Source organism: Panicum virgatum, chromosome 3N, assembly GCF_016808335.1.
Source record: "Panicum virgatum strain AP13 chromosome 3N, P.virgatum_v5, whole genome shotgun sequence".
NCBI classification, from domain to species: Eukaryota; Viridiplantae; Streptophyta; class Magnoliopsida; order Poales; family Poaceae; genus Panicum; species Panicum virgatum.
Genome location: NC_053147.1, coordinates 52,131,617 through 52,194,939, shown reverse-complemented (window position 1 = coordinate 52,194,939; position 63,323 = coordinate 52,131,617). Strand labels below are relative to the sequence as shown.

Below are 63,323 nucleotides of genomic sequence, written 5' to 3'. Positions count from 1 at the left end.
TATGTGAGAAGAGACTAAAATTATCTATATATCCAGGATCCGCCACTGGATCCATGGGCTATTTTTTAGCCACCTTTCAAATAGTCCAAATAGTCCTAGAGGAGTCAAATAGCAAGGTTGTTTCTGGGCTATTTACAAATAGTCCCCTGCAAAAAGCTATCCCCCAAGAGGTGCTATTTGGGGATATTTTGGGTAGGCTCACTTATTCTCTTTTTCTCTATCTTGTAAAAGTGGCAGCCAAATGATATTGGAAAGTACTTTAGGATCCAAATAGTCCTTGAATCCAAATACCTCAAACCCTATTTCACTGAAGGGCTATTTTCTTGAGCTATAGCCCTCAAAATAACCCTTTGGCTATTTTTCTAAATATGATCAATGGATACTTGTCCCTAGACAGGTCACTAGGACAACAACAAATGCCCATGAGAGTAGCACCATGTACGGTATGAAAGTTATAATCCCCAAATTGCTTACTCATAAGAGCAGGACTAGTAATACAACCCGCTCGCCGGCTGCAACAACATCAAGTCACCAAGTGGTAGTGGCGGACCCCGCTGGTATTTATTGCTTCCCATTGTACAACAGTGGTGTAGAAGCACATGCTGTCGGTGTTTAGCCGCCAAGTCTACTCAGCGATACCATAAGTAGTAGGTTTGAAGGTAAGGGATCGACTAGCTCTAGAACCCGATGGTGCAAGGAACAGAAAGATTTAGACAGGTTCGGTCCGCGAGGTGCGTAATACCCTACGTCATGTGTGGTTGTTTGTATTGTCTTAGATGATGTATGTTTTGAAGGGGTCCCTGCCTGCCCTTATATAGTCAGGGGGACAGGGTTACATGGAAAGTCCTAGCCAAGTATTGATAGTGTTCTACCTCAACAGGGTTGGGTAGTTTTCTTGTACTACAACTAGTTCTATGCCTATTCGGGTAGTTACAAAAAAGGTAAGGTACATCTCAAGCGCTATCCCTTACTCTAGAATATAGGACCAAGTGTCTATCTCACAATTGAGGTTTAGCCCATCCAATTTGTCACACAGGAACAAGAGCTGTGAGTATGGCTCTGAAGAGAGAGGCGAGTGAAATATTTGATCAATGGAAGTAATGGACATGGTCTTTTGAACTGTTAAATTCTTCAGTCTTGCAAAGGAGAAGAGCTCGGGATAAAGAGAAGAGCTCAGGATAAACTTGAGCACAGACTTCTGCACCCCACACTACTACAAAAATCTTTTCAGAGACAGTTAAAAACAATTTACAATGGCGGGCACCCATAACCGTCTCTAACATATCATCACTGTAAATAAGCATTAATAGAGGCGGATTGTTGCCCGCCCCTGTTAATAGTTTAGAAAAAAACAAAAAAAATGCAAAAACCGAGTGAACCCATCACGGGCCCACACGGACCCGACAAGCCCATCGTGCCGCCGCCGGCCATCGCACCGCTGCTGCCGTGTCGGCACTCCGCGCCGCCGTCTTGGCGCGGCTGCGGCCGCGTCCCCACCAACCCGCCGTCGCCGCTGGTCATCTTGGTTGCGCGCCCGTAGGGGAAGCCGGTGTTGGAAATATGCCCTAGAGGCAATCATATTTCCTTGTATTCATGATTAATAAAGTGTTCCTTGAATATCCATGGATGACAACTTGTATTGATTAATACTTATGTGAAGTATTGGTGAAACTCTTTACTTTTATGGATATTCTAAAATATTCCTAGTTGGAGTTCATGTGAGGACAAACATGAATATTAGACTAGCACATGTATTAGTTGATTGACTACGTTTCACAAGTCATGGACATGGGGATGTCAAACTAATAATGTGGGTTCATGTGAGACATGAGACAGAACTGACCCAACACGAGATGATGACTTCTCATTACACAATACGTACGCTGTGTCCTAAGACCTAAGATCGTCGTATGTACTCAAGATGTGAACCGACTTACTCAGGAGTCGTCAAATGCTGCACCGTAACAGGGTAGTTATAAAGGTGGCTTTCGGGTCTGTCAAGAAACATGCTGTGAGACATAGTCGGTCAAGATGGGATTTGCCCCTCTCTACAAGAGAGAGATATCTCTGGGCCCTTCGAGTGATTCAGATCAGGAAATGCATGGCCATACTAGGGTTAAGAGTTAACCAAGGATTCCGAATCACATGATCGAGAAAGAGTGGTCGGCTTCAAGCTAGACCAAATATTGTGAGGCGAAGGGAACAACATGTATAAGATTGTGACGACTCGATAGATATGATTCGTGCATGCTTATGAGTTGACACGTCTTGCTAGAGACTGCTATCAAGTATTGGCCAGTAGGAGTGCTGGGCCATGTCTATTCACGCGTGAGCCCACATAGGATCACACACTTAAGGTCCAGAAACCTAATGAGGATGAGATCCAAATTAGACTGGGCTTTGATGCACTAATGGGCCTTGAGAGGCCCATAGGGTTGGTCTCATGGTGGGGGCTTAGAGTAGCCCACCTGAAGGGGGCGCCCAAGGTGGGGCCCACTAGGGCCCATCTAGGGGCGCCCACTAGGGCTATAAAAGGAGGGGATGGGGGGAGGGGCGCCCCATCTGGTGCAGCCCTAGCCGCTCCTCAGTTGGCGGCCCCCTCCCTCTCTCTCTGCTGCTTCTCCTCCCGCACATCAAGCCCTAGTTCGTTCTTGCGGATCTAGCAATCCAGAGAGCGAAGCTTCTTTCCGTACGTGTGGACTTCGTGGAGGTGCTGCGCTTGCTGCACAGGGACGAGCCATTCATGAGGAGGTTCATGCAACTGCACTGCCGACTTCCAACTGCACTACACCGAAGTGCTATAGTAGTTCTGCAACCACGCGTCTAGTGGTAATCCCGTGATCTATAACTGCAGTAATCCTGGTTTATGTGGTAGAAAATTTTTGTTTTTGCTACCCCATATTCCTACAGCGGTATCAAGAGCCAGTGCTGTCTCCTTATAGATTCGGATATGTGCATATGAAGATATGCATAGTTTCAGATCGATCTATGACCTAGTTTCGTAAACTTGCTGCGAAGGTTATGCAACGACATACTCCTACCGGTCGATTTTCCGCCATCGGAGTTAAATGATGCACATAAACCCGGTCGCTGCGGTTGGAGATCAATGTGATTGGTCGAATCGAAACTTTGGGCATAAGCCAGATGCATGAGATGCATAGGGCAGTAGATTGAATCTACTGCAAATTCTGTTTTGTTGCAAAAGTATCTTTTACAGTAAAACAGTCATAACTTTTGCATACGAACTCGGATTGAGGCGAACTTTATATCGATTTGTATCTACAAAAAACGTTAGACTTGGTTCAGAATATCGATGCTGTTTTCGCGAAATTTAGATTTGTGAAATTTGGCCCAGAATATAGAGTTTTTGGCGATTTAAGTTCGGACGTCGGAATCGCATAACTCTGTTTTGTAGGTTTTGTGATCGGTATGGTCCCTATGTGTATGTGATGCATGTGTGTAATTGTTTCATGACCTACGTGTCGTGATTATGACAATTCGGCCGGAGCCATATGAATTGTTGCATTTGATTTAATGGCCTGCGTGCCAACCTATGATGATCCAAGTTCTGAATGTAATTTTATTTACTAGGTATTAGGTGTAATAGCAAGTTCTAGTTCTTGGAGTTTTCATCACATGAAAGATGGTGCACATGTACATGATGATGGAGATCAACATGGTGAACAAGTTTCATGAAGATGGAGATCTACATAGCGAACAAGTTCTATGGAGATGGAGATCACTATAAGAACAAGGGTCATACTGATTCACAAATGTGTGCTTGCCGTTCTTGACGTTTTACTACTACGTGCATCATAGTAGAAGTAGAACGATCCCTCACAAATTTCAAGCAATCATGCCCTACCAACTAAACCTTGCACTGTCCCATGTCTTGTACGATTGGTGGTGGGTCTATGAAATTAGGGCGCCACTGGTTTTCCTTGACTAGACAGGCTGTATCGGATACATGCACGCATAAAGGGTTGGTGAGCTTGACAAGGTCATCTTAACGGTTAAGGACCTTGGGGCATAAAGGTTGGGAGCGAGACATGGAGATGTCACCCAATAACAAGAGTCATATGAGATATGATTAGCAAGAGTTGCTTACTGATCTACCTCATCTTCTAGCAGTGATGCAAAAGCTCACTAGTGGACGTGTTAGTTGTGGGTCTTGAATCACTGAGAATCAAAAGCAGAATATTGATTTTAGTGGGAGTAAATTCTATTAAATTGTTTAATGCCGTTTACTCCATCATGAATACTTTTGTCTTAGTATTTTGCATTTATTTGTTGTAGATCAATGGCTCAAAACCAACCTTTTGCTTTATGTTCCATACTTGAGAGCAACAAATTGAATGAGACAATACGCGGATTGGATCCGCAACCTGAGAATTGTTCTCAGGGTAGTTAACAAGGAAGATGTTCTAGATAACCCACTGCCAGAGGAACCTGCTGCAAATACCCTGCTGCTGAGAGGAATGCTTACAGGAGAGTGGTTGATAAAGACCGTGAAGTGAGCTATCTCATGCTAGCTTGCATGGAACCCGAGCTGCAAATGCAGTTTGAGAATAACCATGCGGCGCACGATATGATTGTGACGCTACAGGACATGTTCCAGACTCAGGCCAGGACTGAAAGGTTCAATGTGTCCAAGGCCTTTGCTAAAACTAAGCTAGCGGAAGGAGCACTAGTAGGGCCGTATGTAATCAAGATGGTTACACACAAAGATTGGAGAAGCTGGGCTTCCCACTTGGCCAAGAGTTGGCCAGTGATTTCATTCTTGTCTCTTTACCTCCGAGCTATGGAAACTTCGTTTCGAACTACCACATGCACGGGGCTGAGAAGGGCTTGAATGAGCTGTGTGGCATGCTCAAGACGGCAGAGAGTGACATCAAGAAAAGCACAGTTGGTGGCCATGTGATGGCTGTCCAGAATAAGCCTACTTTCAAGAAGAAAGGTTCTTCTTGGAGGCTAAGGTTGCGAACCCCAAGCCAAACCCTACACCCAAGGCGAAACCTAGACCAGCAGCAGACAAAGAGTGCTTTCATTGTCACCAGCTAGGACACTGCAAGAGGAACTGCAAGCTGTACCTAGCCACATAGAAGAATCGTTCTTCCACCTCGGGTACGCTTGTCATTCATATTACAAAAATATTTCTCGCTGACTCTTATGTTAATTCTTGGGTATTTGATACCGGATCGGTTGCTCATATATGCAATTCGATGCAGGGAATGATAAAGAGTAGAAGCATTGAAAGAGAAGAAGTTGACTTCCGCGTCGGCAATAATGCAAGAGTTGTTGCTTTGGCCGTCGGGACGATGCAACTACACCTACCGTCAAGATTTGTCTTGGAGCTTAATAATTGTTATTTTGTTTCTAGTTTAAGTCGAAACATTGTGTCTCCTTCATGTTTAATGAAGGATGACTATTCTTTTGAGAGTGAAAACAATGGTTGTGTGATCTCTAAGAATAATATGTTTGTGGCTTTGGCGTCCATTAAGAATGGGCTATTTATTTTAAATCTTTATGATTCTCATGTCTGTAATATAAGTGCTAAAAGGCCTCGGCTAAATGATTTGAATCCTACCTACATGTGGCATTTTCGTCTCGGTCATATAAGCGAGAAATGCATGAAGAAGCTCCATGAGGATGGACTTTTAAGTTTGTTTGATTTTGAATCATACGAGACATGCGAAGCTTGTTTGCTGGGCAAGATGACCAAGATGTCGTTCATAGGTTTTCCAGAGAGAGCATCGGATTTGCTGGAACTCATACATACTGATGTGTGTGGACTAATGAGCTCGACTGCTAGAGGAGGATTCAAATACTTCATTACTTTTACTGATGACTAAAGTAGATATGGCTATGTCTACTTGATGAGGCATAAGTCTGAAATATTTGAAAAGTTTAAGGAATTTCATAATGAAGTTGAAAATCAGTGTGGCAAGAAGATTAAAGCCTTGCGATCTGATCATGGGGGCGAATATCTGAGTCACGAATTTAGCGATCATTTGAAGAGTTGCGAAATTATTCCACAACTTACGCCGCCTGGAATGCCTCAAAGGAACGGGGTTTTCGAGCGACGTAATCGAACTCTGAAGGACATGGTTCGATCAATGATGAGCCAGTCGGACTTACCATTGTCATTTTGGGGTTACGCTCTAGAAACAGCAGCTTTCACACTGAACAGGATGCCGTCAAAATCCGTAAACAATACACCATATGAGATATGGACTGGCAAGACTCCCAGTTTGTCTTTTCTAAAAAATTGGGGTTGTGAAGTATTTATCAAACGACTTCAGTCTGACAAGGTTGCACCCAAATCGGATAAGTGCATATTTGTGGGATACCCGAAGGAGACCTTAGGGTATTACTTCTACAATCGATCTGAGGGCAAAGTGTTTGTCGCTCGGAACAGAGTTTTCCTAGAGAAAGAGTTTCTCAAAGGAGAGAAAAGTGGAAGAACAGTGCAACTCGAAGAAGATCGAGATGAGTCAATAGGACAAGACTCTACAAGTGACCTTAATGTAGCTGAACAAGTTGAGATGCCTATGGCAACAGAAGTACCTCCGCAACCACGAAGGTCAGTAAGGCTCCGCGCAGCGCGGGAATTATTATTGTTAGACAATGATGAGCCTGCGACATATGCAGAGGTGATGGCAGACCCTAACTCCGAGAGATGGCAAGATACCACGAAATCCGAAATAGAATCCATTAAGGAAAATCAAGTTTGGAACTTGATAGACCCGCCTGATGGTGTGAGAACCATAGAGTGCAAATGGACCTATAAGAAGAAGAAAGATATGGATGGAAATGTTCACATCTATAAAGCTCGACTTGTCGCAAAAGGTTTTTGACAAGTTCAAGGAGTTGACTACGACGAGACTTTCTCACCCTTAGCGATGCTTAAATCTGTTCGGATTATTCTAGCTATTGCTGTATATTTCGATTATGAAATATGGAAGATGGATATCAAAACAGTTTTCCTTAATGGAAACCTGACCGAGGACGTGTATATGATGCAGCCCGAGGGTTTTGTCAATCCGACCAATGCTGGAAAGATATGCAAGCTTCAAAAATCCATTTATGGATTAAAGAAAGCATCTCGAAGTTGGAATATTCATTTTGATGAAGTAGTTAAAGGGTTTGGCTTCATTAAAAATGAAGAAGAAGCTTGTGTTTACAAGAAGGAAAGTGGGAGCTCTGTTGCATTTCTAATCCTGTATGTATATGACATACTGCTGATTGGAAATAATATTCCTATGCTTGAGTCCGTAAAGGCTTCACTGAAAAATAGTTTTTCAATGAAGAATTTAGGAGAAGCAGCATACATACTGGGCATCAAGATCTATAGAGATAGATCAAAGAGTCTTATAGGATTAAGCCAAGATACTTACATTGACAAAGTGTTGAAGCGGTTCAACATGAAAGAGGCAAAGAAAGGGTTCTTGCCTATGTCACATGGCATACATCTTAGCAAGACTCAGTGTCTTATGACGACTGATAAGCGAGAGCGCATGAGCAAAGTTCCATATGCCTCAGCAATTGGATCTATCATGTATTCAATGATAAGTACATGCCCAGATGTTTTTTATGCTCTAAGTATTACGAGCAGGTACCAGTCAGATCCAGGTGAAAGTCACTGGACAGCTGTGAAAAACATCCTCAAGTACTTGAGAAGAACTAAGGATGTGTTTCTTGTCTATGGAGACAAGGAGGAGCTCGTTGTAACTGATTACATTAATGCTAGCTCCCAAACCGACAAAGACGATTCAAAGTCTCAGTCCGGTTTTGTGTTCAAAGTAAATGGTGGTGCGGTTAGCTAGAAGAGTTCCAAACAAGAAACGGTGGCCGATTCTACAACAGAAGCCGAGTACATCGCAGCTTAAGGAAGGTGTTTGGATAAGGAAGTTCCTTATTGAGCTTGGTGTGTTCCCTAATGCCTCTAGCCCGCTGGATCTCTACTGTGACAATAGTGGAGTTATTGCGCAAGCCAAGGAGCCAAGAAATCACCAGAAAAGCAAACACGTTATGCGGCGATTTCATCTCATTCGAGAGTTCATCGATCGTGGTGAGATCAATATATGCAAAATACATACGGACCTGAATATTTCAGATCCGTTGACAAAACCCCTTCCACAGCCCAAGCATGAGAGGCACACAAGAGCAATGGGTATTAGATACATTCTACATTGACTCTAGTGCAAGTGGGAGACAATTATAAATATGCCCTAGAAGCAATCATATTTCCTTATATTCATGATTAATAAAGTGTTCCTTGAATATCTATGGATGACAACTTGTATTTATTAATGCTTATGTGAAGTATTTGTGAAACTCTTTACTTGTATGGATATTCTAAAATATTCCTAGTTGGAGTTCATGTGAGGACACACATGAATATTAGACTAGCGCATATATTAGTTGATTGACTACATTTCACAAGTCATGGACATGGGGGTGTCAAACTAATAATGTGGATCCATGTGAGACATGAGACAGAACTGACCCAACACGAGATGATGACTTCTCATTACACAATATGTACGCTGTGTCCTAAGACTTGAGATCGTCGTATGTACTCAAGATGTGAACCGACTAACTCAGGAGCCATCAAACGTTGCACCGTCACAGGGTAGTTATAAAAGTGGCTTTCGGGTCTGTCATGAAACATGCTATGAGACATAGTTGGTCAAGATGGGATTTGCCCCTCTCTACAAGAGAGAGATATCTCTGGGCCCCTCGAGTGATTCGGATCAGGAAATGCATGGCCATGCCAGGGTTAAGAGTTAACCAAGGATTCCGAATCACAGGATCGAGAAAGAGTGGTCGGCTTCAAGCTAGACCAAATATCATGAGGCAAAGGAAACAATATGTATAAGATTGTGACGGCTCGACAGATATGATTCGCGCGTGCTTAGAAGTTGACACGTCTTGCTAGAGACCGCTATCAAATATTGACCAGTAGGAGTACTGGACCATGTCTATTCACACATGAGCCCACATAGGGTCACACACTTTAGGGCCAGAAGCCTAATGAGGATGAGATCCAAATTAGACTGGGCTTTGATGCACTAATGGGCCTTGAGAGGCCAGGGTTGGACTCATGGTGGGGGCTTAGAGCAGCCCACTTGAAGGGGGCGCCCAAGGTGGGGCCCACTAGGGCCTATCTAGGGGCGCCCACCAGGGGAAGGGGGGAGGGGGCGCCCCATCTAGTGCCGCCCTAGCCGCCCCTCAGTTGGCGCACCCCTCCCTCTCTCTGCTGCTCCTCCTTTCGCGCATCAAGCCCTAGTTCATTCTTGCGGATCTAGCAATCCGGAGAGCGAAGCTTCTTCCCGTACGTGTGGACTTCGTGGAGGTGCTGCGCTTGCTGCACAAGGATGAGCCGTTCGTGAGGAGGTTCACGCAACTGCACTGCCAGCTTCCAACTGCACTACACCGACGTGCTACAGAAGTTCCGCAACCGCGTGTCTAGTGGTAATCCCGTGATCTATAACTGCAGTAATCCTGGTTTACGCGGTAGAAAATTTTTGTTTTTGCTACCCCATATTCCTACAGCAGGATCCAGGATCTCTGCGCGGCGACCGCACACGGCCGCCAACGCAACGGCCACCACCGGCGCGCCACCGCCTACCCGCGGCCGCGCACTAGTACACTATTCTTTTCAGAGGTGGTCCAAAATCATTAGCAGAGGCGGTCAACCCCAACCGCCTCTAAGTAATTGTCATAGTAAATGGGGGATTTTCTGAGGCGGTCAGCAGCCCGCCTCTATTAATGGAGTAAAAAACAATAAAAAAAGGAATGTATGGCCTGCCACTCCCATCTGGGCCGCCGCCGCCCGCCACGGCCGCGGCCGAGCTTGCAGTGGTTGGATCCGCGAGCCCCGTGGACGGATCCGCCGTCGAAACCGCTGCGGCGGCCATGTCGCAGAGCTCGCCGTGGCCTGATCCGCGAGCCCCGTGGCCGGATTCGTGAGCCCTGAGGCTGGATCCGCCGCCGGTCCGCCGCATCAGGGCCTGCTCGCTGCCTGTCGCCGCACTGGGGCCGCCGCGCTGCGCTGGCGTGCTGGGGCCACCGTGCAGCTCCGCGACATGGCCGTCGCGCCGCTCCGCGCCGGGGCCGCCGTGCTGCCCGCGCTGCGCCGAGGGCCTGCCGCCGCACGCGCCATGAGGGAGGGGAGGAGGGGGGAGGGACGGGAGAGAGATGGGGACGTGAGAGAGACAGGATGGGAGGAGAGTGAGGAATGACAACAAAACCCTAACTTAAGGATATATATATACACCTAGAGTCATCTACCAGGCTGGGTTTGGCTTTTCCAAACTGGGTTGGCTTGGCCTTTTAACTGAGGCGGGTTTTTGTAATACAACGGCCTCTGAAAGTAGGAGTATTAAAAGAGGCGATCATCATAACAACTGCCGCCGCACTGGGGCCGTCGCGCTGCGCTGGCGTGCTGGGGCCACCGCGCAGCTCCGCGACATGGCCGTCGCGCCGCTCCACGGACCCGCTTGGCCGCCGGCACATGGGAGAGAGAGCAGGTAGGAGGGTGCCGCCCCAAACCCGCTTGGCCGCCGGCACATGGGAGAGAGAAAGGGAGGGGAGGAGAGGGGGAGGTCAGCCGACCGCAGCACGTGGGAGATAGAGGATGGGAGGTCGGCTGGTCGGCGTGCGTGGGAGATAGAGGGAGGGGAAGAAATTAAGAAAACCACCCTCATGGCGCGTGCGGCGGCAGGCCCTAGGCACGGCGCGGGCAGCACGGTGGCCCCAGTGTGGAGCAACGCGGCGGCCATGTCACGGAGCTCGCCGTGGCCTGATCCGCGAGCCCCGTGGCCGGATCCATGAGCCCTGAGGCTGGATCCGCCGGCGGTCCGCCGCATCAGGGCCTGCTCGCTGCCTGCCGCCGCACTGGGGCCACCGCGCAACGCTAGCGTGCTGGGGCCACCACGCAGCTCCGCGACATGGCCGCCGCGCCGCTCCCCACGCAAGGCCGCCGTGCTGCCCGTGCCACGCCGAGGGCCCGCCGTCGCACGCGCCATGTGGGAGGGGAGGAGGGGGAGGGACGGGAGAGAGACGGGGACGGGAGAGAGACAGGACCGGAGGAGAGTGAGGAATGAGAAGAAAACCCTAACTTATATATATATATTTATTTATTTATTTATAAGGAGAGTATATTCTGTGGCCAGCTATAGAATAAGTTATTTTGTGGCCGCTCTATCCTACGCACCAGATGCACCTGATTTCCCCGGACGGTCGCTCCCCCTCCCGTCCAATCCGGCGCGGATGCTTCGCCTGTTCCATTTCCATTCGCATGCGAGCCAACAGACCAAGGTGAGCGAGCCGCTGTGTTACAGACTGCACGAGCCGGCCAGCTTTTTTTCTATTAAATGACCGTGATTACGATGCATTTACTTCATGCATGCCGCCTATTACTGCCTACACGGTGCATGTGAGTGTGCTACGGTATTTTTTTTTTTTTGCAGGCGTGCATGCGAGAGCCCAATGGTTACAACAATGGCTCTAGTAATATGTCAGAATTCAAACAATTTGCAGTACATATGAATTACGACAATCTCTAAGTAATATACATCAGATCAGATTTATTATATGATGTATTATATGATGAGTTACGATAGGACACAGCTTTACCACTAATTTGATAATTTTGGACAGATTTACTATTTGTTTGTATTGGCAGTCAGTATTACTATCAATTTACTATAAACTATTGTCATCAATTTACTATAAAGTCAGGTACATGTTATAATTCAATATATAGAAATTAGGATGGAGGTGGCAACAATTTGGCGTCAATTAGTTCCCAAGGACAATTTGGCAGTATACAAATAGATCATTTTACCATGATCTAGTTACTAGAACCGATATGTGCAGTTGTATGTGTCATAATTTACCATAACCTGATTTTACCATAATTTGGACTAGGCACGATTTAGCGTCAAGGTGCTCTGAGGGACCGCATGATGTAACACATGGCAAAACAAGAGCAGGATATAACACAAATTATAGTATACCATGGCACATCAATTTGGTGAATCGCAAGACATATATATCCATCCATTTTTTTTCCAAAGAATGAAACAGAAAAAAGATATGAGACAAGATACTAGGTCTCCATTTATTTAATTTGAACACCACGACATCAAGATCTTGTCCTGTGCGCCTCAAGTCTGGCTGGAAGCTTCTTGACCTGTGTTTAGTGGGTTGTAAGGCACGAAGAAGAGGAGCTCTGACCTAATTTGATGTGGCCCCTTTTCCTGGATTTGTAGTGAATGAAAATTAGAACAACTGTACATGTATAATAACAAGTAGGACTGAGCAAAAACGGAAATACCACATATGGCTATAAGAAAGGGAGCTATAGCTTGCCAATAACATAGTGATCCACATAAGTCATAACTTTGTTTTTGTCTACTGGACGCACTAATCCAGAGTTTACAGTATAGATATGGTGGATTACCATAATACATTAAATTTTTCGAGATACAAATAGGAACAACAAGGTTCAAGTATATTGTACAATAATTTAGAAACATCGCACACTAATGGACATTAGCTTTTTCTAGCCAAATACAAACATTAACAATATACATTTACATCCGGAATTTGAGATAATCATTTAGAGCTTCTCTCATTCAGTGGCAGCTGGTTTTGAACTCAGATCAATGCACAATTCCCCCGTTGGCTGCTCGTAGGTGAGCTCATCTTGCACAGAACTCGACAGAAAGGCCTCATCACCTGAAAACTTCATAGTAACAAGGGGAATAGTAAATAATACATTGATTTCAAATTTCTAATACTTACAGGAATCACAACATTGATTGTCGTAATTTCTAACTATGTTTTACGATAAATATATTTCAGATAAGCAATTAGCATGAATTTGCTGAAATATTGACCAAGTTCCAACACAATTTAAATTTTCGTTCCGTGGTACATAAGGGCCAGATCCAGATATGGTGAAATCAGCTTATAGTAAACTATATGGTTAATTTGCTGCAGCGAAGCACAACGAAGGTCTAGTAAAATTACTAGAATTTTCTATAGTCAAATTATGAAAATTTAGGAAAATAAATTTGTAAATGGTAATAAAATTACGAGAATTGAGTGGTAGCAAATCAGCATTAATTATCTAATAACTATTTAGATTAGGATATCATTCCAAAAATTAGTTTTGCCCAACTAAGGAAACACAATGGAGTCAGCACTTCAAATCAATAGAAGAAAAACAAGAGGTACGGTATACAACCTGGTGCCACAGTCAAATTATATTATAAGGATGCAACAACAACCATCAATTCCTTGCGGGAAATCATATGAACGGAAAAGCACTAACAATGGATGTACAGTGACAGAATAAATCAAACCCAAGGGCAATCAGCTACGAATCCAAATAGGAATCAGATTGATGTTAATTCCAGGTATGGACTTTTACAGTTGCTTACCTTAGAATCTTTGTCTCTGCTGATCTAGGAATGCCCATTCAGAACGGCGCACAGATGGCAAGAGGGCAACAGCCATGCCCGGAGCATCAAATGAGATAAATTAGAAAATTTTTATTTAGCTGCAGAAAGGCCCACAAATATTATAAACAACTCTAACAAAATCTGTGACTAATACAGGTCATAAAACAGGAAACCAAGCTTCACATCTCAGTTACATGTGCAAATTTTCTGTGCGACAGCTAATGATGGAAGATATTATAGAAGTGGATTTCTAGTATATCTCATGACTATGTTAAAAGATTATTGCATAGTTCCGCCACACACAAAAAAAAAGAGAAGGAATTGGACAAATCCTAGTGACATGCTAACTGCAATATACCTTTTTGCTCTACTTGGAGATCCCTGGTGCTATCGACATAATTAAAAAAAGTAGTATATTATATGGTTAATTGACCACAGTGTAGCATCAATGAAGGTCAACTAAATTACGAGAACTATGTACTATGCATCCTGTTAATTTACTGTAAGAGCAATCAAGCGTTCAAAAATTTAGTTGGTACCTAAAATCTGTGCAGCATGGTACATGAAGGTTATCTGTTCCATTAATCCTTCATTCTACATCTGAAGAACCAGATTAGTTCAAGGATCTACAAGGCCTAAGTGATTTAATGGACAAATTTACCATAGGAAAACCTCGATTTTCAAGTAGTCCGGAAAAACACAGTATTAAACTAGATGATGCATTTGCAAGAGTGAAAGAACGCTGAAGGCCTAGTGATCTGAATAAAGAAATTGTTTTTTCCATGGCATCTATAGGGAATCACGAACGCCAAAAGTTGATGGCTGGATGCAGCTATGTGCGGCAGCTCACCGTAGGATCTTGCGACGGGCCACCAGTACACCAAAGAACAACGGCCCCTGCGACACAGCAATGATGCTCCCGGAGGACGGATGCCGTCAGCCGATGCAGCGTAATGGATTCGAGGTCACCGTTGAGACTGGAACTTGGTCGCATCTACGAGGGATTTAGGCCTTTACTGATGGCGATTGAAGGCAGGGGCTCTCCGCTTCGATCTGCACTCAGAAAATTAAATTGGGAACGAATTAAAGAAGATCAAATGAGTAGAGACGGGATTTTCTCTCAATCATACCTAGAATTGTGTGAAGTCATACTGCTCCGCCTGCTAGCCTCGTTCAGTCAACTTGGAGCTAGCTTGAAAAGGGGATCTGGGGGTTTCGAGGTGAGGACACGAGCAGAATAGGAATGTAGAAGAACGACTGTTTATCAGATTCAGAGTTTTACCTCGCTGAGAAGCTCTTACACGATGCACGGGAGGAACAACGACGGTGACGCGAGTGGATTCGAAGCCGCAATGAGGGGAGGCAGCATCATTATCGCCTCCCAAGGCGGGGTTGGGTTGGAGCGGCGCAATTTGTCCGCAAGCCGCGACTGGGCGGAGCGCTCGGCTCGCTTGATTGCTTTCGAGCCGAGCCACGATGGGATCCACCAACTGTGCAAGGGGCAGGAGACTGGTCCGTCGGTGCCAGGGTGGGTTTGGCTTTTCCAAACTGGGTTGGGCTTGGCCTTTTAACTGAGGCGGGTTTTTTAATACAACGGTCTCTAAAAATAGGAGTATTAACAGAGGCGGTCATCATAACAATGACTGCCTCTGTCAATTGATTTTCTAAGGCGGTTTTCGTAACCGCCTCTGTTAATAAAAAATGACCGCATCTGTTAATGTTGGACATTAATAGAGGCGGTTGTTTATTGTGCCCGCCTCAGAGCTTTTTTTTAAATGCCTCGCTTAATCCAGAATTGTAGTAGTGGTGGCCGCGTTCGTGCCCCGCACCGCCGCCGGCCGCCTTGGTCACGCGCCCGCCGGGTACGCCGGATCCTGGCCCTTCGCGACGTGCCCGCCTGCGTCCGCCGCCGGGGCCCCCGCTCGTCCGCCGCCCTGGGCGGTCGTGGATCTAGCCGGCGCCGCGGGGGTGGGGCAGATCTAGCCCGGCCGTCGTGCAGGTAGGAGGGTGCCACCCCGAACCCGCTTGGCCGCCGGCACATGGGAGAGAGAGAGAGAGCGAGGGGAGGAGAGGGGGAGGTCAGCCGGCCGCCGCGCGTGGGAGACAGAGGGGGAGAGGTCGGCTAGTCGGCGTGCGTGGGAGAGAGAGGGAAGGGAAGAAAGAAAGAAAACCCTAAATGTGCATACATATATATATATATATATAGCCCTGTCACACCCCCAAAATTTCAATTTTGGGATGTGAACATCTTTTCGAATGTATTTATCCATCTTCTAAATATTTCGAGAATTTTTCAGATTTTCTGGCAATTATTCTTATTTCCCTTGAGCTAAATCTATTTAATGGAAAAGTTGTACAATCTTTTTCATGAGATTCAACGATCTTAATTGAACTTTTGATCCCCAAACTATATCTCAGATTTTATCTCAAAATTTTGAGGTTAAATTCCTCTTCTTCTCCATTTTTTTCTCTCTTTTTCACCTTTTTCTTCTTTTTCCCGAATTTCTTTTTTTTCTCCTTGTCGGCCCACTCTTGTTTGCCCTTTTCCTGGCTGGTCACGATCCATGGGCCCCGCTCTTAGCCCTTGAGGCCACACGTCCTCACGTTTTGGGCTCTTGGCGCAGGAAGCCAGGAAGCCAACGCCGCACGCAACCCTTGTTTTGCTGCCACCTGCATGACCCCAGGCCTCGTGCCCTTGTCTTGCCGCCGCCTGCCTCGCCCCTACACCTGCGTCGCCCTGCTGATCTACCGCGTGCAGTACCGCCGTCATCTCGATCGCCTCTCGATCCTCGTGCAGCAGCACATCCACGGACTCCGCAGAAGCTTCACCGTCACCGGCTTAAACAGAGCGTCGCCGTCGGAGCTACTCGCTCACGCGACGCCCCCTGTACCACCGCTCGAGTTTGCTCGCCAGACCAGGATGACGCCGCTCTGATCGATCTGGTCGAACAGACCACCGGCGCCTCTCTCCGACCGCAAGTCCGGCTTCTACGATACGTCCTCATGGAAAGTAAGGTATAAAACAGAAATCGCAGGTCGTTCTCAGTAGCGTTGTTATACCTAGTCGTGTTTCATAATTAAATTTAGAATTAATTTGATTAATGACTATTGAAACTAGTTTTTTAATTAAAAACAAATAGAGCTCTACACCGATTTTATAATCACTGCTAAATTGATTAATGCCAATATAAATATGTCTTTTAGATAACTTGTTTAGTTCAACCACGGATCACAAAGTTTCACGTTTAGATTCTCACATGCATGTCTTTTATTTACTAGTTAAAAAGTTAACTGATTTAATTTATATTGTAATTTGATAAATAAAATATAATTATATTGATCTCGTCTTTACAAATGTAAATTGATTTGAGTTAACTCCAAAATATCCTTTACATGTGTTTTCTTATGTAAAATAAATCCAGCTTATAGTTTTCTTTTCTACTAATATATAAATCTTTCTATAACTGTGTCTATTCAACCGTAACTCCGTTTCCAGTGCTTCTGGCGTTCTGCGAGCGTAGCCCCGAGCCCTCTCTCTTAGCATGTTCTTGTAATGCTTTTCTTCTGTTTAGTGCTATATTCTTAGTTGTGCTTGTTTTGCTTGTTTCTTGTATGTTTGTGCCAATGCTTGTTACGAGTAGAAGGAACACAGTTCGAGAGCTGTGAAGATGAAGATCGAGATGCAAGAAAAGTGTTGAAGACTCTGAGCAGTTATTATACGGATTGAAGGCAAGTATATTCCTTGATCATATTTTGTCCTAATAACTTTTATTATACGCTTGCATGCATTAAATTGATGGGTACCTATTATCCTTATTGTTTATCCATGTCCTTGAATAGCCGGATTATTTTTATAAAATCTTTTGGGTATAATGCTTAGTTGCTGAACAATGGTTAAGGGTGGTTTACAATAATGAACTTGAGACATGAGACTTTAATGCAATACTCTTTTGAAACAATATGATGAATTGGTGAACTTGATTAAAATCAATCATGGAGCGACCACCCAGGAAAACAGCACAATCACAAGGACTACATGGCTCTGGTCTTGGCTGATTAATTAGATTTCTCTAGTTTGTTAGTAACTTACCGAAAGGCGCAAGGGGGGTGCCTGGGTTCAAGAGTGGTACGCTGCTTGCCAAGGGTGTACGCATTTATTTGGTTTTTGTCATGCCTTGGGGGAGGTACACTCGCCCAGGTGCTAAAACCTCAGCGGGCTACTACTTGTTAGGAAGTCTTTGTAAAGGACTCGTAGCGTCCCTATGCAATCACACCTAAGGAAGTGTGGTATTGTGCTTAGCTAGCACAACATGGTTGGGTCCAAAGTTCTTTTGAACTTTTACGCGACTTGTGGTGAAAGTGTGCAACCTCTGCAGAGTGAAAACTGGTATATCAGCCGTGCTCACGGTCAAAAGTGGCTCGGACCCTCACATGTCTATTTAATTGAAATCATTGTTTAATTCGGATACTTAAGTGGTCCCAAGCTTTTCATACATAAACGTGGGATGCTTTTCATACATGCTAGTAAATAGGTTGTTAATGCTCAACTATTATTAAAATGCTTACCGCTTATTCAGCCAGCCTTATTCCTTGATTTAACCTTGCATGTCATTTATTTTCCAATATACTTTCTGAGTACGACATGTGCTCACCCTTGCTATAACCACACTGCTCAGAAGAGAAAGTTGCTTGAAGTTTGCTGAAGATATTGCTGAGTTCTAGACGCATGCAACCCCGATCGATTGCCTGTGAAGTGTGGAGCCTTCGTTTCTAGTTGAAGCTGTGTATCTCTGATAGACCTTTTAATCGTTGTAATTCTCTTTTATGTGACATTGTTGCTCATTTTGCCATTACGATGACACTATATGTATGGAACTTGATCATGTCATACATATAGTTATGCATTCGATTTTCTTTTAAAAATCGGGTGTGACAAGCCCTCTATCGGGCCGCATCAGGCCTGAGCGGGATGGGCTATTTAACTGAGGTGGGCTTCTTACAAATAACCGCATCTGAAAATAGCAGTATTAATAGAGGTGGTCACTTTAAGGTTGACCACCTCTGTTAATCAATTTTGTGACGGTTTCGTTAACTGTCTCAGTTAATAAAAGATGACCTCCTCTGTTAATGCTAGACATTAACTGAGGTGGTTATTTTCAATGTCCACCTCAGAGGAGTTTTCAAAAGGCCTCTGTTAATGATTTTTTGTAGCAGTGCCAAATGTCCCATCATAGTAAACATGTTCCGCCATCAGAGAGGTTCACAGGAGCTAAACCTTTGTATTTGTCTAGAAGTTTGATATTATCCCTCCACTAGAAAGATCATTTTTTTATAGCACTAGGAAGTCTGTCATGATTGTAATGTTTCAAACAATCAGGTTGACCCAGGGGATGTCTAATCTGTTGAAGAATTTATGCAATTTTTTTAGGAGAAGTGCCTCAATTTGTGTGGTTAAATTGATCACCCCTAAATCTCCTTCAGACTTTGGTAGACAGACCGTATGCCAAGCAGCTTTTGGTGGAGACTTCGCATTTAAATCTACCCCTCTCCAAAGGTAGTGCTTTCTAAACTTGTCGATTTGTTTAATCATTGTTTTGTGTAGCTTGAAAGTGCACATATAATATGTTGGCAATGCTGAGAAAACTACATTGGTGAGATGCACCCTGCCTGTTTGTGACAGGAAAATCGATGTGTTTAGCAAGTCTTTGCTCACATTTTCACACTAATGGCCAGAAATCTGCAACTTAGGCTGAGAGGAAGACCCAGATAAGTAAAAGGAAGTGAGCCAAGTGAACATCCAAAAGACTGAGCCAAGCTCACTGAATATGTTGGTTCCATGTTGATGGGAACTAACATTAACTTTGAGAAATTAACCTTGAGACCAATGTAGAGGGAGAACTGATTCAAAATGTCTTTGAGAGCTATTAGCTGGTTATCTCTGCATCCATAATGATCAAGGTGTCATCTGTATATTGCAATATAGGAAAACCCTTAGAATGGTTTAAAGGTATAGGCAGTGAAAGGAGGCCCTGATCTTTTGCCTGATTCAATGCTGATTGGATTAGGTCTGCAGCAAGTACAAAGAGAAGAGGTGAAAGAGGGTCCCCTTGCCTGATGCCTCTTTTGCAATGGAATGTTTTGCAAGGAACACCATTCAACAGTACAGAAGAGGTGCCTAAAGAGAAAATTGACCTCATCCAATGTAACAAAGTGCTGCCAAATCCCATGTGCTCCACGAAATCCACTTTCAGAATGATAATTTGTTTTTTGGAATGGTGATAGAGATGCATGTATTCAAAAGCCCAAGCCACAGAGTCTTGTATAGTTCTTGTATGAATAAAACCATACTGATTTTTGTGGATTAGATGCTGAATAATTAATTGCAGTCTGTTAGCTAGTAGCTTAGTGATCAATTTCGTTGAAGTGTTGAGTAGAGATATTGGTCTGAAGTCAGCTGCTCTCGAGGCGCACCACTCACATTAGGAATGAGAGTAAGGTAGAGCCATTGATGCTTTGTAAATAGATGCTACCTTCATAAAAGGCCATGCACAGCTCATAGAAGTCAAATTTGATTATGGGCCATGCTCTTTTGATGAACTCAGTGTTTAAACCATCTGACCCTGGCAATTTATCTGACGGGAGATCTGAACAACTAGATCAATTTCCTCAGGTGTGAAGGGTTCTTCTAAAAAGGCCAGGTGATCAGAAGATGACAAAAGCTCCCCCAAGTTCAGTTGCATACCTTGAAATTCTGATGTACTTTCTTTAAAGGCCTCGCAAAGAATAGCTACTTTGTCACTATAAAGAGATTTTAGATTGCCTGCATTGTCCTGAAGAGTTGTGATAAGGTTTTTCCTACTTCTGATTGTTGCAGACGCATGAAAGAATTTAGTGCCTTCATCATCAAATTTAACCCATTTTATAGTTCCTTGTGGTTTCCAATAAATTATTTGCTGGGCTAGTGCTTGAGCAATCCGTGGCAGCGACTTCCAGCCACGGCGCTTCCCTCCCCCTCCGGTGATCATCTGACTCCCTCTTCGTTCCTCTCCATGGCTTCTCCTGCACCCACATCTTCCCATGCTCTCTTGTTCGCTTTCAAGGTACAAGCCAAATTCGGTGTTCCTGTGGTTTCTTCCCAGCCTGATGATGCGGACAAATTTTGGCTCTTGGCCTCCTTTAGTCGTGCTGATTTTAGGTTAACGCCTGAATCAGTAGCCTAGGCTTTGTAACATGTTCTGGGAGGAGATGCCTCTCTTTTTGCGGTTGTTGAAGTTGAAGAGAGAATTTTAAGTTCATTGTTTTCTCGAAGTCGGTTGGCTTAGAAATCTACTCTCTCAGTTCTTTTGCCAACTCCTCCTTCAAAGTTTTCTTTCATCTCTAGAATACAAGAGGCTTTGACTTGGCTATATCATCCACCATTAAGGACAGTCACCCAATCTTTGAATGGGTGGAAGTCAAAATGAAGAAATCTCATCGTTCTTATGTGGATGCAGTGAAGTCTTTGTTTCATGGACGGAAAAAAGCGGATCATATTTCTGTGGCCATTGACAATGTCTTCTCGCATCTGCCTAGTGATCTTGGCAGGAGATCAGTTTTTTTCCAGATTGATTTTTCGTAATCACTCTCATGGTCATGCGAAGAACACGGCCATTTCCGGAAGCAACCATGCAGTTACCGTTAATGGGGTCAATTTGGACCTTAATTTAGGGTCTTCAAATTCAAACCAAGTTGTGCTCACGGGCGCAAATCAAGTCCCTTTGGGTACTCACTGTAAGCCCAATGGAAGTATCAGCCCATCCTTGTTGGGTAGTAGAAACAGTTCCAGATGCCTATCTTTTTCCCATTCTCAAGCCTCATGCACAAATAGAGTTCGGTCCTTTGCGTGTTTTCGGGTTGGGCACTGTAACATCCCTCAATTAGGAGTGCTAAACATGATTTGAAGATTCAAACTTGGTCAAAAATATCAAGCCCACGTGTAGCTTGCTCCCTCTCTCCCGTGCGTGCTCACCGTGGCCAAATCGACCACGGCGCCGCCCGCTCCGGCCATCCCAGCTCCAACCAAAGCCACCCCGAGGTAGAGCTCATCCTCCTCTTGCTTTTCCCCCACCGGGCCCTCGCCGCCGACGAGCCCAAGCGCCGGAATCCGGCCACCACCGCCTCCTCTGTTTCAAACCCCAGCCAGGGACCTCGGGTTGAAATTCAAGAAAGTCCAGGGGGTTATTTGAATAGACAGTGACTCATATGAATAGTGCTTTAAGGACTCCTTTGTAATTTCTAGCTGTAAACTTTGAAATTCAATAGAAATTTGTAGAAAATTCGTAAATTAGCAAATCCAGTTGTTTTGGAATCCTTGTGAAAATCTCTATGCAGTAGAATCATAATATGCTGGTTGTTAGTTGAAACTTTTTGCTAGAAAATTTGATTTATGTTACTAGGTGCATAAAGGCTAGTTGTTTATTCTTTTTCTTAATTAATTCTTGGAGCCTTGTTATGCTCTGAAATTTTTATAGTGGTTTGTTCATGTGACACTAGTGTTGGTATAAAAATTTCGTGGTCAGTTCTCATGAGTAACTATTTATTTGATTTAATGTTTGTTTAGTAGACTTTAATTATGGTAAATAGTTTATATTCATTATAAATCATGAAAATATTTTTGAGTGTTCTTTTTGAATATATTAGCTTGTCTATGAAGTTTGAGCACCAGTTCATGACTAGAACAGAAGTTAAAAATGAATCTTGTTAGATTGATGTCTGTTTTGTTTATTTTCTCAGAATTAATTCTGTATATATAAAATCATGAAAAATTCACAGTAGCTAAATAATCCCTGTGTCGACCTCCTGTTAAATATACAGCTTCTGTTTTGCTCTGGTCTGACTTGTATAAATCAATCTTGTTCTAGGAGTTGAATGAATGAATGAATTGTTCGGATTAAATGGATGCATGAAATGATATGATTTTTACAGAATAGATTGCTCTTTGTACCTTCTGTTTAGAATAATTGTTGCTGAAATTGTTGTTGTATGTGTACTGAGTTATTTAATTATTAGCAAGCCAAGACCGCATGTTATAGGAATCAACTACTGCTTGTTTGTGCAGTTAGTGAACTTCTTTGGTGCTGATTGATCATGATGCCATGGGGAGTTAGAAATGTAGTTAACTACTTTATAAACGATTGTCCATGTGATATGATTGTTTGCTACTTGTTAGACTACAACTTTATCGTAAAGGAAAAATAATAGCATCTATATTGTTGAGCAACTCAGAATTGTACATTCATACATATGCATTGCTGCATTTCATTTAGGTACGATAGATGAACCACGTGAGGGATGTGACATTGAAGCCGAGCCAGAAGACGGTGAATGGTGGACATATCCAGAAGATGGACGGATGGATCCTGATGTGCACGACCGAAAGAAGGTGTTCGTCGAGCAAGTATTCTCTAACTAACATTGACCTAGTGTTAATCCCAGGCAAGCCCCGGTGCATGTCCTATTATTTTAAATTATGTTTCACTGTGTATATATTCTATCTATTACTTGTGCATTACGTATTAGGAATTGAATGGAACCCTAGCTTCATGATCCCTAGGTTTCTCTAAATTGTTACTAGTAAGTCTAGGACGATAGCGGTGCTAGGCTAAATAAGTCCGGTAGAAGTCGGGTGGCTTCGTGTCACTCGCGAGATACAGTAAACTTTAGAAGCCGAGTAATTGCCGGTTACTCGTGAGATACATTACTATCTTTATACTTCAGTGTTTGTGAAATGGATTGTAATGGATATGGAGATGTGAGACCGGGCGGGGAGTGATGATGTTTAGGTATGGCAGCAGGACAGGGTTCCTGGTTGTCTTAGCCCCGCCTGTGTCGATCAAGGACCGGTCGTTGTGGCAGTGCTGATCGGGGATTGAACTGTACTAACCGCATGCCGGGAGTAGGAGGTAGTCGAAACCGGTAAGCCTAGTACTGCCTTGTTTCGAAAGTACAGGACTCCAACTCACCTCCTGGGGTAGTCGAGTAGTCGCGGAGAAATGGGGTTGCATATGTTTATTTTTGGTGGTCTCACGTTGAGCTCGGCTGACCATATGATGGTGGGGCGGTCCTGTAGTTCGAGACGGGGAGGGGAATGGTTGGTTTGTATTGTCCGACGGGGCAAATACGTGCCGTGTTGGTTAGGTCCACCTTGCAAGGTTAAATCGGATCGATTCGCCGTGTCTCGCGGTTATGAGGGCCTTGGTCTCTTTGTCACACCGTAGCAAAAATGTAGAATGTGAGTAGGTATGTTTATATAAAACATTGATCTCATTGAATTATTTTGCTTGCATCACCATGATTGCTATAGTAGGTCTATGCAAATATTAGATGAGGGTTAATTTATATAGAACCTGAAGCTAAAATAATGAAAGTCAGGAATTAATTTAGTTGCTTTTTCTGCAAAATAAACCACCAGCCAAATGCCTTGCATGTCTAGATATGTGGGCTAAGTATACCCACTGGTCGGATAAGTCTTGCTGAGTATTAGTATACTCAGGGTTTGTTGTTTACCCTATTTCAGGTATAAAAGCTAACCAGGATTAACATCGGTGGGCTCGATGTGACATCCTCACGTCTCCGTAGTTATTGTTTTATATCAACTTATTTCAGTTGGTTTCTAATGAAAATCTTCCTCAGGTCATATTCTCTTCCGCTGCTGTCATTTAATTTATGTAAATTTCAAATTTAAAATTGTTTTGTAAATATTTATGTTATTTCTATTTTTGTGAAATTATATTATGCTGGTACCGTCTGTGCTCGCCGTCGCGCGAGACTTCTGGTGTGTTTCGATCGGCCTGTGGGTTGGAAACAGGCTGTCAGGTTACACTTAATTAAGCTAATGCGCCTGATGCGTTCAGATGATGGCCATTACGCTTAATTAAGCCGTTTAACTTGGCGGTTCTGTCACAGGCACATTGCCGTCTCCTGCAGGTTCCCGCCTCGGTTTTCGGGTCTTTCCATGGAGCACCCCTCCAGCTTCCCCTTCAGCGATGTGGCGGCCTGGCGCAATCTAAATCTTGCACTCTGGTTTTGGCCCTCCCGCTGTATGACCGATGGCCCTAGCTTCTCTGATCCCGTTTCACTTACCTCCTTTGGGTAGCTTTCACAGGTGTTTTTCAATTACAATCCAATGGAATAAAACCACTCCGGCCACGGATTTTCTTGGCCTCTTTCCTTCCTTAATACTGTAAGGTGTCTATAAAATTGTATCATGACACTGACACTGTGCACTGAGAGTGACTATGTTATGTCATGTCATTCCAGCGTCAAGCTGATTTAGCACTCTTGTAATTGTGCGATGACATTTTCCACTAAAACTGGCCTTCTACCTCGATTCACTTTGTCCGCAAAAGACGCTCCAAGTCCTCGAGTCCGCCGTCAGCTGTTCCACGCTTTGCAAGTATGCAGAGGAGGGTTCCGGGCGTGGTAAGCAAGGCGATGAAAGCGGGCCGGGCACGACGGCGCGGAGGCTGCGGTGGCCATGCTCTGGGGGGTCTGCCACCGCTCACCGGTACCTGGATCACTGGGCGATGGACGATGGCTACATGAGGCATATGGCGGCGCTGGACGGCTGGAGCTACTCAAGATTTACAGGGATAAACGTCAAGAGCTGCCATGGGTATGATTCCAAGACCACCCACATCATGCTGCCTGTTACGAGGAAGCTAAGCGGACGGAGAATGGCTTGGTGATCCGATGGAATTGAGCAGCCAATCAATTGAATTGCATGGAACAGGTGCATGAAACTGGCAAGCAACGGAGAACGCGTATCACAGTGTGGTGCACCGGCGGCGACCGGCCCTTGGTGTGCAGGAACCAATGCCACGGCGTCGGCTCTATGTTCTGGCCCAGCACCAGCAGCGTCCCTTCCCTTGGTGTCGCCTGGGGGTGCCGAGAGACCGAGAGTCGTGGCCACCGGGCGGCGAGCTTCATTGCTTCGATTGGATCGAGAAGATAAAAAGGTTGAGTAGGTAGTAGGGGGTGAATTAGTCAGTTCTAGTGCCGATTAATGTGAAAATAAAATGAACACAAATAAAAAGAGATAAAATGACGTGGTAATCAAGGTCTCAATGAAGTTAATGCAAATTTTGCAAAACCAATGTTAACGATGGTAAATTTGCAAAGCCATATGATTGCAATGGCAAAAATAAAAAATTCTGAAAGGATTAACAATAAACGTACAGAGACATATTATAACTTGATATCCAATAAGGATGGATATCATGTCCTGCCCTGCACCCAACAACTAAAATTGTCAAATGCATGCCTGTTCTTCCATCAGACGATCGATGCCCCTGGACTGAACAATTAACGGGGCCCGAGCATATAATTCATCACGTAGGTAGCTACTTTTCTACGAGTAATAAATAAGAACATATAACACAAAACCTAAGGATAGCAGAGTGTTTGGGCCAGACGTTAGGGTGGGCCGAGCCCCACCCAGCCCACCCCCTGTATACGCATACGCCCCTGCCTCTTTGGATGATGACAGAACCCCTGCCGAGGCAGTCATCAACGACACTGAAGAGACCGATTTGGCGAAGCTAGGGGTGTCGACATCTGGTCTGGCACTGCCCGATGATCTGAAGAATGCGCCGTTGAGCATCATATCACCTTCAGAAATCCAGGTCCAGGTACTCCACTCACTCTCTGGTGCTTCCTCGCGCTTCGTCACCTGAAGAAATTTTACAGTTCAAAGTTTGTGATTCTACTAAAAAAAAGGTACAGATCTATTTCACAAGTCACAGCGGCTTTGCAAAAAACATAGAAATAAAAGAATTACTGCGAAAGATGGTAGAAAAAACCTCTTTTTCCTTGTCAGCGAGGAATCGATTGCCATGGCTCAGAATTGTTGGCGAAGCGCTGCCACCAATGGCATATAGCTGCCAGTTTATGTAGTCATTGTTGATGACATGAAACAGCCCGAACCGACACCTATCGAGTAATCAAGGAGTCAGCATTTATTCAGCTAAATAAATGTAAAATATCGTATCATCAACAACCCAATGCTTGAAATACCAAAAAAAAATTCTTCAAAAACATATAGTAAATCAAAGAGGCCTTTAAATTACCTTGGCATTCTTTGAACAAGACCTGGCCCGAAACGGTTATACGCGACGGTGACCTTCATGTCCTTGTCATCAGGGAAATTGTCACTGTGGCCGAGAAGTATTGCCTTGTCATGGTTCCTCAGGAGGTTGTTGGTCAGGGTCACGCGTGTGGAGCCTTCCGTGACATCGATGAGGCCGTCGGTGCAGGCCTCAAGCGTGCAGTGGTCGACCCACACGTCGGTGGAACTGAGGATGGTGATGCCGTCGCCGTCCGACAAACCACCACTAGCAGACGACGACGACGACCGCGCAGGCTTGCAGTCGCGAATGGCGAGCCCGTGGATAATGACGTGGTTCACGTTGTGCAGCACGAAGCAGGCGCCGCCGTCCCCGACGACCACGGCGGCGCCGCGGCCGTCCACGGTCTTGTACGAGGACACCACCAGCTCCTCCTTGGGCCTGATGGTCATGTCGCGCGCGAACGTGATCCACAGGGGCTCCTCCTGGACGAGGCCGTAGCGGAGGGTGCCCGGCGCCGGGGCCGCCGGGTCATCGTCGCTCGGGTCCGTCACCACGTACGTCTTGCCGTTCTTGCCGCCGCCGGCGTCGCGGCCGAACCCGATGGCGCAGTCAGCGAGGCGCTGCCGGTTGTCCGCCCAGCTGGGGTCGCAGCGCCAGCAGTCGTCCACCGTGTTGCCAGTGCCGCAGTCGTCGTCGCCAAGCATCCGTCGGTGCAGCGACATGTTCATGCTTCTGTTCATCAAGGACAATGACAATGACAATGAAGATTAAACCTCAAAGAGATGCATGCTCATACTTCTCTGAAATTAAGAACGATTAGCTACCTGACTGCATCTTGCACGACTTCTTGCCCAGCTGCGGATGAGAAGACTGGCAATGGCGATGGAGAAGACATGGAAATAGAAAGGTGAAGAAAAGATGAAAAACACAAGAAGATGAGAAAGGCCATTGTTTTTGGTGACAATACGAAACTGACCTGAATATGACTTTAGCTGTGTCTGCCGATCTCGGTATATATATATAGACAGTGAAAAGGAAAATCCGCCATAAGGAAATTTTTTTTGTTTGCAATAACCATCTAGTACTCTGAGTGCATATAAGGAAATTATTTAGGGTATAACAATCTAGCTAGAACTATCTTATGACTCCTGCCTTATTCGTCGGCCCGAGCTGCCCTTGTCACTCGTCACCCGCGCCCACTGGCCAGTGGCCACAGCACATCCCTGTTGATCGTGCCTGCAGCCGCGGCCTCCTCGCCCGTCTACCGCGCCATACGGTGGCCAATGTCCCTGTCGGAGGCTACACCCCCCTCACCCGTCGCCCGCGCTCACTGGCCGCCGCCTTCCTTGCCGCTCGCACCTGCAACCCCGGTCTCTCCGCGCCCGTCCGCTCATCGTTCGTTGCTCGGGTCACGGCTGGCAACGACCGGAAGGAGCCGGAGCTGGTTTTTTCAGCTCCTGCTCCGCCAAATCGTTTCAGTCACCGGAATTTCCACGGCTTCGGTTGCATATTAGCATGTGGGAGGGCTTACCTAAAGCTGCTCGAGGAGCCGTCCAAGGAGCCTCCCAAAAAGGGTCTTAGTGGGTGCATGCATGTGTGAATCGACTATTTTGAAAGAGCCTTGTAGTTTTACATTGGTTGATCATCTCCCAAGTGCAAAATGTAATGGAAACACGAATAGTGGTTATAGATATGCAAAAACTATGCAAAGTCAATCATGCTCATGGTCAAGGTGTCCTGGACCTTCATGATAATTAGTGAGGCTTAGATGGTTCGTCATAATTGGTTTGGTTTGGGATGTCGGATGGGTTTTGACATGACCGTCTTCGGTTGCTGGATATTATTTGTTTTGAGGAGCTCGTGGTGATCACATTTAGTAACTAGGTGCTATACTGCTATGGTAATAATGTTTATCATATATAATTTGCATTTGAGCATCAATACTAGAGTAAGATTTCCTTATGTTGGCTCCATGTCATAGTTTCCAAAACCCGCGGAGTACAATTTGTCGTTGTGCTTATCACTTTTCCTTTAAAACCCTATTATTAGGATACTCCCTCCGTCCCAAATAAAGTCATTTTAGAAATTATAGGACAGATTAACAAGAAGGTAAAATGACCATGTTTATCCCTATTTATTATCCATATTTGGTAGTAATTGATTTTTACATGCACATGCACTTTCTAAATGGGGTAAAGTGACTTGTTTTTTGGGACAAATTTTGAATCTCAGAATGACTTGTTTCCCTTTAAAATCCAATTGTTAGGGATGAAAGTAGGAATAGATAAATCAATCCCGTACCGACTGAGACTGTATGTCGCACATTCCGATCATATACCATATTTATAGAAAAATATGAAAACATAAAAAAGTTCAGAAAAATCCAGCAAATGCGGAGATGAAACCATTAGGTTATTTTTACGAACATGTTTTTAGATCTCATATTTAGACAGGATATTTCCTTATCCCGACCATATTTAAGATCCCATATTCAGATAGAATATTCCCGTATTGTTTTACTGGAAATTTCAGTTTTTGTCGAGGGCGAAGCATATGCAGGACCCCAACTTTTGTCTCTTTCACTTGCACCTATAGGTGGGACAATTTCGGTGTATGCCTACAAAAAATTTAAAATCCCCTATATGTCATCATTGTGTCCACGACATATGGGTCCTCTACAGCTACTGACAGTGGTATATAACGAATAGTATGTGAGGAATTATTTCTTACGATTATATAGAGCATCTCACACGTTCGTGTTCCTCTTCTTTAGGCTATTCGCACTCGTGGTATTCTATTTACATCCTCTAAGAAGAATATTATTGCCTAGTCATTAAGATTCTTTCCTCTAAATCCAATTTCTCTGCAACTATTCATCGTCTGTATATCTCCTCTATACCAACAACTGTTCACAGGGCCACATGTCAGAAATATTTTCTCTTTTTTTTACACCCGCCGCGCCCTCCCTCCTTCCCCACTATATCTCTCTCGCTCTGCTCCTCCCACGCCAGCGCCTCTCATCGTCTCCTCCGCCGGCGCGCACCTCCTCCCTCGCCGGCCCTTGCTCCTCCCCTGCGCCTTCCTCCCCTCTGGGCCCCCTCGCCTCGAGCCTCGCGGAGGCGGCCGGCGCACGGCCTCCATCCCCGTCCCTCCGCCCCATCCCCGGCGCACGGCGTCGGGAGCCCCCTCCCACTCCGCGCGCGAGGCCCTGCTCGAGCGCGCCCTGCTCGTTCGCGACCGGGTGGAGCGGCGCAGCGGCGGCAGCTGGCGCGCGTGCGGGTGGCAGCGTTGGCTGGCCTCCCCCTCTTCATGGGCTCGACGCCGACATCAATGATGGCCGGATCCGCTCACCAAGATCCTCCCCTCATCTCTCTCTGGGCCGGCGGCCATGCCCGTTCTTGCGCGTGGCCATGGCGTGTCGGGTCCATGGCGCCGGCATGCGGGAGCAACGGCGGGCAGTGGCCTCCGCGAGCTGCTGCTCCTCGACCTCCGCCGCGGCCGGCCGGGTGGAGCAGCAGGGTGAGCACGACCTGGGAGTGGGCGTGCGACGGTTGGGGCGAGGTGGGACCGGCACGGGTAGCGGACGACCGCTACCTTCGCTAGGAATAGCGGAACGGGGAGCTTCCGCTTCTTTAGCGGAGCTCTCCCAGTATGCCACTGTTCAGCTACCCGCGTCCTGGAGGACCGGGTAGCGGACGCTAGTGCGGACAGGCTTAGCTAGGCAAGCTGGGTTGAGCAATCAGCCTGAAGTATGAAGCATGGAGCTGCTGCCTTGTATTTCCTTTCTTTTTTCTTTTATGTTTGTATTATATTCTCAATGCTTTTGTTATTGTTTCACGAAGTTGTACTTATTGCTCTAATCATGTATATATGTTTCTGATCTAAACTATCGTTTCCAGACCGTTATTATTGGCATGCATTTTCCTTGACGAGCTTTCCTTTTCCTATTCCCATTTCCATCAATGTTTCCGAATAAAGATATATAAAAAATAGTAGGAGTCTTTTCCTGACCGATTCCCTACCTGTTGTCCTACACTTGTATTTTCGAAAGTAGAGATGTACAGTATAGTGGAATAATGGTAAGATAAGATTTTTACCAAGATGCTGTATACTATGCAGGCGTATTGAATGAAGATGCACTCCTCTATATGCTTTCAATGTAATATTTTTTTGCTCTTGGGAAATTTTATAATAGTTTATGTAATGTTTTTTTTGGCATTCTTACCCCCGCTTTGAAGTGCAATTGTGAATTTTACTTTTTATTTTTCACAAGTCATTGCGATTTTCCCTTAATTTTTGCATATTTGCCACTATTTTGATCATGATTAGAGGTAAAATTGCATTGAATGTGAAAAGTAAAGGTCAAAACCATAAATTACAAAAAAAGATGGCAAATCACAATTACATTTCAAATTAGAAGTAAGAACACAAATCCACCTTTATGTACGGATATATGAATAAGTATAGAGAAGTTTTCGAGGAATTATAGGCTTTGTTTGTTTTCCCATTCTATTCCATTTTACAAAGAATCTTACATACATATTGTACTAAATGAAGTCTATTTGCAAAATCATTTCAGGAATGAGTGTAACTTTTCGCGACGAATCTAATGACGGTAATTAATTGATGATTTGCTACAGTGATGCTACAGTAATTATCCTCTAATCACGTGGTCAAAAGTCTCATTAGATTCTTCAGGGTCACTAGTGCGGGGGTTATGAAGTTGGTTTTGTAAACTGGTTTTGTTTGACACCATAATTAGCGGTTAAAATATCACTATTCACTAGCACAGCACAAACTAAACGGAGTCATAGCATGTGTGGAATAACGAATTGAAGCACCGTTTTAGTAGGAAAAACAATTAGTTATGTAGCATTGAAAGAACACCTTCTCAAGAAAATACACTGATCTTTCTTCTGTACTAATTTTTGAAAATAGTGTTCTTTCAAAACAAATTTTCCAAAAAAAAGGACGATGGTTAATTTTGGAAATAGGATCAACATAAATTATTTCATCGTATGGAGAGCACAACATTGCACCACCGTACGCTAATTTTCAATTCAGCACGAAATCCTTATAAAATATAATTCAGAACAAATTTATTTATATAAAAAACTCTGCATAAATTGAAAATATTTTTTCAGAAATTTTAAAATGGTTGCAAATTAGAGCAACTCCAAGAGACTCTTTATAACCATTTCAATTATTAGAAATAGAGATTTTGATGAAAAAATACCTACCAAGAGTATCTCTAAGTGGTTATTCGAATATAACCGTCATCTATTCCGAATTTCTCGTTAACTAAAGATAGATAGCGAAAATGCCTCTTTGGAATCTAAGCAAGTTATAAAAAAACTTTTGGAGAGTAAAAACGTACAGAGAATAATTTTTATACAGATGATTCTCCAAATAATAGTAACTAGGTGATTCCCCACGCATTGCTGCGGGACTTGAAACATAGATGAAAGATTATTTTAGCTAAATAAAGATTAACGACAAAATAGTACTCGTAAATTATGAGACATTTTTTCCTTTTTATTTTTTTATACTTTTTTTTCTCTCTCATTTTATTTTTTTCTCTGCCTTTTCCTTTTTTTCTTTTTTTTTTCTTTTTAATCCTTATCCTTGTATTCTTATTATTATCTTAATTTTTGCCCACCTCTTTTCCTCCTATAAAAAGACCATAAAAAAGGAGATTGAAAACCAAACACTTTGAAGATGAGCGTAAACATCACCAAAGACGTTTCATCTCCTTTTTCTAGATGCTGCTCTAGTTGGGAAGCGGACGACGGGCATGGAGATTTTAGCGCTGCAGCACAGCTGCGATGTTATCGAAAATGAAGTCGACGGTGCACTTAGCTATAGCCGTGCCGAGTAGGGCAGGACATGCCGGAGGTGGAGTGGAGTTATTTAAACTTGATTGCAGGGACGATCTTTTGGTTTCTTCGTATTGCCATGACGGCTTTTGGTTTTCTTCAGCTCCTTTCACGTGTGTTTGTTGTAGTGGAATTATTTACGCTAGAATTGATGGCTTACAATAGTGACTTATAGTTGTGCACATAAAATCAGTAGAAGTCATAAATAGAAAGTCCTAGTGGATTATGATGTGGATAGCTTGCATGTTGAGAGAAATAAAATTAATGACTCTTAATGGAGACTAATTTTATAAGTATTATAGATTTAGGCCATGTTTAGTTTCCAAATTTTTTAAAGATTTTCCGTCACATCGAATTTTTGGACACATGTATGGAGCATTAAATATAATTTTAAAAAATAACTAATTACACAATTTAGCTATAAATAATGAGATGAATTTTTTGAACATAATTAGTTTATGAATGAACACTAATTATCAAATAAAAACGAAAGTGCTGCCGTAGCCGCATCTAAAAAATTCGACTCTTACTGGCTCGCGAAAAAGCTGGGTGACTCGGCTCCGTTCCCAGATCTCAGCGGTTACTCTTTCCCCCGAATCTCACTCACTCACCGTGCAGCGTCCTCCCGTCTCGTCCTGCTTCTCCGCCACCACCATGGACGACGGAGGGAACCCCGCCCCTCCGCCCTCCACCTCCACCTCCACCGCCGCGCAGCACCAGCAGCTCCAGCGCCAGCTCTTCCTGATGCAGCAGCACGCCCAGGCGCAGGCGCAGGCGCAGGTGCAGCCCCACCCGCAGCAGCTGTCGCAGCAGGCCATGTCCCGTTTCCCCTCCAACATCGACGCCCACCTCCGCCCCCTCGGCCCGCTCCGCTTCCACCAGCCCCAGCAACAGCAGCAGCAGCAGCCGCAGCCCCAGCCGCCCCACTCGCAGGGCCCGTCTCAATCGCCGTCGCAGGGGCCGGCGCAGCAGGCTTCGCCGCACCACCACCACCACCCGCAGCAGCAAGCCGCGGCGGCTCAGGCTCAGGCTCAGGCGGCCAGGGTCCGGAGCCCCGAGATGGAGATGGCGCTGCAGGACGCCATGCGGGTCTGCAACCCGGACATCAAGACCCCCTTCCAGTCCATCGAGGACGCCGTCAACAGGTGCGCTACCGCCGCATTCGCGCCAAATCTGTCTGCTTTCCTATTCCGATGTGGCATCCAAATCTCGATCTGTGGTATCCGGATCTCTATTGATCAGGTGTACCGCTTGATTTGCGGGTCTGTGACCTAGGGGATGTGGTGAAAATTGTTGGTTAGGCACGGGTTTGGATATCCCTAGGTTTGGAAAGCGGCAATTGAGGTTTGAGAGCGTGTGAAAAATTAGTTCTTGTCCAATATAATGCGAATTGATGAATCAATTAAGTGCTGGGCATATCTGTTTGGTCCAGTCGATGCAAAATTTTGGGTGCTTATTGATGACACGGAATCTGATTAGTTTTTATTGATGTATTATCTGTTTTTGCTGTTGCCTATTGAATGCTTCTACAAATTGCCTCTTCTGTTTAGCCTTTGTGGTCTGTATGGATTTGTGAGTCTAGCACTACATTATATGCTGCAACTAGGCCCTCCAAATCTATAATAGGTAAGCATTCGATTATAACATGATTAAAACATACATCTTGGGAAAAGAAAAATTGAGTCTTGTATTCACCAGTACGTTTCCAGTTTCGCTCATCTGTTCTGATGTTGTATGGCATTGACATCACTATGTCAGCATTCAGGCTTCACCACCTGGGAACTACTAAACTCTACAAATGTAGGAGTGCACACTCCGTATCGTAGTATAAGCAGATGAATGTCAGTTGACTGTGGCTGCCCTATGGCAATTTAATTATCCTGCATGTTGTTTAAATGTCACATGAATCTGTTCTCCTTTCTGCAAATAAATTTCTTTGGTAGAAAAATACAATTCAAAATCACTTTTTTGTTCCAAAGCAGGATTTTAGAACACAAGTTTGAAACTTGGACCATTACAAGCAGTTAAACTAATTACTATTGTTTGGTACAACTCTGTATTCTGTATTAGTGTTGCTATGCTTCATTTGTTTGTTACCTTTAACCGTTGTAGTTTTATTATATACAAAATTCGATCAAATGGAATCCTTTTATTTTATTGTACTTGACTTTGACAATACCAATGTTCGGGGTCACTTCTGCCATTTTACTCCCTGTCCACAATAAGAGGGTGCACTCACTGAGTTTGTTGATTACCTTTTCATTGTTAGATTGTATTGTTACTGCTCTACTCCGTTTTAGCAAATTTCTGTACTTGAGTGTCAGAACAGAAGTTTTATTATGACTTTGATCCCAGAAGTTTTTTTGGCTGTTTGAATGTAGACTAGTCTTTCTCTGTCGAAATGATTGTGAATCCTTTTCACTTAGCAAGATACTTTGTTGTCTTATTCAGACAGAAGTCCTTTATTTACTATCATGTTACAGTATGCATAGTCATATGTCTGGGGTTCATAAAAGGAAGTCATATGACTGTGAACATACTATGTAGGACATCATATATGCTTCTGGCATATGGGTCTAATCATTGATATTCTATAGGCTCATGAATCAATAAAACACACTGTTCTCAGTCAGTTAGTAAGCAGTGATATGAATTCAGATATGTAAAGAATTAGTTTATGCTGTTAATTTGATCAAAATATTGAAATATTCACAGTAGTCTCAATGCGTAATGTGTTCCACTGTTAATTTGGAAATATTATTGTACTAAATTTTGTGTTTCGACCAATGACACTGTAGGCATCAGTCTTGTTCTTCTGTTCTCTGTTCTCAAGGCGTCGCCTAGGCGACGCCTAGGCGTCCATGCGCCCTCCACCGATTTGCGCCTTGCTCGCCTAGGCGTCCAGCCGCCCCACCTTGCTAGGCGTCCGCCTTACCGCCTTGAGAACAGAGCTTCTGTTCGAGTTTGTGTGAACCCAAACACAATGCTGTCTGTTTGTGTATGCAGCTAAGTACCATTTATGCACGTCAATGATAATAGTAGTATTACTGGTATCTTCTAGTAAATAATTATTTGTCTTTTTTTCTCTTATAGGAGAAAATTATTTCTTCTATGTTTCATTTTGGTTGTCTTCTCTTCTGTTATCTTCATTTTGACCCAAAAACAGTGAGGAAGATCCCCCCAGCAAGATCATTTTATAAAGATATATTTGGTCACAAGTTTTTGGTTTTCGTGCCACAAGTTTGACTAGATTTGTAGAAAATACGTGCAACATTTATATCTCCAAATAAATTTAATAAAAAACTAGATTCAAATATCTATCTAATGATATTTAATTTGTACAATAAATATTAATATATTTTTATATATATTTGGTCAAAGTTATTTCTCGGGAAGCGAAAGCGACAGTTATTTAGGGACGGAGGGAATAGGCATGTAGCCTTCCACGAGGAAATTATTTTGGAAGGATCCTAGCATGTCTGTCAAATTTAACTCCAGGTTCTGTTGCAAACCAATGGAATACCAAATACAAATAGGATGTGCTAGTAGAGCAGCCAAAAAGAGATGTTCCATCATTTCTTCCACGTTATCTGAACATAACACACAGTAATAGCCTGACTGCAAGCATGTTTTTCTCCTTTTCAAGATATTTCTGGTGTTTAGGCTGTCATTTAGAAGCAGCCACATGAAGAACTTGAGTCGAGGAATACACTTGTTTTTCCAGATCCATAATAGCGGCCGGGGTCGTACATTTGAATGGACACTGACTTTATAGAACTCATGTGCTGCATATATTTCTTTTTGCAAAAAAAAATGTGCAGCATATATTTCAGATCCCTAAATGCAAGGCCATCTGTCAGGTTGCTTCTGAGCAAATTCAAATCTTCCTATAATTGAAGATATTTAATGTATGATTATCTAGACATAGGCAGTTGAAATAGGAAAAATTGCACAAACGCCCCTATAGATCACTTGAAGTTTAAGATTACCCCCCATAGGTCATTTTTTTTTTCAAATGCCCACCCCCTACTCAGTTCTATTGTGCCCCCCCCCCCCCAAAAAAAAAGTGCATACACTTTGAGGACGATAATCTCCACATTAAATACATTTGCTGATTAGAGTTCAAACATTGTTGCACTGTGTTTCGCTATATGCACAAAGAAAATTGAGTGAAACATGATGGATAAGTCTTATGCAAACACGTGGACAAGATTTGACTCAGATAGCTTAACTTGGTTTGGCTCTACATCGTTGAAAAACAGTTGATTAGGTCAAGTATGTGCGCACCTGGGTTTTTTCGCAACAGAACTAGGTAGGGAGGTGGGCATAGCAACAAATTAACTTTTTTTTTTGCGCTGCGGGGGGGGGGGGGGGGGGGGGGGAGGGATCTCAAACATCAAGTGATTTATGGGGGTCTTATGTAATCTTGCGATTGAAATAAGGCATGAAGAGGTTCCAGATGCATTGCCTCCTGGAGAAATAATTCGGTGCCCTTGGCGTATGAGAATAGCCTTAGTGTTGAGATAAAACTTTAGCTTGGATCAGGTCTTTCCATAAACTAACTGTGTTACCTTGCCCTGGATATATTATCTTGTGAAGCCTGTGTTGTCTTTTCAATGAATATGTTAAATTAGTTGCGGATGTAGTTTCAGTATTGATTTACTGTTCCAATAATAATTTAATATGGAAAAAGGTCTGTATAAGCTGCAAATTGGTGCCAAGTATCTTTTACTCTTGGCTCTTTTATATATGCACATATGCCATCATGCACGTTAGAGATGTTTCAAACATATAATATGACTACATGAGTGTAACTGATGTGCCACAGAGCGCAGATTGTTGGAGAGTAACAGGCAATTTCTCATAGTTCGTGAGACAGGGCACAATGGCATGTAGATAGCACCATGCCATTTTTCTTGAACTCAATGCTCTGCTACGATTTTAATATCTGAGAACTACTATTATTCGATGGAAATGCACAATCTGTTGAGCTTTGATTATTACAACATATAGGTAACTGTATAACGTATTCAATTGTGGGAGTGTATGAAGTGTAGTAATAACATTGTTGAGAAAAATGATCTGGCATCCTATGCATTAATCCTGTTTAGAGGCTCTTGTATCATATCTTCCACATGACTGCATTGTCAGTTTCAGTGCCATGCAATTTCAAACACTGTATTGGAAATTACAAATGCAATCATTTTCAATGTACCAGAAGATTAGATATTTATGCAAATATGCATAGATCAAAAGGGCATCTCCTGAAATACTTAGCAATCATGAAAAAGTACTGATCACTTTCTAGACTTAATGCATTATCATTTAATTACTGCTAAAGTTCTGTAGTGGAATCCTTATAAAATAAGGTGTGCCCCGCTCACCTCATAAATCATTCTATGTTGAAGGGTAAATACAGATAATTCCGCCTAGTTACATAAATGTATTCAGTTGGAACTGATTAGATTGAGGTGTATTGTTAATATCTGTAGCCTTTCTAAATTATAGCATCTCTTTCTGCATTAATAATGTCAATGTGTTATCTTACACATATAATCTATTCTTATCCTGTGAAATTAGGTTATTGCCTTACCATGTTGTTGCTGACTATGAGGCTGAAGAAGATGATAGAATCCTTGACAGCGATACAACTGGCCAGATTCCTTCTCGCCTGCAGCAATGGGACCATAACATTCTGGTTAAGATTGCTGAGTTCACAACAACTTTTGAGAAGCAAGTTTTGGCATACAACATAATGACGAAGAAAAGGGCCATTGGTGAGTTCAGATCGGAGGAACGGCTGATGCTGGAGCAAGCCTTGTTACAAGAGGAAAAGCAGGCTATGCTGGGACTGAGAGCGGAGATGGAGATGAGGGAGAAAGCCGGTCGTGAGGCTTCCGAAGCTAAGATGCGTATGGCGATGGAGCATGTGCGGGCTGAGGCCCAAGCGCGTTCTGAGATGATGAATCATGGTCCTATTCGGGCCAGTGCTGTGGCTTCACAAGGAGACGATGGCCCTACTCATGGCATGGAACAAGAACAGGGTGATGATGGGTGGGAAAATGCTCAGAGGGAGGATGAAGATCCATCTGAGGATTTCCTCAATGATGAGAATGTACCCGAGAATGGGAACTCAGATGGGCAGGAGAACTGGCGCAGGTCTGGGGAGCTTGATCTGAACTCTAGGTAAGACAGGTGAACTCGCACAGGTTGAGTGAACTAAAAATTGAAATTCTAAGTAGGACTAGGATGCTGGTATTTTATCTATAGTTCCCTTGTTGTTTGTGTTGAAGATAATGTAGCCTGTCTTTCTAGCTGTAAACATGCCATTTCAAACAAATTAACTTTTCTAGTATTTGACAGTATCTCCGTTCCTCAAATCATATAAAGTGCAGCAACCAGTTTCACAGTTTATATGAATCGAACATCGTGATGTATGTTTAGCTTTTAAGAACCCAAAAGCTAAAACAGACAGGCGATTGTACGCTGATCCTATTTTAATGGTCCCACTTGACAGTGGAGGGATCGAACAGGGCACTGATTTTGCCCTAGTTCATAACCAACAAGTTGGAGCTGAGGCAGTCGCCCATGGCCGTGGACCATCATGTTAGAAGAAAAACAAGACATGTCAGCTAAAAATAACACGTCAGCATAAAACTGCTTGTAACAGAGGAGTTATTATGAAAGTTGAGGCGTTCATCTATGAACAAGGTGATAAAGAGTTTGAAGTGAAAATTTAGACAATATAAGAGGCATGGCCACCCCAAAATAGGGCATGACCACACTTGGTTAAATGTTTTAGATTGCTATACATATGGGTGGCGTGAGAATATCATGCGGAAAATATATGCCACTAATGTTTTTCAGGTTCAAAACATACTCAGGATATGCCTTAAATTTATAGATTTAATTGCAAGGAATAAGATGGTGCCAAGTGGTTAATAATTTCTATGTACATGTAGATTAAACTAGGTTCGTGCCTGTGCGTTGCTACAGGCTGCAAAAAAAATTCATAATGCATTACAAATAGCACTCATATAGTGCAAAAAGATTCCAATCCGAATACTAACAATCTAGAATGCTTGATTCAAAGACGTAGTTCTCGAATTGCTCAGCATGGTTCCTTTATAAAATACTAACGTGTCTCATTGCGCAGCATGGTTTATTTACTAATCGATGAGCATTAATTATTTTGATGTTTATATGTCCGTGCAAACTTAGTTTAATGGCAACACTAGGAGTTTTGTTAGGTACATAAACCGATCGACATAACTGCAGATAAGAGAATCTAGGTTTGGGTCCAAATCTCATATTCAAAAATATTGTGTCCAACAAAATATTCATATTATACATCAGTTTAGATCTAACTAATTTGGACTTGTGAGTATGAGCATAGCATATTGCCCACCCTACAAGCGACCAAATAATACATGCTCTCCGAATTTGCGTTGCAACATGTCCCATCCAATGTCAACTTCAAAACTATTAGAACATACATTCCAAGTTCAATGCAGCAGGGTTTTACACATCATTTTTTTTACAATTAGAATCAGTAAAAAGACCAAATTTGTCATGACTCACTGAAATCATCAGACAGTACAGCAACTACAATCTCTTATCACCATGACATGAACCAGACAACCAACTACAACTTTAATTTTTTACTCCCCAAAAATAGCATGACTAAAAGTATCTATTGCCAGAAATCATAAAAGTTCATTAATGTCATCATACCTAGCAACAAAATTTGAGCGGCCTCCAACTGCTAGCTCCGAGAGCTCAATACCTCAGCAATCAAAGGTAACTACTCTGGTGAAACATATTAGATATATAATCACACCAGGCCCCCAACAATTCACAACCACAATGTTTTCAAATGACATTGGATATGAAACATGGTAATATTAATCATGCACCGATGAGGCAATTACCATTCACAAACATGCAGTCCACTACTGCGGTTTATAGGTTGGATTGAAAAGTGTGCTTAAATTACAAAGTTATCTCATAGCTCCAAATGCTCGGTACCTAAACAACCAATGTGAAAAGCTGACTGCTCAGGTGAAACAGATTAAATGTTTTTTTCACATCAAGCCCCACCACGTGGTCCACGAAGGCATAAAGGATGTACATAAATTCCAGAGCACAAAAAGTTATACATTCCACACTAACCTGATGCAAAGCTCGTCTGGACAGAGCTGGTGGTAATTTGAGTTTGCTCCATGCATGCCACATTGATACACACGTCGTCTGACAGAGGATGCTCAACTACAGCTCCTGCCGGCGCAATGAACATGAAGGAACAATAAGTGATATTTATAAAAAGATGGTAAATCCAGTGAAGTGTGCATAAAACATATCCACATGTCGTGTTTTATTTGTTGGATGTGTCCGCTTTCTTCCTCTTCTAAGCCTCACGCCTTTTCTCGTTCCATTCATTTCTCTGGTCGTTAGTCATGGAGGCGTTCCGAATTTTCTCCCTCTGCATTTTCAATTCTATAGAGCCTACATTTTGAGAGTCTGCGAAACATAGCAAGCTTGCAGTAAGAATATGCAAATGTTAGGTGCATCAACCTTAGTGTAACCTGATGATTTAGGGAGAAACCTAAGGCATTGCTGTTTGAAACATCGCCTAGAGGTGCCCTAAATCGCTTCCTGCCAGCAGGCTGCATGTTCTGACGCAAACCAAAAACTTATAAGATGGACCAGCATCGATGAAACGGGCAATGAGAACAGCAGCAGCTACATACCTTGATCCGAGACAAACAGCCTTTAGAAACCGGTGAGATGGCAACGGCGGGTGATCAGGATGGCAGGGGATGGCGAGACAAACAGCCTTTAGAAACCAATGAGATGGCAACAATGGGTGAGATGGCAACAGCCTTTTCATGAGAATTATTTATTGTAACTAAAGTTTTTTTAAATGATATCAAAGTAATTCAATGTCAGCTAAAAAGATACAGGAAACAATGTTATTCCAAAGAATCATCGCACTCACTATGAACCAGCAAATTGTCGCAAAATGCTGGTAGATCGGTTATATGTAGACTCTTTTAATTCATAAATTAAATCACTAACTTGAACAGAGGTTCATTCTAGGTGGATGCATAGTTATTGAGAGTTTGAGACAGCTAAGATGATCAGCAGACCTTGACCAACAAGATGAATGAGAGACAACCTATTCAGCATGTCTGTTAGTGCAGAAAATCAAGCAAGTCCAATTATGTCAACATCATAATATTAAAGAGTGTTGAAGAGGACGTTCACATTGTGCAATCCTGGTTATTTCTTTCTAAAATCATGACGACCCAAAACATTACAATTTCCTCAATTGATTCCTATTTTTTAGCCGTAAACTAATTGAAAAGGTGGCTGTGTGGTTATCAAGTAGAAGCCTGAACTGCGCATATAGGTGAAGGAAATTTTAAGTTATAAATCATGATAGGTAGTAGAATTCAACAATATTAGATGTTCCTTAACATATCACATTCAATAAAGGAATCTTAAAAAAATAATTTTTCCATAAAACATTCTGACAGATAAGCCACAAGATAGCAGAAGTAATAATAAAATTAGGCACTAAAACTCATTTATTGCTAAGCCTACTATTTTAAGTGAACTACCCCCATACACATCTATTATCTCTGAAGAGATGGCTGTTTTAAATGAGTTTATTTTAGCACAAGACCACTTGCCCGGAAAGCTAATGTCATCAGCTATGCAGCATATGGAAGAATATAACCTATATCAACAGTTAAAATCCCACCCTATAGCTCCTTTTATTTTTGCATCAAACAACTGGTATAGCAGTGTATACTAACCAACAGATAATAGAGCACCTGGTTCTCGAAAGCAGGAGAGCAAGCAATGAAAAAGTGTTTTTTTTAGAACTGAATTTATTAGATCTGTCAAGTCCTAAATCTAGCAGGCAATGTCATGAAAAGGACAGAGTGATACACAAGCTGCTGAACTTGGTGGAAAACACGTTGCAGAATGGCAGAAATTCTGAAATTTTATCCGGTGTCAGTTCTGCTGTTTTGTGCTTGGATAATGTTTTTTAGGAAACTTACTCTTTTGTCCAATTCCACTGAAGACAATTTTGATGAGAGATGTTTATTGGAAGATATGAAGACATCTAACGATGCCTCTACATCAGACACTCGTATAAGCCACGAAGAGATGGAACTAAATTATTTAAATAATGAGTTATAGATCAATGCTCGCAACAATCTTGTGTTGATTGAGCAGCAGCGAGATGAAGCTATGGCGAAGACACATCACTAATGCTCGAAATTGAGACCTTACATGCTCAAATAGAAAAATTGCGCGAGAGTGATGCTGCGCAGGTGCAAAAGTATCACTCGCTCATTCGTGAGATACAATGTGTGGGTAAGCAGCGGCCAACGAAACAATCTACCTGCAAAACTCGGCTTGAAACGCGGCGACCTTTGGTGTAGGTGGATGGCGGCAGGGCCTCCTTGCTCGAGATAGAGGTGTGCCCGTCCTCTACAAGACTACAAGCCGCGGCCACCGCTGGGGACCTGCTTCCTCGCGCGGGCGGACGGAGACCCCCTCGCGGCGGCGGCGGACGGGTGGACATCGTTGGCGCTGTTAGACGGCTGCAGGGGCTCCTTCCTTAGGTTGGAGGTGTGCCCGTCCTCTTGCTCGACGTTGTCGCCAATCGCCATTGAGGATCCGCCGGGACCCCTTGCGGAGGCAAATGGGGAACCTCGCGGCGGCGGGACGGTGGGATGGTGGCGTGATGGGGCGGGGACGGCTGGACGGCGCGGAGTACTGGGGCGGCGCTACGGCGGCGGCGCAGTGGGAAGGCGCCGTGGGATGGTTGGGGATTGCGAGGGCAGCGGCGTTGCGGGACGACTGGGAATTCGCGAGTGTTGCGAACAACCGCTGAATCGACGAACCCGTCGATCGGATGGATGCCGATCGCTCTCGGCAGACTGGCGATGGGCTTAGGGGAGGGGGGCCGCCGACGGGTGGATCGCGTTGTTTGCGGACTACCGCTCGCACCGACGAAACATACAGTCGTATGGCTGCTGTTCGCGAGAGGCAGACTGACGAAAGGGGAGGCGCGAGGCAGGACCGACGGACGCAGTGGCGGAGCCTGGGGTGCTCAAGCCAGCCCCCCCCCCCCCCCCCCCCCTACTTCCATGGAAGCCCCCCAAGCTCCCCCTACAAATTGTGGAGGAAAAAAAAAAAGAAAATTTCGAGGAGAAAGAAAAATAAATGAGAGGAGGGAGAAGGAAGAAGGAAAGAAGAGCCCCCTAGCTCTGGATCCTGGCTCCGCCGCTGGACGGACGAGTCGCCCATTCAGACTTTTTAGGAGTAGAGATATGGATTTGAAGGTTGATAAACAAAGAAGGTAATGACTTCTTTCCGACCCGTCGTAATTTTGTTCGCCAAAACGGCCGGCTCCATCCATCGTCTAGGCGCACCTCGTTCTGCACCGCCCGCACCATCTGAATGGCCTCTCCTGTCGCACAGCCCTCCTCTTGCTGGTTCATTTCATTTTCCCCTTTCACTCTCTAGCTTTTTGTCGTTCCTCCCTCTCCAGCATGTTCATTTCATCTCCCCCTCTCTAGGTTTCCTCTCTCTCTTCCCTCTCGCGTTCCACATACGGATGCTCCTACAGATTTCACCGGGATTTCGCACGATGGGTTCCTCTCTCTCATTCGCATCCACCATCGATTTCTGGATCTGGTTGAGGGTTGGAGGAAGGATCTGCGGGATTGAAGCAGGGGGAGAAGGGAGGAGGAAGGGGGAGCGCAGAAACCAGGCCTAGGTGAGATGAATCCCCATGCGTTCAGGGTGCTGCACAATTTTTTATCTCGCCGATTCCTGATTTCGTTTCATGTTTCTCTCCTCACTCTTCTCTCTAGGGTTCCTCTTTCTCATCACGCATCCACCAGCGATTTCTAGATCCCGTCGTGGGTTGGAGGAAGGCATCTGCGGGGATTGAAACGGTGGAGAAGGGGAAGGGGTGGAAGCGCCGAAACCAGACAAAGGTGCTACACATTTTTCTCTCGCCGGTTCTCGACTTTGTTTCGTGTTTTGTGTTTGGTGGAGGTCATCGACATGCACTTTCAGAATCTGGCGAGGGATCCGTTGGTCCTGATGGAGGGGGGGGGGGGGACTGAAAGTTGTAGACCGGATCAGGTGAGTTCATCCACTCCCGTGCATCTGCCCTCACAAATTTGGTCTCGGCAGAGCTCATCTATGCCACACATTTTGGATTCAGAAGGGGGGAGTGTGGTGGGGAGGTGGGAGTGATGGCCGGTGGAGCATTTGAGGTGTGGCCGTGTGGGGATGCAAGGATGAACTACAGGTTAGGAGCGAGGGTCTCGCTCACCCACCAAATTTTTGCCATGTTCGCGCTCCTCTGTGTTTTGCAGTTGCATGCCCTTTTGAACATCTGCATTAAGATGGCATTTTCATCTGCTTGCTGCCTGGTTGTAGAAATATGGACGTACTACCTGTGCAGTAGTACCGATAACCTGCTTTAGTCCTAGTTTTTGGTGTTTTGGTTTGTAGATTTCTGTATGCGCAGGGAAATGTTTGTGTGTGTGTGGGTGGGGGGTGGGAGGGAGTGGGCGGTAGATGTGTGTCCTAGAAATACATGATCCTGCAATAGGACCCATGCCAGCTTTAGCTTTGGTGTTTTGGGTTTGTAGAATTTTTTGCATGCAGAGAAATGCCTGCTGCCGTCTGTTTTATAGGGAATGACCTGATCACCAATGAATCTTCTCTGTATTTGTGTGTTCTGTATTCACGTTTGCAATAAAAATGAATTGGAAGTTTAGGAAATAATTAAGCAAGTGCAAAACTACATGTTGGATGCCTGTGACCCACAAACTTTTCTACTAGTATTATCAGAAGCATTTTATTAAATTTTAGTAGGCATTTGAATACTATTCAGATAGCATTTTAAATATTCAGTTCAAGCAATTTTTACAGACTGGAGCATGCAAAACTGAACAATGAGCAATATTTTCTGTAGACAAAGTAATACTTTTAGTTATGCAAAGTAATACTTTTAGTTGAGCTATATATTGTATTATGCAATTATAGCTTGGGACGTTAGCATTTCTTCTGTAACAGTTAAGCAATTTACATATCATGGTTTTAGCTTTTTGGCAATTGAACCATGGAGGTGAACCTGATGAAATATTACTAGAGATATTTGTTAGGATTCCCTCTCCTAGAACTGACATAATGAATTTGTTGTTATCTCTTCACCATAGACTTTTTTAACTCATAATTACTGGTCTATAGACATTCTGTGAGATACGGAGACTACTAAGCAAAACTAATGGCAAAGCCACTGGTAATGTTATGTCTTTCTTCACCTCTTGCAGTGCGTGAAATACTAATCTTGATGCTACCACAAGGTTGCTACTTGTAGTAGGTATTTTTGTCAAATAGTTGAAGCATTTTCAAGATTTTCCTATAGAGAATTATATCAATTACTAGAAGCATTTCATTACTTTTCAGTATGCAAATACATCAAATACGAGAAGCATTTCAATACTTTCCAATAGGCAAATACATCAAATATTAGAAGCATTTTCATAAATAGGCAATAATATTGGTAGGAATTGGGCAATAATATTGTTCTTGATAGGCAATAATAAGGGTTAAAATAGGTATTTTTTCTGCAGAAGGTTACATGCGGCTTTTGCGTGCTCAGCTGTAGAAGCTGATCATCATGGGGCAACTGTTGTAGCATAAAGTATTGTAGAATGAATAGTTGATGCACATGTAGGAACCGCTGCATCATCACAAATTGTTGTGCTTGTGCCATAGCTGCAATAGCATCACTAGATGCTAAATTCATTTTTTATGTCTATCAATGTCTAAAATCTGATGTTTGCAATTTCCATCTTGTGATTTTACATGTTCATTATGTATTATATTCTTTTTTGTTAAAAGCATTGCAGGTCATGGCGTGGTCATGAAGAGAAGAAAATGTGCAGTCACTATTGGTGAATTGCTTGTGATGTAGTGCAAATGCACAAATATCATATCATTATCTGCAAATTAGAATTAATTGCTTGCAAGATCCAAATTAGTTATAACCATTGCATTTGCAGATCATATAGTTGTGTCTAGAAAATACAGATATTTGAAATTGTTCATTTTTAGTTTAGCATTTTGTGTTCTAATCTAGCATTTTTTATGTTCAGATTAGCTGCTATCTTTTATTTCTACTGATTTAATTATTGCTTCATTCTAGATTCTAGAGGAGACTTGAAGATTTGTTTTCTATAGTTTAGATGACAGTCCCTTCATGGTTCAAAATGCATTATTTTTTTCCTGCAAGTTTCCTCATCGAATGGGCGATGTAACATGCTCTTCAGCTTGGAGTTTGGTGGCCTAAAAGTTCATAAGATGACAATCGACAACAGTTTTAGTTGCAGCTCAACCTCATTTTTATTCGTGAGCAGCTTAGTACTAGCTGTGGCTTTTATCTTTTTGTTTCATTAGTACAATAGTAGAGGCAATTAGGCAATCACATGTATGTTGGTAGTTTTGAAATCTTGTTAAGGCTTTGAATTTAGATGGGGATCAAAAATGTATTTGAATTATATGTTCTAAATTGCTTACTATTTTACAAAGATTTGCTCATCGAAGAGTAAAATTGAGGTCTGTATGTTTTTTTCTGTGTTTTTGTTGAGCGCATCATCCAAAAACGGAAAGCTGACAAAAACCTGAGACTCAGATGCCATAAAAGGATAGGAATATTTTTTCTCTGTGTTTTTGCTGGGCGCATCATCCAAAAGCGAAAAGCTAACAAAAATCTGAGACCCAGATGCCATAAAAAGATAGGCCGTATGGCCGGCCTAATTTACGGCCGGCCGTACGTTAGCCAGGTCCAACAAAGAAACAGAACAATCAAATGCTACCCCCGTTTTTCTATAACTGTGATGCACTTGGGGCACCAATTTGCCCATCCTGCCAAAAATTGCCCTCTTGTATTGCTTGGCCAAAATTGTTTTGACTGTAAAGTTTGGTTTCAAACTAAACAATGAAACACATGCCAATTTGTTGGGCATAGCAAGATTTTGGCTTGGCATATGGCATCAAATGAATATGTGCTAGAAAATAGGCCTATGAAGAGGTCTATTTTAAAATTTGAAAACAAAAGTGCATATCATCCAATAGTTCCATATTGCTAGTTTGAGTTGTTGCATGGCAACTAAAATAGGAGAGCTCTCTCCCATTGTTAAATACATAACAAAAGTAAGGACAGGGCTGGGGCAGAAATAGGGCGGCCCAAAGGCCAGCCACTAGCCGCCCAAAAAACTCAGTAGGTGTCGGGCTCCCGCAACGCCCTATGCCCTTGCCTCCTCCATTATTTTGCTCAGAAGCGCTATCATGGAGGTCTCACACCGGTCGAAAGTTCATGCGTTCCTCTCCTTCCAGATCTCCCAGTTTACCAACAGGAGGAGAGATTTCAGTGCCTTAGGCGGTACGTTCCGAAACTTTCCCATGAAGTGGCACCACTCATCGACCGAATGCCTGATGATCCAATGACCTGGGTCCAGCTGTTCATAGTGTTACCAATCAGCGATCAGGCTCCACTTTTGCTTTGTATAACGACACATGACAAGGAGGTGATGTGTTGTTTCCGGTTCATGCCGACATAAGGGGCAATCATCGTTTCTCGGCCAGCCCCTGGATGCCAACTGGTCAGATGTCCAAACTCTGTTCTTGATGATGAGCCATGCAAAGAACTTGACCATGTCCAAACTGCAAGGTTTGAAGGACAATATTTACAATGTATGGGATGGGATCTTCCACCGTGACAATGCATGAGTGTATTTGCACGAGTCATCATTAGCTATATAGATGGCGAGATGGGAAACACGGTCTGTCACAACCCGGGCTCGATTAGGCATGGCATAATGAGGCACGTCTAGCTAATCGTGCCGTGCCTGCACCATGCGCCGTCCCCGTGGCCAGGCATGACACTATGTGTGCGGGGTCATGCCATGCCTATTGGGCAGTGTGGTCGGGATCGGGTTAGGACCATTTTTTGGGTTCGGCTAACTATCGTTTTAGGTGATAGATTATTACTTTATCACCTGAAACATTCATGGAGTACGCAGCATATATATTTTTACCATGTATGAGCATACTAATGTTACACATTGTCAGCTACAGAGGAGAGAGATTTTGAGCAGCCATACAAGAGAAGACAAAGACGATATTTAAATTAAATTTGATTGCTCCATTATGTTTCTTGTGACAAGATCTTCAAAATGAGGGCACTCGATCTTGCCTATATTTGCATGGTACTTTTCAAAAATATTTCTTTTAAAAAAATATTTTGACTATTGGGAACAAATATATGAAAAAAGCGAAGAAATGATTATTTTCTGCTAACAAAAATATTAAATGTGATGCACACAATAGTAGTGCACTATGAACAAAAAGATTAAACATCATGAACATTTGGTATATAAATAATAAAAACCAATATCGCAAATGGGTAAGTCAACATTTAGTTTACATAGCGAAGAAATAATTCGGTATTGCGAACAAATTATTTACACCCAGATAAATAATTTAACATTCAAAAAAGTACATCCACATCGCAAGTAAATTATTTTTATAAGCAAATAGAATATGTACACATGCCGAACGAGTTAGTAGTATAGATTGAATATGAACCATTGTAAATGTAAACAAATAATTTCACTATATGAAAGAATATTCAAATATAGATATGTTAACACTTAATTATATAAAAACATATGGATGATATGAATTATAAAAAAATGAATTAGAATCCAAAAATATCTAATATGGTTTTAGAATGGAACAAAGGAAAGAAATAAATAACATATACTCCCTTAATGTTGGTAAAGAAACGTCTTTTTGAATTTGTCTTAGATCATATTTTTTAGTGTTGGGCCTAGCCGTGGGCCACTGGCCCAGTCCATCACTACAACTTGGTTGATTGGAGTAGCATTATCGCGTCATTAAGCATTTATGGAGCTAGCTCGATATTGCCTCAACATGGGCCGTCTTACGTAGGACAGTGTGTATATATATAAAAAAATCCTGCACCGTACATGCCTTCCAATTCATCAAGAAACCTAGACTGCTGCTTTCACGATGTCCTCCTCCGCGCCGCGGCCGCGGCCGCCGCCGGCGAGTGACTGGGCGGGTCTCCCACATGACATCCTGTTGTCCGCCTTCACCCTGTTGGGACAGCGCGAGATCCTCTCCGGCGCCGGGCTCGCGTGCGTCGCGTGGTGGCGATTCGCGCGCGACGAGCCCGCCCTGCGGCGCCGGATTGATCTGACGGCTGCGCTGCGGGACCACGATGACGACGATGACGAGTACGTCAGCGACGACGGTGCAACTCTTTACAGCTTGTTTGATGACGACCCTAGCCCTATCAACGAGAAGAAAATACCGGCCAAGGACGATGTCACGGTGGAGGGCGATGACGGGGACCTCAGCGATGGCGACGACAAGAGCTTGTTCGATGACCCTCCTGTCTGCCAGGAGAACACAGCAGCCGCCAAGGTCTGCGACGACTCGTCCGGATGGAAAGCCATGGCGCTCGCCGCCGTCGACCGCAGCGCTGGCCAGTGCGAGGCTTTGTGGGGCCGCACCGACGACGAGGTCTTGCTCTACCTCGCCGACAGGTTTGGACTTGATCCTTTTCCATTCGATGTATTACATATATATCCTCACAAAACACTGCAAAATCTTTTTTTACCGAGTGTCACTACTAATGGACACTCGGCAAAGTTTAACCTAACGGCCGGTGTAGTGCTTGACGGACGTCGCACGTGGCAGTCACGTGGCGGATGGTTTGCCAAAGTATATTTTTTTGCCAAGTCTTTTCTTAATGTTTGCGACGAGTGGTATGTCTCCTGTATTATATTTTGCCGAGTGTTTTCTTGTTTGCACTCGGCAAATGTGTTGTTTGCCGAGTGCCGGATGGAATGCACTCGGCAAACCACTAGGCACTCGGCAAAGGTGGGTTTTATCGTAATGTATGGGGATCCAAATTAATATTACTATTATTGCTCCACTTAAATAAAAATCCTACTAGTCATCCCAAACAAACTTATTGCCCATAGGTAATCTCGATTGTCACGTGTTTGAAGATTTATTTAGTTCTTCGAACCATCGGTTTGAGGAAATCTTCTTACATACACTACGGGAAACTGAATATTTGCCGTGTGCCCAATTGTTTGCCGTGAGCTAAAACTTGGGCACACGGCAAATGACCCTTTTGCCGTGTGCCTCAAATGAAGCTCACGGCAAACAACAAGCACACGGCAAAGGACTCCTTTGCCGTGTGCAGCAGAACGAGACACACGGCAAACAATAACAACACGGCAAATTTTTTTAAACCGTAACGGGTTCACGTATTTGCCGTGTGCTAACGGACAAAACACACGGCAAACATTTGGCACACGGTAAATTTTTTGAAACTGTAACGGGTCGCCAGTTTTGCCGTGTGCCGTGGGCTGGCACACGACAAATTCAAAATTTTGCCGTGGGTTTTTTTTGTTTGCCGAGTGCCAGAGCCTAAGCACACGGCAAAGTGTTGGAGAAAAAAAATTAAATTATCACTCCCAAAATTTTCAAAAATACATATATTTTATATGAGACTTGATATAAACATATGGTATTTTTTAAAATCTATTCGCTATATTTAGTCATTTAATTTCATTAAACACATTTCTTAGAATTAAGTCCAATTTGAACCGGAACTGATTTGACAAATATAGTAAAATTCATCCAAAAATCAAATTCATGTCATTGAGTCCATTCCAAGGTCGTATCCATGAAATCAGATGCAATATCGAGAATCCTTTTTCTCGAACCATGCCCGGTAACATGAGGCTGAACCATTTTAAAATTTTATAAATAGCATATGAGGTCTAAAAATTCTAAAATCTTTCATGATTCAATAATTTCCTGTGATTATGCTATGGTAAAAAATTGAGTAGGTTTCGCAAATGTTAGACGTATGGTCCTTAGTAATAGAAGCATATCCGAAGAAGATCGAGAAGAAATCTTTCATATTTTGAGCCAGAGTGATGGTTCAATCCATTTTTCAATTCCAAAAATTTTATATATGTAATATCCTACTTAGATTCTTGATTGCCAAAATTTGGGATTTTTTCACATCTTTGCAATTAATTGTTTTTCAGTTAAATCATATCATGTCAACATACATTGAAATTGAGCTATAACCACATGAAATAATATTTTTTGTTAAATCGTAATGTTTATGCACTTTGGGAGACAAAAACATTAAATTTTGTTAAATCAAATTTGTTTAAACACGATATGGATATGAAAACGATTTATTTGATACAATTTGAAACGCATGAAATAATAGTTTTTTTTGTTAGAATCATAAAACATGAGTTGTTTACTATATTTGGCAATGTTTTTTGATTGGTCATTGAATTTAATTTCATAAAACAATTTTTTAAATCGAATTAGTTGGGTGAAATTTAAATTTAACAGAAACTTGTTTGCCGTGTGCCTTGGATTGTGGCACACGGCAAACAGTCTCTTTGCCGTGTGCCTTGGATCGTGGCACATGACAAAGACGTTGTTTGCCGTGTGCCCTGGATCTGGGCACACGGCAAATGGCCGGCCCAGACTTAGCCATACCGGCTCTCGCCCCGGCCACTTGCACACACACTTCTCTCGACGAGCTGCCTCCTCGCCTTGCCGCCGCCTCGCCTCGCCGAGCCGCCACCTAGCTGTGCCGCCTCGCCGAGCCCCCGCATCGCCGTGCCGCCGCCTCGCCGACCCGACGCGCGTGCTGTGGCGGCGTCTCGCCGTGCCGCCTCCTCGCCGAGCCGCCGCCTCGCCGAGCCCCCTCGCCGTGGTGCCGCGAGCGCCGTGTCGCCGCGTCGCCGTTCCGCGTTGCCAAGCCGCCACCCTGCCATGCCGCCGCACGCGCCGTGCCGCCGCCTAGCCGTGCCGCCAGCCTCGCAGAGCCGCCGCGCGCGCCGTGCCGCGGCCTCGCCGCCTGTGCTTCCCGTCCATGGCCCCGACACCAGGCTGGCCGCGCGGCCCGTCCACGGCGCCGGGCTCCTCCCCGCCGTTGCGCCGCACGCCGTCGCCCTGCCGCCGTGCCACAGCCCCACGCTCGGGCAGCCTTGAGCCGATTGCCTGAACAAGCAGCCCCGCCTTGGTGTCTCGGAGCCCGACCGGCCGTCGTAGGTTTGCATCTATAGGATCTCTAGTGTAGAGCATGATTTTTCTTGCAGGGTTTGGAAACTTAAAGTGACACCACTTTATTTGTTTTGATTTTGGCAGGGGAGGTTATTGCACACCGTCGTCAAGGCGTCGGCACCGACACGTGCGACATTGACTCGCCAGCCTTCGAGCCCTAGGTGAGGACATGCAAACTGCCCCTCATTCCATCTCGTGTTCGTATAGGAGTAACCGAGTTAGGCGTCACCCGTTCGAAGGAGATACGGTTGGATATATGAAGATCTTTGCATATGTATGACCGTATCTGTTTCGAATTGTCCACGTTTTTTGGACAGCCTGATAGGGTGCGTAGATGGGGTTAGTTCTCATGGTCTACGCCGATTCGAGACAGAGTCTCGGCATCATCTCCTCGTTGTTCTTCGGATACACAATCTCCTTTTTCGGGACGTGTATTTGGAGAACAGCGGGGAGGTGCTGCCGAAATTCTGCCTCGGATCGGTGTAGAGCATGAGAACCAACCCTAGCTACGCATCCTCTCGGGTGGGATTAGGACCTATCTTAACCTATTAGAATTGGTAGACATCGTGTAGATGCAAGGATGATCTTTTATCTTATATTACTCATTGATATGATAGAGGATGGATGACCGTGCGTGGATGTATACTGGATGGAAATGTGGGGGTCAGTTGTCCGGGGAGTGGATTGACAAGACCGAGGCTTTCTTGGACGGAGCATTTGCAAAGCTCAAAGGAGGCAATACCACCTGGTGTCCGTGCAACAAATGTGCAAACACGCATCGACAAACACACAAAGTCATGACGAATCATCTTTGCAATTATGGATTTACGAGAAATTACCCCCGGTGGACCTACCATGGCGAAGCCAATCGTATGAGAGACGAAGTTTTTAGGCAACGCATCGAAGAACATGACACTGATGCCGGGGTTGCAGACATGTTAGATGACTTTCATGAAGCACATTTTGATGAAGGATGTAGGGAGGAGGAGGAGGAGCCAGAGGCAACCGCGAAGGCGTACTATGACATGTTGGCTGCAGCCCAGCAACCCCTTCACGGTCATACCAAGGTTTCACAATTGGATGCCATTGGCCACCTAATGGCCGTGAAGTCCCAATTTACCTTGAGTCAAGACGCCTTTGATGCTATGTTACAAGTTATTGGCAGCATGCTTCCAGAAGGGCACATTCTTCCAAAGAGCATGTGTGAGGCACAGAAACTCCTTCGTGCACTGAAGATGCCATATGAACAGATACATACTTGTCCGAAGGGATGCATCTTATTTAGGAAAGAACACGCTGAAGCAAAGTACTGTCCAAAGTGTGAATCCTCTCGGTTCGTGGAGGTAGACTCTGGTGATGGTCAGAAGAGGCAGCTCGCGGTACCCGTGAAAGTCCTACGGTACCTGCCGCCCATACCAAGAATCCAACGTTTGTTCATGACCGAGGAATCCGCGAAGCAGATGACATGGCACAAAATGGGAACTCGTTACAATCCTGATAAGCTTGTGCATCCATCCGATGCTCAATCATGGCCCCATTTCGACGGGATTCATCATCACAAAGCTTTGGAGGCTCGTAATGTACGTGTTGTGCTGGTGACAGATGGCTTCAATCCCTATGGAATGTCTGCTGCCCCTTACACTTGTTGGCCCGTGTTCGTTATCCTACTGAATCTCCCACCTGGCATCATTTTTCAACGGCAGAACATATTCTTGTCGTTGATAATTCCTGGACACCCTGGAAATAATATGAGTGTGTACATGGAGCCCCTGATTGACGATTTGCTCCATGCTTGGGACGATGGGGTTTGGACATACGATCGAGCTACAAAGACAAACTTCAGAATGTATGTTTGGTACCACTATTCCCTGCATGATCTGCCGGCGTATGGGATATTCTGTGGCTGGTGTGTCCACGGGAAGTTCCCTTGTCCAGTATGCAAGGCAGCATTGATGTTCATTTGGTTGCGGAAGGGTGGCAAGTATTCTTCGTTCGACAAACATCGACAATTCCTACCTCTTAACCATCCATTCAGACGAGATAAGAAGAACTTTACAAAAGGTGTTGAGGTTAAAGACCATCCACCGCAGATGATGATGGGTGCCGACATTTGTGCTCAATTAGATGGTCTCGTGATCAATGTTGAAGGTGGGGGTTTTGTGGGATGTGGTGAGCAACATGCTTGGGCGCAGAAGTCGGGCTTGTGGAAGCTCCCCTATATGGCTGACATTCTTCTGCCACATAACATTGATATGATGCACTCCGAAAAGAATGTCGGCGAGACATTGTTCGGAACAATCATGGACATTTCAGATAAGACAAAGGATAATGTTAAGGCCAGAGTGGATCAGGCAACATTATTCGATAGACCAAAGCTAGAAATGAGGCCTCCCGGATCAGGCAAGGCGTGGAGAAAGCCTAAGGCCGATTTCGTTCTGACGAGGCCCCAGAGGAGACAAGTCCTAGAATGGTTCCAAACCTTGATGTTCCTTGATGGGTATGCGGCGAATCTGAGAAGGGGAGTGAACTTGACCACTATGCGAATCAACGGGCTCAAGAGTCATGACTACCATATATGGATCGAGCGGCTACTTCCAGTTATGGTTAGAGGCTACCTCCCTGATCAAATCTGGCAAGTGCTGGCAGAGTTGAGCTTTTTCTTCCGCCAGCTTTGTGCTAAGGTGTTATCTCTAAAAGCAGTTGAAGAAATGGAAAGAATGGCGCCTGTGTTGCTCTATAAGCTGTAGAAGATTTTTCCACCCGGCTTCTTCAATCCGATGCAGCATATGATTTTGCACCTCCCGTACGAGGCACGAATGGGTGGGCCCGTGCAGCACCGTTGGTGCTATTCAATTGAGATATGTCAAAAGATACTTAGAACTAAATGTAAAAATAAATTTAAAATTGAAGCTTCCATCGCAGAGGCATATATTCTGGAGGAGGTATCAAACTTCACATCAAAATACTATGCTGACAACCTTCCTAGCGTCCACAATCCACTCCCTCATTACAATACTGCGGAATCTAACTCCACCCTGAGTCTTTTTCGAGGCCAACTCGGAAGTGCAAGTGCTGCAACCATCAAGACCTTGGATATTCAAGAGTGGCGTGCTATCATGCTATATGTGTTGACCAATCTTTCCGAAGTTTTGCCCTACATAGAGTAAGTTCTCAGCATTCATTTAGTTCTCAAGTCATTTCTCTTTTCTGCATCCAACGCTATCATTCGTCTTTTGATTAGAGAATTTCATATGCAATTCTAGCGTTGATCAAGGGTGCCTAGCCTCCATGAAACTGAGACCCTACTTAGACAGGGCATGGGAAATGGAAGTCCTGATTTCATTTCTTGGTTCAAACAGAAGGTAATGTCCAATTCTGCTCGTTTGTAGTATATGACATTACAAGTTGCTCGTACGTGCGAAAAATATGACGAACTTGCAGGCACAAAACGATGCGTCGATGAGTGCCGAGTTGCGGTAGGTTGACAATGGCTGTGCCTATAGGGTCAAGTCGTTTGGAGCTTATGACGTGAATGGATATCGATTTCATACAACAAAGCACCAGCAGATTCGGCCCAATCGAAGAACAACAAATACCGGAGTTTTCACGCCAGGAGATGATGGGCTTGAGTACTACGGAACACTTGAAGAAATATACGAACTGTCGTTTCATGGGTCCGTACCTCTGAAACCTGTCATATTCAAATGTCATTGGTTTGATCCTCAAGCTGTAAGACGTACCCCGAATATCGGTCTAGTCGAAATTCAGCGGTCATCCGTGTACCTAGGAGACGATGTGTATGTTATAGCTCAACAGGCGACACAAGTTTATTATCTGTCATACCCGTGCCAAACCGACAATCATCTCAAGGGTTGGGATGTTGTGTATAAGGTGTCCCCTCACGGTAAACTACCTGTCCCAAACATTGAAGATTACAACATAGACCCAAACACATATACAGGAGAGTTCTTTCAAGAAGATGGGCTACAAGGGAGTTTCCAAATAGATTTAACCGAAGCAATCGGAATGGAAGTAGACAATGAAAGTTTTGTTCACGAGGATGCCGGGGATGAGGTTCATAACGCGAAGGACTTGGAATTACTTGAGCGATTACGTTTACGCAATGACAGTGATGATGAAAGCGTTCCTCCTTTGGAGCACGCCATTGATGATATCGACGGACGTGATAGCGATGATGAGACTTACGATCAGCTAATCCCGATCTTGAAGAGTATTTCTAATACATGTAAGATCCGTATTTGCAACAATTATATCAGTTTTTCACTTGTTCTAATTATGTTTTTTTACTACTTGCAACAATTATTTTGTAATACATGTTCGGATTATGTTTATTTTTGTACTACTTGCATTAATTAATTTCTAAATATTGTTCTGATTGGTTTGCCCCTTTTAATTTCAGGTGATAGATCAAAAATGGTGGGGCGCGGCGGAGGTATGATGCAGTCGTTGGAGGCTGTGCTGCGCAGAGTTGCTGGGAGAGGTGAGTCCTCCCAGATGGCTGGAGGGAGGACGAGGAGGAGGAGGGGTGAGGCAAGTTCGTCGGTGCCTCCACTAGATGAGGATGCCGGCACATCACAGATGACGAGGAGCGGCCGGAGTAGCAGGAGGACGAGGGGGTCTCGCGCGAGGTCACCCTCCCCTGAGGACGAGGAGGAGCAGGAGCAGGACCAGGAGGAGGACCAGCAGGAGCAGGAGGAGGAGGACCAGCAGCAGTAGGAGCAGGACCAGGAGGAGGAGGAGGAGGCCTCTAGTGAGGAGGACGACGACCAGGGAGGGGTGGCAGGAGACATACCTGCCGTCTGGATGCGAGGCCCCGCTCGTCTCCCGAATCGACCTATACCGCTCGAGCAACGGCCGATTATTCGGCCAGACGGTAAAAGGTAAGTAACTTTAGCCTATTTCATTACGTTTTGTACTTATATATTTCAATTCCAATTTTACACAAATATTTTTGGCAGGAATTTTGTAATCGTCATTCTAGGTGTTCACAAACGCATCCCCAATGGCATTCTGGGCCTGCTTTGCAAGGACCACTACCCTGGATGCATCGAGATTGACGGCCGTCTTCAGCCGGCGTCGGATTGGGAGCACTACATCCAAGCCATCGATAGACCAGACCGGGAAGACAGGTGCTTTGCGAGCAAAGCATAGCGGGTGTTGCAGGAACTATGGGTAAGTCTTGTATGCGCTATAATTGTCAATACATCTTATTAATTGGACATTCTTGATATAATGGCTTCATTCATCATCATGTGCAGGATTTCTACAGGTGCGAGGAGGGAATGATGACCGTGGCACGCGAGGTGGCAAACACGGCCTGTCACAAGCTGGTGGCCGATATGCTCTACGAGGCGCGCATCCAGGGCAACTGTGATTACAAACGTCGCATCGAAAAAGTGAAGACCAACAAAGGGGCTGTGCGAAACCTCAGGCTAACTCGGGAACAATATATGATGGTAAATATACAATATTATTAATATTGACTTTTATTAAAATGAAGTACGCTACAGTTGATCTTCTTATATGTCATGTATGACCTGCAGGTGATTCCTTGGTGGTTAGCCGGGAATGAACAGTGCTGGGATATGATAATCGACTGGTGGTATGCGGAAGGTTGGGTGGAGATGCACGAGTCTTGCCGGCAGCGGCGTTTGATGATGCCAGGTGCACCGCACCATCAGGGCAACAGTCACCTACAACAGTACGTGGCCAGATGGGTAAGTGAATTCATTTCTTCATTTTAACGCTCAACCGTACACAATTTGTAATCATCTTTCTTTTTTCATAGTCGGCATCACAGGGAGGCGAGCCTTGCCCCCGGATCAAGGCGTGAGCTGTGACACCTCAGGTGTCAGTACACTTAAATACAGATCATTGTACCCATTTAAACTTAAAAGAAAAATATGGGAAATTAATTCAAAGAGGAGGGGTGAAATAAAACTCAAAGTCTACAAAAGAAAGTAAAGGAGAAAGAAAAAGGAGTGAAAAGATACTCAAAATTCAATTAAAAAATGTGCACAAAATTTTAGTTGGCTCATGAGAGGTACTTCAATTGACATGTGCTCAATTGAACTTCAGCCAAAAACCAAACAAAAACTGAATAAAACCAAAGTCCTTTTGTGCAAGTTTGAAAATTTACAAATAGTTCAAAATGTGAGTTTCAAATGAAAATTTGCATAACACAAAAGTTGTAGATCTTGAAAAGTTATGCAAAATTGGTGTTCAACACTTTTTCATTTGAGCCCTCTAAGTAGGAGATAGTTTTAGTTTACCGAGAGGTCCCTAAATTTTCAGAAATCACAAAAGGCCCTCACCTCCATCTCTCTCCTCCCATTTACTCTGTTTCGCCCGCTGCCCGCCGTACGCCACCGGTGGACCTCGTCCACGGTTCGTCCGCGGCCAAATGGACCCGGGGAAGCCCGCCAGTGCCACCTGGCTTGCCCCTTGGCACCTCCCCACGCTCACACGCGTCCTGGGCGTCCTCCCGAGCCGACACGGCACCCCGCCATGCGCAGCGCGGCCCGCCCGCTCCGCCCGCTCGCCGTCGAGTCGCCCCGGACCAAACCAACCTTCCCTAGACGCCACTCCCCTCGCCCAGGTGCTCTCTGTCCTATAAGTACCCCCAGAGCCCCGCCGTCGCGCGACTTCTCCTCCTTCTTCCTCCTTCCGCCGTCCGCCATGGCCGGCGAGATCTAGCTCGCGCGGACCGGCCACCACAGCCTTGCATTGCTTCATCCATCTGCCCCAGAAGCTTCTCCACATCCCAGTTAAGCTCCAAGCACGCGGAATCGAACCCAAACCCTTTCCCGTCGCCGTTCCCCTTCTGCGCCGCCGCCGGCGAGCTCGGGCTCACCGCGGACCGGCCAGCCCAGAAGGAGACCAAGCATGACAGCTACCCTAAGAGCTTCCTCATGCTCTTGCGGTGCCCGTGCGCGCCACGTTCCCCTACCCCGAGCCCTCCTTCGCCTACAACGCCGGCGACCCGAACATCTTCTCCGCCATTAACACCGGCGAGCTCGTTTCCGACCTTCCTCCACCCGAACGGCTACAAGGGTAGGTGTTCCTCGATCTCCTCTCTCCCACGCGCCTCCCCGCTGCAGCCCCGGTAAGCCCTGCCTAGCAGAACACCACCGGCAAGATGCAGCGGCGGAGAAGGCCGGCGAAGGGCCCGGTTGTAATTTGTTTTTTTTGTTCAAAGGTGTGTTTGCAAAAATTCTAGGGTATAACAGTGAACTTCTAAAATGCAAAACAAATCACAGAAAAATCACAAAAATGCAAACTCAACTGATCTGGAATTCTTGTAACAAGATCTACAAGTTTTGTAACAGTCAAATCTGCATAAACTCTACCAAATTTAATCTAGGAAAAAGAATAAGAAAATCAACCTATGCATGTTCAGGAAGTTCCACTCAACAAATGACCTTGATTTTTGAATATGTTATCACTAATGGAATATTGAGCTCACAGTAAAAAGATGACACCCAACCAAAATAGTTATCATGTTGGAACAATCAAGATTCTCTAATCTGTTGTTGGCTTTCTCGATTTAATACTGGAAAATTTGTACATAAACTTCATCTGGAATTTCTATTGAATGCATATGTAACTAAAACCTTGTTAATCCATAAATTTAAGAATTATTAGAGTTCATTTGCTATATACCATGATTTATGCTTGTTTAATCAACTTCATTCTTCATATATAGTTTTTCTGCTCAGAAAAATCTATATTTATTTCTGAAGTCTCACTTTAGTTCTGTGATCCTGCCTAAAAATTTGGGGCTGCAGTTACTGAGTTTTGCTTTAGTTAAAAATCATGCTTAGCATCTCATGGGTAGATTTACCATTTTTGTTCTGAGTTATCTACACCATATCTGATTATGATTTTTGGACATGTTCTTTTTTAGAATATTTTCTCTCTATGATAAAAATTTCACATGCAGTACTGTTCAAATGAACTTTGAGAAATTTATGCTAACCCATGTTAATTTAACTGCATAATTAATTTATCGTGATGATATAAAGCTTGATAATTTTTCTGGAGTGTTTCTAGCTCATGACTAGGCTTTGGTAAAAATTTGAGAACCATATTCCTAGTATAACTCTCTGTAGAATTAATCTTATTTAATGGCTTGCTAAATTTGTTCATTTTATCACCTCTACTGTATAAGTGAATAAAATCTGGAAAAATTACAGTACTATGTAGATGCTATAAAGTTGCTCTCGTAAATTTTGTAGCACCAGAAACCATTTCAAACATTTTGTGCAAAAAGGTGAAGCAACTAGAGTAATCTACTTACATGACTAGTTATGGATAATTGCTTTATGTTTAGATGCTGAAATTATGCCACAGATGCTAGAGTATCTGATCTGTGTTACTTTAATTGTTCTCCACTAGCTCATGAGTAGATTTATTGATATGAAATAGTGAAGGCATGCTATGTTTTAATATTGGAAATGAAAACCAAACCCCACACTCATTCATGAAGAAACGTAATTGTGTTTACTACTCCATAAATGACTGCCCATGAAATGAAATGTTGAAATCATCACTGAATTAGCTTTTGTTGGACTACAACCTTATCGTGAAGGAAAGAAATCGTTATTCATGAATAACTCATAATCTTGCATTGCATATAGAAATGGTTAATCTTGCGGACGGTGACTACGAATTGGTGCCCGCGGACTCTCGTGTTGATCAGGAGGTTAATTTGAATTGTGCTAACTTATCTCAAGGCCTGGGCCAAGCCCCAGAGGTTTTTCTGCCTGACAGTGCCCAGGAAGGCAAGCCCCGGTGCATAATCCCATTATTTTACGCATTATATTCATTCTACTATTTGTATTTGTTGTAATATTTTATTTGCGCATTTACATTTTCTAGGAATTGATCGAAAACCTTAGGTGCATGATCCCTAGGTACCTATGTTTGATACCCGGATGAGATTCGATTCGGAATCGTCCGCCTCTCATGGCATGAGATTGCTTAATGTTTTCGGTCACATAGAGTAACAAGTGGAACATGATGATGATAATACCGTTGTATGATTAAATGTATGCTCTACCATGTTTGAGTAGAGTTAGTTGCAAACTTAGAATGGTTAAACTCCCACTAGAAAATGGCTAAGTAAAACTTGAAAGTAAGGATCAACACATAGTGGCATTTTTGGCAAACAAACCCCAGCAACCAAAAAGCCTTGCATGTCTAGTTATCGGACTATGTTATATCCGGTGATGGGTCAGTCTTGCTGAGTATTAGTATACTCAGACTTGCTTGTGGCACTGTTTTTCAGGTACTAACTTCGAAGATCTATTTGCGAGTCTTACTTGGCCGTGTACCTTGCCTCCGGGATGGTCTGTTGAGTGGGATGGCCCTTCAGTTGGTGCTGACCACCCTCCCGCTGAGTGGAGCTTTCGTACGGGCTTTATCGATGTGTCACGTTATTTCGCTAGTTATCTTTTAATGCTTCCACTGACAATGAGACTTGAATAATTTGAGTAGATGGAACTCTGTAGTACTGTGCTACTCTGAACATGGTTTGTAATAAATTTCCTTTCCGCTGCAACCACTCTGAGATGTATGAAATGTTCTGTGTTGTAATCTCTGGGCTCACCTTCGTGTGAGTGTTGTCTGCTGATCATGGAATAGCGTGGCTTTTATCGAGGCTTCACTCGAGGAACTACCGGTGAGTGCCAATTTGGGTCAGAGTTGCTTAGCAACAAAGATCAGTGCACCCGGGCCCAGTAGTTTTGGGTGGTTCCGCCACAGCTGGCATCAGAGCTCGCAGACAGCCTACCAGAGATGACAGCCTTGGTTTTCAAAACAACAAATTAAAACTTGACTTCAAAACTACTAAAGTTTTTGAAAGAGTCTAGGATCTCCAAGGACAAGTCTAGAATGTAAAAGCCCTAGGGAATCTTATGGGTATAATCAGGTGGCTTATATTGTATGGCTAACTTCCAGCACATTACTTTTTAGTATTTAAATTCTATAATTTAAATTCTGCAACTACATCGTCGCCGCGGAGGTATGCTTACTCAGTCAGCTGAGGGAGTCTGACCTTCCCGTCGGTGATGCGAGCCGAACACTGGAGCTCAAGCAGTGGCCTACTTGACCTGCTGCCCATATACCAACTTCGGTTGATTATATGGGGAGTAATGGTTCGAAAATGGAATTCAATTCCCCGTCAAAGACGGTACTCAGTCAATACGTTGTTTCGATAACGTATGCTTAACGTTGTCCATACGGCGGTAATTGTATGGATGCCGGTTCTATAGTTATCGGTAATGTATGGGAACACTTTCGTGAGTGCTGGCATGGAAGGTTCAATTTATATATTGTCAATTTTCTGTAGGTACGCTAACTCGAAATCGAATTCTAGGCTATCTAGCTATATCGAGTAGCTATATAGTGAGAGACGTAATATGTATGCCACCAAAAGTCATTTGCGTAAGACCAAGGTTACTTGGCAATTCTTTTCCTTGGTGAGGACAGATAGGTTCTGCATTCATCCTCAAAATGGTTAACAAAGAAATCTTTGGAAGAAATCGCAATCAAATCAACTAAAACCCTATCCTAAGGAGCATCTAGATAGTCTGCAA

At 43.9% G+C, this 63,323-nt stretch overlaps 3 protein-coding genes and 2 long non-coding RNA genes across 11 annotated transcripts; 2 read left to right on the top strand and 3 right to left on the bottom strand.

Moving 5' to 3' along the window:
• Positions 1–12,358: 12,358 nt before the first annotated feature.
• Positions 12,359–14,923, bottom strand: LOC120666146. 2 transcript variants are annotated; one of them, XR_005671592.1, is made up of 5 exons: positions 14,761–14,923; positions 14,609–14,684; positions 14,329–14,531; positions 13,458–13,576; positions 12,359–12,757 (listed from the first exon to the last, which is right to left on the bottom strand). It is a non-coding gene; the product is annotated as an uncharacterized LOC120666146 (long non-coding RNA). The 2 variants fall into 2 exon arrangements; XR_005671593.1 differs by having other exon boundaries at positions 13,458–13,481.
• A 10,691-nt stretch (positions 14,924–25,614) lies between these two features.
• LOC120663343 (pectate lyase-like) lies at positions 25,615–27,825 on the bottom strand. Its single transcript, XM_039942145.1, has 4 exons — positions 27,409–27,825; positions 26,585–27,316; positions 26,318–26,447; positions 25,615–26,187 (listed from the first exon to the last, which is right to left on the bottom strand). Exons 1-4 carry the CDS (start codon positions 27,531–27,533, stop codon positions 25,867–25,869), a joined length of 1,308 nt encoding a protein of 435 aa, XP_039798079.1. The 5' UTR covers positions 27,534–27,825; the 3' UTR covers positions 25,615–25,866.
• Positions 27,826–33,037: 5,212 nt separating this feature from the next.
• LOC120666144 (mediator of RNA polymerase II transcription subunit 15-like) lies at positions 33,038–38,869 on the top strand. The gene is made up of 2 exons (XM_039945934.1): positions 33,038–33,605; positions 38,041–38,869. The coding sequence occupies exons 1-2, from the start codon at positions 33,115–33,117 to the stop codon at positions 38,648–38,650; spliced, it is 1,101 nt and encodes a 366-aa protein (XP_039801868.1). The 5' UTR covers positions 33,038–33,114; the 3' UTR covers positions 38,651–38,869.
• On the bottom strand, positions 37,371–43,572 carry LOC120666145. 6 transcript variants are annotated; one of them, XR_005671588.1, is made up of 6 exons: positions 42,878–43,572; positions 41,211–41,296; positions 41,066–41,135; positions 40,633–40,980; positions 40,195–40,488; positions 37,371–38,131 (listed from the first exon to the last, which is right to left on the bottom strand). It is a non-coding gene; the product is annotated as an uncharacterized LOC120666145 (long non-coding RNA). The 6 variants fall into 6 exon arrangements; XR_005671591.1 differs by having other exon boundaries at positions 40,195–40,269; positions 42,878–43,570; XR_005671587.1 differs by lacking the exon at positions 37,371–38,131 and adding an exon at positions 38,717–39,033.
• Positions 43,573–53,639: 10,067 nt separating this feature from the next.
• On the top strand, positions 53,640–55,451 carry LOC120667881. Its single transcript, XM_039947871.1, has one exon. It carries the CDS (start codon positions 53,640–53,642, stop codon positions 55,449–55,451), a length of 1,812 nt encoding a protein of 603 aa, XP_039803805.1.
• The last annotated feature ends 7,872 nt before the right edge of the window (positions 55,452–63,323 follow it).

Bases quoted from the DNA above. Each gene is read 5' to 3' on its own strand.
- LOC120663343 (XM_039942145.1), bottom strand. From the start codon at position 27,533: ATGGCCTTTCTCATCTTCTTGTGTTTTTCATCTTTTCTTCACCTTTCT. The intron at 26,448-26,584 runs GTAATTTAAAGG...ATTACTCGATAG, and splicing joins CTTGTTCAAAGAATGCCAAG to GTGTCGGTTCGGGCTGTTTC. The intron at 26,188-26,317 runs GTTTTTTCTACC...AAATTTCTTCAG, and splicing joins TCGCTGACAAGGAAAAAGAG to GTGACGAAGCGCGAGGAAGC.
- LOC120666144 (XM_039945934.1), top strand. From the start codon at position 33,115: ATGGACGACGGAGGGAACCCCGCCCCTCCGCCCTCCACCTCCACCTCC. The intron at 33,606-38,040 runs GTGCGCTACCGC...CTGTGAAATTAG, and splicing joins ATCGAGGACGCCGTCAACAG to GTTATTGCCTTACCATGTTG.
- LOC120667881 (XM_039947871.1), top strand. From the start codon at position 53,640: ATGTTAGATGACTTTCATGAAGCACATTTTGATGAAGGATGTAGGGAG.